The following is a 72,089-nucleotide window of genomic DNA, read 5'->3' as shown; positions in this document are numbered from 1 at the left end:
GACTCTTATCAGTTATTTTGCTTCCCAGCTATCAAAACTCATCTACTACTTGAAGTGTCTCATTTCCTTATCTAATTCCCTCATTATCACCTGATTTAATTCTACTACATTTTATTATCCTCGTGTTGCTTTTGTTGATGTTCATCTCATATCCTTTCAAGACACTGTCCATTCCGAGGAGATTTCAATGCGGGCCAAATTTAGGATCAAGCCTTCCTCAATCAGACATCGCAATAGTGAGATGCCCTAAATGATTAGCCAAAAGTTGCACTATGAATGACCACGTAAGTAACTGTAGGCTCACTTTAGTTGTTCCAAAACAGAATGTAATAGGCGAGACAAAACGGCCGACACTGTAGAGAGGCCAAAAGCAATCCTGTTAAACTAAAAAAACTTGTAGTCAGTGCAGAACGCTGTTAAAGGCATGGAATCTTCGATGCTGAGTATCTGATAACACGCTTGGTTATGATCAAGGACTGTAAAAACGCGCATCACTGCATAACACATGAAGCAATTGTGTAGGTCAGCATGCGGAACGGATCCCAAAATCACTTTCTTATTTATAGTAGGGTAATCGAAATCAGCTCTAGACCCTGCATTATTCGGTTTCAGCGTCAAACATACAAGAGCCGCCTAAGGCGAAACAGACGGTCCAATAACGACATCATCTAACACTTAATTTATGATTTCACGTAGGGCAGTACGGAGTCTGCCGGACCGGAATCTGATATTGAATTTTGTTGGCAACACCTAATCTCTCGGTTAAAACGTCAAGAAATACATCTAGGAACTGTAATAACTGATAATTGCGCAGCCTAGTCCTCGGCTGAGTGACCTACGTTAAATTTAGTATCACCCACATGAACACAAATAAATCAGCAATCTTTCAAAGCCACATAATCTGTATCTCTTTTCGGGCAGGAACTTGAGGAATAACCTTCCCCGCGTAATCCAACTGTCGCTGAGCAACACGCAAAACATCACAACCCATCAATACCTTGTTAGGTAAACTTTAAAGTTTAGACTTTAAACTTTAAAGTAAACCTTAAAGTAAACTTTAAAGATGTAAACAGTAAACTTTAAAGATGTAAACTTTAAACTTTAAAGTAAACTTTAAAGATGTAAACAAAGAAAAACTTTAAAGATGACGTGAAGTAAACAATTTTTCACTTGAAACGCGCCTGCTTTATAACATTCGAAACAGAAGGCAGTTCCTGCGAGCTGCCTGCAAACTAGGAAAATTCCCTGTCTCTCGGTACCTACAGTATCAGATTCGAGCAAAGCACAAACCGGTTCCGAAATAAGGGCGGAACAAGCAAAAGGGAGCCGCCCTCTATCTACGGGGCACACCTTAGGACAGCCGTTCGGCAGAGAAATGTGACAAATGCACATCACGACTCCTCGGCCGCGTGAACTTCTTTGGCGAGGGTGCCGCTGCTTCTCACAACTTTAACAAAATGACCCACCTTTGTGAAAGCTAATACATGCAACCCTAGACAAGTTCAGCCTTCATTCTGAGGCCCAGAAACAGCCGTAATTGCTAGTGTTTCCTCGCAGCTCTGCCCCACCCCCTCCACACATATCACACTTTTTATCACTGAATCGGATATTTTCAGTGCCGACAACCATTTTGTCTAAATCAGCGAAAGTTTTCGGTATATTAGCAAATAAAACTCTTCATCGGTTGTATAGTCGCAACCGTTCCAAAATATGAAGCAGTGCCTCAACTTCGAAAATAGCTAAGTTGAGCGCCTTCATCGTATCATACTGTGAATATTATTCCCAAAAGCTTCATTCAATGATTGCACCCTCAAAAATGCCGGTCAGTGAGTTTCTTTGCTCTACGGAACACCAGATTTTCAAAACAAACTTTTCTCCGCAGTTCACATACAGAGCCACCGCTCTGCAGAATTTCGGCCATTAAGCCACTTAACCGGCCGACCGCTAATGAATAAATAACTTGAAACGCAATGCTGCGCAGAGTTTGCAACACAGTCAAACTGCTAAGCACAGTAATCCCAAAATTTGATCTGTAATTTCAGTACATAACCTCTCAACATTCTGAATAATCACCATCAGTGTATTCAGTAATATACTAAATTCTCTCCACACAGCTACGTTCTCACTCGGCTTCTCGATCGTATTAAAATTTTGCTCCCAGTCAGTGTTAATTGCTTCATTCTCTGCTTGCCAATGAAGAAACGAAATTCGTTATTGCAATAAGAAAACTTTCCCTTGCTGTGTATCATTGTCTGGAATTTACTTGGGATCCATGTTACCCAGACGCTATGATGCATCTTTTAAGGAAACCAAGAGGATGGGCTCTTATGTATGTTGAAAGTGTTTCTGGAATTATGCTAGTTACATTAATTGAACAGTAATAAAATGGCCGGCCGCGGTGGCCGAGAGGTTGTAGGCGCTACTGTCCGGAGACGCGCGACTGCTACGGACTCAGGTTCGAATCCTGCCTCGGTCATGAATGTGTGTAATGTCCCTAGGTTAGTTAGGTTTAAGTAGTTCTAAGTTCTAGGGGACTGATGACCTCCGATGTTAAGTCCCATAGTGCTCAGAGCCATTTGAACCATTTTGAATAATAGAATGTACAAATACTTTTTTAAAAATTCAGACCTGTGAACTCCTGATACTGTAGCAATCTGTGTTTTAAGAATGTGCAGATACCTTAGCTACGTAAACAGTGAAATGAGAATGTTTACTTCCTCACTTTTTTGGTGTGGTACGATAAAGATGAAGTGTCATCACTGTAAATTCTTGCTAATAATAAATGAAGCATTTTTCGAAATGATCAGCCTTTCATTTACTCCATGTTAATTATATGAAGCAAGTAATTCAAGCTGGAAACGACACGCATTTAATGATCGAGGGCGATAAGCGCTATGTCATTAGTTTATCTTTCGAGTTGAGATTTTTTACTAAGTGATTTCCTTCGTATGAATGTTGTCTATGAACATGGCTATTTGTCAACAAGAACGCTGTTCACCAACGATGACCATTTTCATCTGACATTACTTTTCGTTTTAGATGGTATAACCAGTAATTAGGCCTTTAGGCAAATTAAAAATAGTTCGTATATACAACTGTTTCAGTACAAATGAGAACGGTTGTCTTTTCCTCTTTCGTACCGCCTTTGAAGTGGATTTCTTGTCTTTAAGACTTTATATACACACGAATAAAACTCTCGTCAATTTATATAAAGTGAACCACGTCAACCGCACATCACAAACCCTATTAGCAGCCTGTAGTAGGAGTCCTTGAAAGAGAAAAATTTGTGTCTGTGATTGAGAAAGGCCATCTAAAACTCAGATCACAAAAGAAAAAAAAAATTCACACACACACACACACACGCACACGCACACGCACACACACACACACACACACACACACACACACACACTCAACTTTGGCTCACTGATTGTCACGAGCAAACACAACTCATCCCTGAAGGTATATGCATACTGAGTTCCTGTTTCAGGTTACACACTTGTGCTAGTTACATTCAGCATCACATCTCAGTCCTTCCCCCACCCGAAGGTAGCTGATAACGATCACCCACACCCCTCCACTCTCCCAATCCTTCTCCCCTCGACCAATAGGAAGGCTACACCAAAAGGAATCGAGCTATCCCCTCCACTTTCTTTTATTAAATTACGAATCCAGCCGGCTGAGTCCTCGTTGTTCAAGACTGATCTCCATAGAGAAAGGTTGAGGCATCAACAGGGAACAGCAAGCGCCTCCAGGCAAATGAAGAATATGGCTATCAGATCTGAAAGTAATTATCTATTAATATTACAATTATTAATATAGTTGTTAATAAATATATTCGATTGTATATACGTTTTATAAATTTCCCAGCAACGCAGAGCGCACCTGACCCTGTTCTAACAGAACTGTTGGACGAGGGAGCTCACATACTACTGGCCACATTTCAACAGCAGCCCACAGATGGTCTTCCCGATTCACTGGACCTGGTGCCATTCGACCATACTCTTCCTCACAATAGCCACAGCAGCAGTCACAGTCGTTGTAACTGCCACAGCTCACAGAGCCCCAGGCAAGCCTCTCAGGAGTATAATTGTTCGCCGTAACTTACCACGTGACTTCGAGTTTATCTAGACACGTAAATATAGGCCTAGTACCAGATTGTGAATTTGCCACAGTGATTGTTGTTGAAAATGTACGACACACCAGCGTCAGAATTTAATGTATGAGGGGGAATAACTGTGCAATATGATGGTGGTATACAAAAAAATAAGATGATGGACAAATATCATCGATCCGATACTCCAATAGACGTTGATATGTATAGCTGTAAAGTCCCCAGCTGATATGCATGGCAAGGCAATGCTAGAATTAACTTCGTGGGAACCAGCTCATACAAGAAGATTCAAGTGTGGTGAATTTAGAATACCTCCTCAGACTGTGTTTGTCTGTTTTTATATATAAAGCAAAAGAACGATATATATATATATATATATATATATATATATATATATATATATATATATATATATATATATATAACTTTCTGTTCTCAATTCACACCCCAGTGTCCTGTCCAGCTACCTATAAAAACATAGCTTCTTACTGGGAGCCAGCACTAACATGCTGGCCACCACCACCACCATCACCGCCACCGAAGCTGCTGCTAACTCCGACAGCACCTCCAGTGCCTCCAAGACCACCGACGCCACAGCGAGTCACCTTGTTGGACATATGTTGATGAGTGTCCAGTAGCAGCGTGCGATGAGAGCCACAGGCTAGTCGCTTCTCAGCGTCAAATGAATAGCCCCACCAACCAACGGAGATTTGTAACTAATGGTGTGGACCAATACACAGTCGCTTCCTCCCCATTAAGGTATGGAATGAGAGTTCATGAAAAGATGTGGACGCTGTGTCTTAGACGGCGACGTCTTTGACTTCTAACCGTTTCGACGGACTTGCTAAGCTGTCATGATTACACATATTATTATTTAAAAACACACATTGAGTAGAATAAATTCACTTATTTATCCTTTTGTTTACCTTACACAGTGCAGTTTAATAGGAGGAGGCCCATCAATGTGCCATCTTACATTCACAGGATAATGTTTACAGCTGGGCACATACGTAGAAAGAAGCACACCATTGTTAAGCTCCTGAGACAGCAAGCTAAATCTGTGGGATGTATTACATAGCAAACGGTACATGACCTGTAGGAAACAAATAACATTCTACACCGTCTAAAATGCCAGGACTTCCGGTGCATTTCCTACAAATGTTCAAAATGACTTTAAAAATATTTCTTTTTTTCAGCCACTCGAATATGTAGTAGGCAGTAACACAATCATTTTCTTCTTCAAGGCCTTAGTCTTCCATCTGAAGTATCATAACATATTCAGGAATATCCATAAAGTCTGAGTCAAATCAATTTGATGAATACACACTTCTGGAGCCACTGTTTTCCCTTAATTGCGGGCTTATGGGTGACGCATCAGCGGACGTCACTTACAATATCCATTCCCTGCTCTCACACAAGTTAGCGACCAGCAACACCGCTCCAAGAACAACCATAACCCTGTTCATTCTGAAGATGAATTGGCGATAGAGGCCAATGTATTCGAATCTTACATTACGATAATACATATGTTTCTTAACTTGTGTTAACTGGTTCAAATGAAACATGAATCATATAGGTGTAGCATGTTAATAAGTTCGTTTTATTTACATGACTTTTATTTTATTCAAATTAGAAATTCGGAGGCATTACTTTTCAGCCCGTCCTCAAAAATGTACGTCAACCATTGTGACCCGAACCCTTTATAACTTCCTATGCATATCACTCCCATAGCTGGACAACTCGTATCACTTTGGAACTCACGAGCGATTTCTTCCACTCATTTCATGCGATTTTTCTTTAACCACATCCCGCAGTGCGGTCGGCCTCATCTTGCTTTACTTGCCATTGATCCTTCGCATTTCCACTTCACAGTCACATCGCGAGTCTTCGACTTGTGCATCTTTAGAGGAGCAGAAATGACCGGGATTGATTTGTTAGTCAGGTGACATCCGGTAGACAGACAACGTTCGAAGTCAATGACCTCTCCTGACCGACCTATTCTCCTGTTTCAACTTCTCTATGGACGACGCAATACTCCCATGCTTCCTTTTATATTGGTGAGTCTCTAACACAGGTATCGATTGTTAGTCGTTTATACTGTGTAATTCTATGTATGTGACTATGAAGTGGTTGTTCTTTACTGATTAACTTCACTGAGTTGTGAAAGGAAAGTTGATATTTGGAATATATGTAATATGAAAACTTAAAAGATGTTTAAGAATAATGAAATTTGAATACTGGTTCATACTTAGGGAAACTGTATGATATAACTTAAAAGATGTAGGGAACCCCTTCTGTTACGGAAGGGGATTGGCGCGCGGGAAAAGGTATGAAACGTCCCCTTAGAAAAATTTATAAATGGCAGTGCTGGAAAACCTCTACGTTATTTGATTTTCAAACAGCTGAGCAGAACTGAACGAACGCAGACATTTCGCTCTTTACTTGTTCTGGTCAACCCTAAACCGACACACAACATTTTTAGCGCAACGCAATCTGACCTTCAATAATCTCTGCAAAAGAATGGCCCTGACTAACAATAACCTATACCTTTCATGAATCACTTACCTCACAAAAATTTTCGTTACTCGAACTACTGCAATACAGCGAGCGCCAATACTGCCAGCTAAATAAAAGATTCAAACTACTGAAGGCACTAACTACTGATAGGCATAGTTGGCAAATGAAAGATTTTGATAGAGAACAAACAATGTATTTACCTTAATAGTGTTCAAAAGTCATTATATATATATATATATATATATATATATATATATATATATATATATATATATATATATATGTTCATGACATTCAGACTTACAGATTTACTGTCTCTGATGGACATACGTCCAGATCATCCGCTCTCAAAACTCTGCCATCTCACTCCCCACATCCACTACTGCTGGCGGCTCACCTCCAACTGCGCAACGCTACGCGCTGTTAACAGCCAACTGCCCAACACCACAATAGCAAATTCCAACAATGCAAACCAGCCACAGACTGCACACATCACAGTCAGTCATTTTCATATAGACCGCTAAGTGACGTTGCCAACATAAAAAACTAAACAGCCTACTTACAAAGGTGGCATTGGCGGTCAATCTGGGTGGAAAGAGGGAGAGCACATTACGCAGTCAGTGGCCAGCAGTTGTACAGTCAACACTGTGGGTGTCAAGTGATGTATACAGAAGTCTATTTATGTTTAAATTGCCTCGGAATTGGTTTCGGCTGTAATATGGTGCCCTTGTATTATGGATTGGCTCTAAAATAATTAATACGTCGCCAAGACGAAATTTGTAAGGATCATTAAACAGCAAGAGGTGAGACCAGATAGCCGCCACGTGCTTGCCACCACTATTGCGCCTGTGCTCCGTCAACTTCAGGAAATCAGATATGTATAATAATATGGACCAGTATTTTTGTGTGTGTTTTCAATAATAATTTCAGTGATAAAAATATGTGTTTGAACTTTGAAATTGCCCTGATCATGAAACCTATGAAGAGTACTATCCTAAACGTGCTAAAGATCGAGTATTTTGTTTCTGAATTATCAATGAATTGTTTCTATTTTGAATGTGCCAAAGATTCAGTGACAGAGTGTATAAATGATGCTAGTTAAAACACCTGCTTCACGTGTAATGAAAGAGGCACAAAATTTGATCTTTCATGAAACTTAACTTTGTTGTAACTATTACTAGAAACTAATTTCTGAAGTTTTATTTGAAAATATTAATTGAGTAAATTGCTATATAGTATTTAAATATAAATAAATTCAAGTTGGGTTAGAAACCACTTTAGTGTAATGCAGTTTGTCTCTGAAATAGTTACAGAATTTGCCTGTAGAGTAAATGACAGTTTATGGGCCCCACTATATTCTTTTTTATAATGAGAAAGTTAAACTAAATATTGCTTCTGCTAAAGGAATCTGAAGTATTTCCATAAAGGAGAGAATATAAAAAAGTGTTTCTACAGTGTTATTTTATTACATTTGTGATATTTGTGTGTTAGTTAAATCAGTACTCTTGTCATGCTTCACTTAGTCTCGTGATGTCTTTGATAACTTTTTGGTGCTGAATTTTTTAATGACTGAGATGACGATTATTATTAACGGGAGTCAAGTAGCATTTATCTTTCTGTGACTGATAATTTATGCAAATGATAACTACTGCTAATAACTGTTCAGTTCGTCCGGTAGTTGTGTGTGTTCATTGCACTTTACAAAGAGAGATATAATGAGAGTACTTTTCGCAAAATTGTAAATTAAATATTTTGGACTTAATGTTCCCACATTATTATGCCAAATTAGGCTGGCGACCGATTGTCATTTTATTCACGAAAACTTTCTCTACTTGCATTATTTCCTAAATTAAAGCCTTTCAGCTTTCTGCTAATTGCCACAGTAACGAAATTTATGTTCAACTGCCTCTACCGATTAGGTTAACACACGGTCAAACAATTCAAAATTTCTCACAGAGGGTAACGCTTATTGTATGTTAAGGTCATATTTGGCAACGTTCGTGTAGGTGTTATAAGTCCACCTCTCGTGATATCCAGTCGTCAGTTCCAGTTCGCGTAGAGGCGTCCACAGGCTGCCAGACCAAAAAATTGAAGCATCCACACATGATCAGAGGCCAGTGTTAGTTCTTACTCCTACACACCAATGTCGGATATGTAAGTGGTTAGAGTTACAATTATCTGCGACTGGTGGAATGGTCACCATTGTGCATTGCCATTCTTCGTGTTTAGTGTTGTTACCAGACCTAGTAGCGTATATACTGAGGTGTCATAATACGTGGGGTACCTCCTAAGATCGTGCCAGACCTGCTCTTGCTCGGCGGAATGAAGTAACTCAACACGGCATACACTGAAGAAGTCGTTGGAAGTTCCCTGCTGGAGTATTGAGCCTGCTGCCTCCACAGACATCCATAATTGCGAAAATGTTGCCAGTGCAGGTTTTTGTGCACGAATTGTCCTCACGATTACGTCCCGTAAATGTCCGATGGAATTTAGGTCGGACGATGTAGATCGTCAAATCACTCTCTAGAACTGTCCAGAATGTTCTTCAAAGCAATCGCGAACAATTGTGGCCTGGTGACATAGTGCATCGTTATTCTAAACATTCCATCTTTGTTTGGGAACATGCAGTCTGTGAATGGGTGCAAAAGATGAATGATCGGTTCAGTCGGACCAGAAGACCCAGTTCAATTCATGTAAACACAGCCCACACGATTAAGGTGCCATCAACAAGTTGCAAAGTGCCTTGTTGACAACTCGGGTCATGGCTTCGTGGGGCCTGCGGTACGTTTGAACCCTACTATCAAATCTTACAAAGTGAAATGGGGACTCATCTGACCATGTCGCGGTTTTCCAAACGACTAGGGTCCAACCGATATGGTAGCGAGTCCAGAAGAGGCGCTGGGGTGCTGTCGTGCTGTTAGCAAAGGCACTCGAATCGTTTGTCTGCTGCCATAGCGCATTAACGCCAAATTTCGCTGCAATATCCTAGCAGGTACGTCCGTCGTACGTCGCACATTTATTTCTGCTGTTATTTCACGCGGTGTTGCTTGTGTGTTAGCACTGACAACTCTACTTAAGCGCCACTGCGCTCGGCTGTTAAGTGAAGGCCATGGGCTACTGCATTGTCCGTGGTGGGAGGTAACGCCTGAAATTTGATATTTTCGGCACGTTATTGACACTGTGGATCTCGGAATACTGAATTTCCAAACAATTTCCGAAATGGAATGTCCAATACGTCTAGCTCCCAAGTATCATTATTCCACTTTGAGAGCCTGTTGATTCTCGCCGTGAGGCCATAATCACGTAGGAAGCTGTTTCACACCAATCACCTGGGTACAAATGACTGCTCCACGAGTGCACTATTGCCTTGTACCTTGTGTACGCGATACTGCCGTCATCTGCATAAATGCATATCGCAATCTCGTGACTCTGGTCACCTCAGCGTATAAGGAGCGCGAACAGCGTCAGATGCTGAAAATTCACTGTGGGAGACCCAGACATGCTTCCTGTTTGTGTAAGAGAGCATTATCAGTAACTGGATGGTTGGAAGGAGCTTCTTTGAGGGTCTTCATTTTGCAGTCTGGTCGAATTTTGTAGAATTCAGGCTAGTGGGGCATTCGGAGATGACATCAGTCTGATGGACTGCAGGTGCAGGCACACTCGTAGTCAAGGTTCCAGTCGAGCATGTGTAACCATCGACAGGGAGAGTCAACATATTGTGCACCAAACACTTTGTAATACCCTCACATCCACTCCTGCTATCCGATATCGAGTATTGGATTCCATAAAAGAATCTGTGTCATCGTGAATCATTGACTGGATACTTGCAGCATCCGCAGTAATGAATTACCGTCACTTGAGTAGGCTACCATTAACACCACAGCAGAAACGGATGCATTTCGGGTGGTGCTGTGACTGGATGCGTGGCTACTGATGAATAGCACCGCAGTCTGTTCTGTGATGAATCGGGCTTCTTCTCTGTCCCATATGACCACTGTCAGTTAGACGTGCCTTTCATCCAATGGTTTGGAGAGGTACTCATGTGTTATAGAAGGCGTCAGGGTGTGAAGATCCATCGGATATGGCTTCAAGACACGGCTGGTAGTTATTGGAGGAACTCCGACGTCACAGCGGTACAGCGTGGATATGTAGCGTCCATATGTGTCACCACTCAAATGATGGAATCTTGGTGACATACTTCAACAAGAAAATGCCCGTTCATGGTCGTCTTTCCTAGAATAATCTGCGTGATGTTGAGATACTCCTGTAGTCAATAAATCCTCCGGATCTGACACTGATGGAACACTGGGACTTCAACTCCGCCTGTGCACCAGTGTCCAGCATATCAAGGACCACCTACTACAGCTGCGGGCCAGACATCTTCGCCATCCGAATCACTGTATACATTCAGCCAGAGGCTGATACAGCTTGATACTGATAAGTGAGCTGATGCTGCTGATTCTTTGTCAGTTTGACGTGAGCCGGCCGCTGTGGCCGAGCGGTTCTAGGCGCTTCAGTCCGGAACCGCGCGACTGTTGTGGTCGCAGGTTCGAATCCTGCCTCGGGTATGGATGTGTGTGATGTCTTTAGATTGGTTAGGTTTAAGTAGTTCTAAGTTCTAGGGGACTGATGACCTCAGATGTTAAGTCCCATAGTGCTCAGAACCATTTTGTCCCGATTTTGTAATTACTGAAACTACGTCACATACCCTCTCAACACTTTAGTTTCAGTTCGTTTCTTCGCCCTTACGTCTGCTTCACTTTTATTTTCTACACAATTCGAGTATAGCTGTTTGTGTGGCCTCATTACTATCTGACTGGCCGACCGTTACTGAAGGCTGGGATTATAACATTGCACGCCTCTGTCCTCTCGCCCCATATGCGGAATTCTCACATTCTACGCGACCGCTCACTGGCATTTAAGGGATACCACACCACCACTCCATTCTCCGATTGTGCTGTACTACGTAATGTCGTGACATTTTAATAGATACCCAGGAAGTAATACACAGTTCAGATGATGCTTTGCTCACACGTTTATTTCGTCATCAGAGATTGTACAGAGTTTCCTGGCGGAAGTCCTCCTCTCCTGCTGGGTACACTCCTCACGAGCTGGCGGTGCTGTTGCTGCTGGCGGCGCTGTTGCTGCTGGAGTCGCTGGAAGTGCTGGACGAGGCGTCGCTGCTCAGCTTGGACTTGACGCTGTCGAACAGCGCCTGGGTGGAGCTCAGGGCCTGTAAACAAGCGCAACGTTTACCGTCGCTCACCGCCGATGGCTGAGAATGTGCATCAGACCAAGAGTCTCTGCTCGTGTAAATTACACGGTGGAAGAAATTTCGCGGATGGCGGACAATAAATGAAAGTTAGCACCGAGACTCAGTGACAGCATCGAAGGCACCTTCAGTGTTGCATAAAAAAGTGGTAACAATATGATCTACTTCATTAAGTGGAGTGGTCTAAGTACCAAACATCTTGTTGGGTTAGTGTGCATAAAGACGATTTGATGCTAAAAGATTTGTTGATCGCTACCATATCACTAAACATATTTGCGGTCGGCTCTTAACGGGGATTATTTGAACTCTTGTCTATAAAAAAGGACATCGATTTTGAAAGTTCCTGGCAGATTAAAACTGTGTGCCGGACCGAGACTCGAAATCGGGACCTTTGCCTTTCGCGGGCAATTGCTCTACCAACTGAGCTACCCAAGCACGGCTCACACTCCCTCCTCACAGCTTAACTTCTGCCAGTATCTCGTCTCCTACCTTCCAAACCTTACAGAAGCTCTCTCAATCGAGGATTCGCTACCATAAAGTAGCACTAGCATGACGTTGTTTTACAGAAGTTCAATTTTCTGGCTTTATTAACTTTATTTTTTAAATCTTTGTTTGTAGTTTCCCATGTCTGTTGGAATTTATTTGTTTTCTTTTCCGTGCCAGACTTGCTTAAGCATCTTGTTTTCTATAACAATCTCCGATCGGACAGGGATTTATCTTAGTGGATCATCAGTTTAGCTTTAGTAGCAGTTATTTTTAGAGTTTATTGTTTTCTTCCCAACTCGTGTACTGTAGCTCATTCACAGAGCTACGTCTCTCGTTTGTAGTACAGTTACATAACCTGCATGCACCAAATCATTTAATTTTAGTTTCCATTTGAGGTCTGCAACTTATATGTTAAGAAGAATTGGTGAAATGTTGCATTCCAGTCTTACACCTTGATTTATTACAATCTTACCTGGTTTTGAAGTGGCTACTTTTATGATTATTTTGGCGTCATCACGTATGCTTTTGTTTACCTCCTTAAGGGGCATGGACCATCTTTGCTTATCCATTATTGTCTATAATCTATTTCTGATCACCGTGTCAGAGGCGTTTTGAAATGCAAAAAAGTAATACGCGTTTACAAACCGACTTCTCATCGTCTTTCTAAAATTCTCTTGATGCTGAAAATTTTTATCACTGTACAAGCGTCCTTTCCTAAACCCACTTTGCTCTTCTCTCAAGCAGCCATTTGTTTTTACTTTCAAAGGAGTAATCTTTATTAGCCTAATTCCTGAGAGTTTTACCACTGTAATTATCCCACTCATTTCTTTGGCCCTTTTTAAACACAGAAACTACCTCAGCGGTTTTCCAGTCATCAAGGATTTTATAACTTTGCCAGCACTCACTGAATAGATCTAACAGTCTCAGTTCGCGCATCGTCCCTCCACACTTAACAAGTTCAGCAGTTACTCCATCTGCGCCAAAACTCTTGCGATCTGTCATACTTTTCAGATCCTATTGAATCGCATCTAAGGTTAGTGAATCAAGAATCTTATTATAACGGGGTGTTGGGTAGTCTGTATTTATTGCAGCAGTCTCGCAGAACTTTAACTTCCTATAATGCTGCTTCCACTGTTATTCATTAACTACCTTAATTCTAGCATTATCTCTCTTCGACTGATTTCAATTTTTCCTTTGCTAAATTTCCAAATGGGACGGAAAAGGGAATGTCTACCAGCTGTATAAGGAATCCTCCGCTATGCACCGTACTCTGGTTTGTGGAGTATTTGTGAACATCTAGCAAGGATTACTCGCAACTCTGTCGACGGAACGAAACGGAAGCGTACCTCCTCGATGGAGGAGACGACCATCTGCGCCTTGGCGGAGGAGGCGTCGGCGGCGGCTTCGTTGAGGGCCTGCACGGCGGCGGCGGCCTGCTGCATCGCCTGCTCGGCACTCGCGATGTTGTCCTGCGTCGCGTTGCCCACGGCGGCCACCGCACTCTCCATGGCGGACACCGCGCTCGACGCCTTGTCGGCCAGGTCGGACGCCGCGTCGGAGAACGCGCTGTCCACCAGCGACTGCAACAGCACGGCGGACACGTCAGGCGATACCGGGCTCTCTGACGTCACACACGTTCTCAACCCCAGAACCCTCGGTTACCACAGTGCACGCGCTCTCGCCTCAGCGCATCATCTAGAATTTTATACGTACGCTGTTCACACATGTGAAACTCATACACAGTTTTGAACGTAACGGACATTGCCATGCCCTTTGTATCATTATTATAATTATTAATTATTAGTTAAACGGACAAATGTAAGGATGTAGAGGCTTGTCTCACTAGGGGTAAGATAGATACTGCCTACAGGAAAATTAAAGAGACCTTTGGAGAGAAGAGAACCACTTGTATGAATATCAAGAGCTCAGATGGCAACCCAGTTCTAAGCAAAGAAGGGAAGGCAGAAAGGTGGAAGGAGTATATAGAGGGTTTATACAAGGGAGATGTACTTGAGGACAATATTATGGAAATGGAAGAGGATGTAGATGAAGATGAAATGGGAGATAAGATACTGCGTGAAGAGTTTGACAGAGCACTGAAAGACCTGAGTCGAAACAAGGCCCCGGGAGTAGACAACATTCCATTAGAACTACTGATGGCCTTGGGAGAGCCAGTCATGACAAAACTCTACCATCTGGTGAGCAAGATGTATGAGACAGGCGAAATACCCACAGACTTCAAGAAGAATATAATAATTCCAATCCCAAAGAAAGCAGGTGTTGACAGATGTGAAAATTACCGAACTATCAGTTTAATAAGTCACAGCTGCAAAATACTAACGCGATTTCTTTACAGACGAATGGAAAAACTGGTAGAAGCGGACCTCGGGGAAGATCAGTTTGGATTCCGCAGAAATGTTGGAACACGTGAGGCAATACTAACCTTACGACTTATCTTAGAAGAAAGATTAAGAAAAGGCAAACCTACGTTTCTAGCATTTGTAGACTTAGAGAAAGCTTTTGACAACGTTAACTGGAATACTCTCTTTCAAATTTTGAAGGTGGCAGGGGTAAAATACAGGGAGCGAAAGGCTATTTACAATTTGTACAGAAAGCAGATGGCAGTTATAAGAGTCCAGGGGCATGAAAGGGAAGCAGTGGTTGGGAAAGGAATGAGACAGGGTTGTAGCCTCTCCCCGATGTTATTCAATCTGTATATTGAGCAAGCAGTAAAGGAAACAAAAGAAAAATTCGGAGATGGTATTAAAATTCATGGAGAAGAAGTAAAAACTTTGAGGTTCGCCGATGACATTGTAATTCTGTCAGAGACAGCAAAGGACTTGGAAGAGCAGTTGAACGGAATGGACAGTGTCTTGAAAGGAGGATATAAGATGAACATCAACAAAAGCAAAACGAGGATAATGGAATGTAGTCAAATTAAATCGGGTGATGCTGAGGGGATTAGATTAGGAAATGAGACACTTAAAGTGGTAAAGGAGTTTTGCTATTTAGGGGGTAAAATAACTGATGATGGTCGAAGTAGAGAGGATATAAAATGTAGACTGGCAATGGCAAGGAAATCGTTTCTGAAGAAGAGAAATTTGTTAACATCGAGTATAGATTTAAGTGTCAGGAACTCGTTTCTGAAAGTATTTGTATGGAGTGTAGCCATGTATGGAAGTGAAACATGGACGATAACCAGTTTGGACAAGAAGAGAATAGAAGCTTTCGAAATGTGGTGCTACAGAAGAATGCTGAAGATAAGGTGGGTAGATCACGTAACTAATGAGGAGGTATTGAATAGGATTGGGGAGAAGAGAAGTTTGTGGCACAACTTGACTAGAAGAAGGGATCGGTTGGTAGGACATGTTTTGAGGCATCAAGGGATCACAAATTTAGCATTGGAGGGCAGCGTGGAGGGTAAAAATCGTAGAGGGAGACCAAGAGATCAATACACTAAGCAGATTCAGAAGGATGTACGTTGCAGTAGGTACTGGGAGATGAAGAAGCTTGCACAGGATAGAGTAGCATGGAGAGCTGCATCAAACCAGTCTCAGGACTGAAGACCACAACAACAACAACAACAACAACGGACAAACAGATAAGTGGGGATCACACAGCCAAACAGTGGCACGCCAAAAGTTTATTCAGGCCTTTTCACAGGTTTTGACAGATCTAAACCCCATGGTTCCTTCGCAGTTATCTTCTTTTCACATATGTTTTTCTTTCCAACTTCTCCTGTTGCCCCTTTTAGAGATGTCCATTCCTCTTCAACTGTGCTGAGCTATTCCTTACTGCTGTATCTATAGCCTTAGAGAACTTCAAGTGTGTATCGTCATCCCTTAGTACTTCTGTAGGCCATTTCTTTGCTTATTGATTCTTCCTGACTAATCTCTTGAACTTCAGCCTACTGAGCATCAGCGCTGCATTGTGATCTGAGTCTGTATCTCCTTCTCGGTACGCCTTACAGTCCACTATCTAATTTAGGAATGTTTGTCTGACCATGATATAATCTAATTGAAACCTTCCCTTATCACCCGGTCTATCCCAAGTATAGCTCCTCCTCTCGTGATTCTTGAACAGAGTATTCGCTATTACTAGCTGAAATTTATTGTAGAACTCAATTAGCATTTCTCGTCTCTCATTCCTTGACCAGTCCCCATATTCTCCTCTAACCTTTTCTTCTACTCCTTCCCCTATAACTGCATTCCATTCCACCATCACTATTACATTTTAATCTCTCTTTACATTCTCTACTTCCCTTTCAATATCCTCATATACTTTATCTATCTCTTCATCTCCAGCAAGAGATGTTGACATGTATATCTGACCTATTGTTGTCGGTTTAGGTTTGCTATCGATTGTTATAAGAACAAAACTATCACTAACCTGATCACTGTAATATACTCTTTGCCCTACCTTTCTATTCGTAACGAATTCTAATCCGGTTATACCGTTTTCTGCTGCTGTTGATATTACTCTATATTCATCCGACTAGAAATCCTTGCCTTCTTTCCATTTCACTTCACTGAGTCCTACTGTATCTAGATTGAGCCTTTGCATTTTCCTTGTCAGATTTAATAGCTTCCCTACCATATTCAAGCTACTGACATTCCACGCCCCGTGTCGTAGAACGTTATCCTTTCGTTGCATTAGCAAGTGCAAGTGCAAGTACAAGTGAACATTACAAGTGAAAACGAATCGGCACGTTTACGAGCAATTATCCGTTTTGCTTCACCTCATTATTCTTCGAGAGTATTTGAAACTTTATTCCCGACCAGTTCTCGTTTTCTGCAGTAGTAAGTACAGCACATGCCACACAGATAAACCATTTTTCTTCGCTGAAAGCAATTCAAAATATAGGTAGTCTCAGAACTTGCCAATTCGCTGACAACTGTAGTGCATCTGTACACTTAATCGCCAGTCATCGATAAGAACGCACACGTTCGTCATCGACCTTGTGGTCGGTGAAAACGTTGAGGACATTACAATGGGTTATGGCAGTTTTGGGCTACTGAGAGGTGGCGAAACGACATCTAATGTCTCCGGGAACGACCAATAAACATTTTGTCTGTACCAGAAGTTGTTCTCCGTGACGTGATCTATCACTCCTAAACGTCCCATGTAAGGACTTGTAGACATCCTGCACATGTTCAGTAATCAGAATCTTACAGTTTACAAACCTTAGCTCAAAACCAGCAATGAAACATTAATTAAAATTATGGATTAGTGCACGGTTTCACTTTCAGTGTCCTACGATCATTTGTGTAGTGAACGATAGCTGCACTTTTCTCTCTAAATTTTAAGGTTTGCGTTGTTCATTTCGACCACTGACATAAGAATATTTACTACGATGATAACAGTTAAGGGTTCCCTGGATGTTTTGTCGGCCAGTATTGGTCCATACAAGGTAATTTTGTACACACAAAAAATTACGTCGATCATTTCGATAGAGACCTTCTGCAAACGCGCCACATATTCTTCGAACATTTTGCCCTCTCTCTCTCTCTCTCTCTCTCTCTCTCTCTCTCTCGTTTTCCACACACAACACTGCCTGTAAATTACTGAAAACTGGTGTGCACGATGCCAAATATCACAAACAGTTACCTTTTCTGGTAGTTAATTTCCCCGTTATCTCAGCATGCCAAGCAAAATCGTCTCACGTCAAAGGATTCGTCAACTTACCTTAATTTTGTTCAGCTGTGTAGACGTAGAGTTCAAAGCATCTTTTACTTTGGCAGCCATGGCATCGTTAAATGCCTCTGCGCTGTTGAAGATGTTGTCTGCAACGTTCTTCGCAGTGCTTGCGGCGTTGTTCATAGCATTCGTGATCGCATCAATCATGCTTTCAATGCCTGAAGAGGAACTCTGTCAAAAAGCAACAAATATCAATCATTGACTCGGGTATAGTTTACGATACTCTCCAGCAAAGTCACTTTCAGCTAAAGCATTACTTTATAATGGACACTAAACCAAAGACGGAGTTACTAGGTGTGCTTGAATCGCTAACGAAACCTGATACCTAGTTGTGAATACTGAATATTCCGATACCACGAACGAACATATACCAGATGCAGAGCCACTACTGTGCAAAAGGAACTCTCGCTTCTCTTTACAGTGATACTGCAGCTGCAATAGGCATTGCGTAGCAACATGCATTCGGAAGACCCTTGGAATTACATTATGCCTTAGAATAGACATAAAATTTCATCCATGCGTAATTTATATGGTGAAATAACATTTTCTTGCAGACATAAGGATCACAACTTTATCTTCGACAAGGATAGAAGCTGAAGTTACGAATTAAAATACAGTCAAAATTTGCTTATGCAGCGAGATAGCAAGACAAATGTGATACTATAATTTATGTTAGAGTATGTTATAAAGAGACATGTCATAATTACTTACTTCGGAGCTAGTTGCGTTGTCCGCGGTGGTCGCATTACCCGATGAAGAAGCGGTAGAGTTGTCAGAGGTAGTGGCATTGGTCGAAGCGCCGTTGCTGTTCCCATTCACGGCGTTCTCAATACCTTGCTGGATTCCGTTTGCAACTGCTTCCGCGCCATCTTTCATATCACTGATGATTTCTCCGATGTCAAAAAACAAGGGAGACGCAGACACCTAAAGTAAAGAAACGACAAATATTAAGTTTCTTTCAGGATAAGTGAGACATTAGGCTATGACAAGTATATCATTTACCTTCACGATATGAATTAAATTCGCTTTTCGTATTCTTTCACCCACTCTCACTCTTACATACGTTAACAGTAATTTTTTGTTATTAGATATCACTAGATCTTTTCACACTTATTTTATTATCTTTATGTCCTCCTCAAGCTCAGCAAATGTTCCGTTTTGGCTGATAATTGCGAATTACAATGACATTCGCTGATCCCAACAAGTCTGATTAGTAAATCTGTCAAATCTCAAAGTTTTCTCATATAAATTCCAATTTAATGCATTTACTTTAACAAGCACAACGACCTCGCAATATAGTGTTATGGCGGAGACCTTAAATCTAACTTCATCTGTTCACATAAAAGCAAATATACACATACATACTTCTGCAAAAAAATTTCTGACCTCAGCAAGCTTGTCTTTCCATTCACTTTCAGCAGCCATTTTAGTAATGGGCTCGAAAACTAGTGTTTTCACTCTTACTTTGCTTTCACAGTGCCACGCCTTCCAGCTAGAATATTTATTGAGGTATTTGAAAACCATTGGCATATTCAACTTGAATGTAGGATTTTAGGATTCAGGGAAACTGTTCAGCTTACAGACTGAGTCCGTGATGGTGTTACAAACTTTCAGCGATGATGGCGAAGGGTAAAGGTATCATTATGAGGCATGAGACCCTAGTCCATAAACGACAGAGTTGAAAGTTATAAGAGAAAATCGTTCTGATATCTCTGACAGGTGATCACTTCCACTGCAAGCTCTTTGCTTCCCGTATTTTGAGAGATGATAGTATGGACGTAAACAAACAAAAAATTGTCTGTTAAGCATGGGCTCTAAACAGAATAACTTGAACACTTCTCCATCATCTATACTGTGGAACAAATCTCTTTTACTACGAGCTCTTTGTCTTCCATGTTATGAGAGGTGTAGTCTGTCCAGTAAACATGGCCTCTGGTTTGTATACCTTAAAAGCTATGAATACTTGTTCATCTTTCCTATAGTGAAACAAATTTCTTCTTCTGAACATGTACTTATTGCTTTTAAAGTATACATTTTAGAGCCAATGTTTATTAGAAATTTTTGTAAGTTCTTTTTATATTGTTTTCTCCTAAAATATGAGAAGCTAAGAACTTCTATTAGAAGTGGTCTGTTGTTACGTGTATCAGATAGAAATTCCTTATACTTTTGTTTATGGACCGAAATTTCAAACTGACACATGTATGCTTCTCCGTATCTCTGAAACGTTTCACCATCATTACGGAATTACCATGCATATCTGCAACATAAGTAAGTTTCGTGTGAGCATATATTTTTTTGAAGAGGTATCTCTTTGTAAGGAGATTAATTACCGTAACTGTGTTGTTCTTCTAGAGGAGCATCAGGCTTTTGTCATTGTAGCAGTTGTTGTTTTCTGTCGTTACAGAATGATATTTGTTAGCTTCATAGTCTAATAAGCAATTTAGTTTCTGACCGCAGGAAGCATTCGAGAACAAGTAATCCCATTAAACTCCTCACACGTGGCAAGAGAACTTGATCAACTAGAACAAATTGTTCATGGAATAGCAGCAAAATGCGAAATATCATAGTTTATGGTAATTTGATAAGGTAGCTATTAATGGAAGACACACCGATATGCAATAACACTAACCGTGTTAGTAAAGCTATGGAGAGTAATGCAGCGGCAATTCTGTGTGGCATGTCCCTGGTAGATTTTCAGTGGTACGTGACACCAGATGTCTACGCTGGGTTACATATTTCCCGTAAATTGGGGGCCGTCGGTTTGTGGATTGGAGGTGTCACCCAGTCGCGTACCTGGTTTGTTCCACTGTGTTCGTATCATGCGGGTTTGGTGGCCAATACATAATGTGAGATCACTACCATGCCCCTCAAACTATTATCGAGTAGTCTGGCCTTCCGACACGGCCAGTTGCCCTACTGAAAGGTGCTAGGGCCGTCAGGAAAGTCATGAAGCATGAAGAGATGGAAGTGGTCCGTAATAACATTCACTTACTGTACTTCGACATGTAATATTTTAAGAAAAAATATACAAAGCGCGTGTCTCTGCAGGGTTCAAGTACTTAAATTCGTTCCACATTCTCTAATTCACCGCAATTCTGACTTCATGTACTCGTCTTAAGTGAGCACGTGTTATATCTTACGTTTGGATGTAAAACAGAAACATTTTTAAATAAAGGGAAAGATATGATTTGCAAGTTGCTGCATCACTGCAACGGACAGTTCCCATAGTAATTGTGTCATTGGTCAAAGCCAATAATTGTGACGTAAATTTGACTTTAACTTCTAGAGCCACTGTATCTGTTGTTTCAGAGCATTCGGAATCGTGAGTAACTATAGTGCAAGAAGATATATCTTTCTTGATAGAAATAGTAAAGGATTCATTTGAACTGATACCTATAATCATACAGAATTTCTGCTAAAATGGCTACTCACCTACATATACATTTAAGAGAATAGTCTTCACAAAAATAGTGCGACGAGATCAAAACATTCCAGGTAGAATTACAATCGCCAAAACTCTTATAAAGTGGTTTCGCCATTGTGGTGATTCAGAGATTCAACGAAAATAATATAGAAACTAAACTACTAATTGGCAGAAAAAAAATCTCATTCGGCGAGTAGACCATCGCGCTGTTCGCAACCAAAAGCTTACGATTCTGCCATTCTCCACATGTAAGGCGTTGTGGACATAATGCAATGGTCAGGATGGTATGGTCATAATGAAAGGAAAGGTAACTGGCGGATTTCTGCGAATACATTTTAAGTGACAAACGTATGACTTAAAGTAACTTAGGAGGTTAGCTACAATTCTAGTATTAGTTTCAGAATTACTGCCATCTTCACAAATCCACGTATAAAGGTAACACAAGGACAAAAGCGTTTCCAGTTGAGTCATCTCATGTTACGTTCACAGCTGATACCGCTCGTGTCCTTGTGCTACGTTTGCACTTAGATTTCTGAAGATGGAAGTAATTCCGAAACGCGTCATGCATAATTTATGTTCAATAAACTCATTCCTCACCTATTGTATGATTTTATGCCACCTACCAATCTTAACTACAGATTACACATAATCAAATTTTAGATGATTGTGTTCACTGTCGTGCCAACGGTGTAGCTCTTGTTGCCAGGATGGAATTGCATCTAAACACCACTGGAAATGTCAACAATTGGTCTGCTGAGAAAACAATGAAATAACACGTCACCTCTGACACTAATTATTGCCGAATTTGAATATTACCATCTGGTATTGTCCATATTCGCAGACTAATATAGTCGCTACTACCCTACAGTAGTGTCCTGCAAAGAATCGGAACAGTTTCCGTTTCACTAAAAGCATAGAACCCGACTGGCAACCTTTTAGAACTTATATTTGTCGATCGTCAGAAGGAGTCGATGCGTTTTTATGTCATAAGTATCTGTACACTGTACTATGTGAGCTTCTCATAGTATTTAGTCAAATATGTGACAGTAGCCAGTAGAACAGCCTGTCGTGGTTTATTTGGTAAATGGTTGAAAACACAGCTAGCAGAATCGGCGCGCCCTGGGTGTAACATCTAAAATTTGTCAGGACGGTGAAGATATTAAATCCAGCAACAAACGAAGCTGTTGAGGCTGGTGTACAAAGATACAATTTATCATGGAAGTGGGTATTCATAATCCACCAACCCCAAGATATTAAGTTCGTACCCAGGATAACATATGGCTGAGTGTGAACCTCGTGCTACATACCTGCGCTACCACAGCCAATGCGACGACGATCACCAACTTGGAAGCCATGTTGTCTGAGGACGACTCGGTACAAGTGCAATACCTTGACGGTTGGGAGGTGTTTTATAGGCACCCACCGTCAGCAGTCACACTTGCTGACGTTAATCGCAGGTGTCTCTAACACTTCCGCTGCAAACAGTACCGCCTGTACACTTGTTTATTCAGGTGTTGGAAACGATAGTATACAAAACTCTCCGAACATCCGTAATGTTTCTCACCCGTTAGTATTGAAATGTGGAAATTCTGACTCGAAACAAAGCAAAGGGCAAGAACAGAATGTCTACGTTCAATTTACCACTGTACCACGAATACAGATATGTAATGTTGGATTATTATAACATTCCATTGCCTAATTGATCTTGTATTTCCCAGTTCCAATTCTTCAACAAGAAACGGGACACAACATTAATAAATCCCTGAAACATCCTAAGAAGTTGCCTAATGGTTTTTCATTGCCAGAAAAAAGAGAATAAAGAGAGTGTATGACGGTGCAAGTGAGCAATAACCTTAATGTATTCACATATTTATAATGTGATGAAAACAAAGTAAAGAAAATCTATCAGACAATTGGAATATCAGTAAATAACGTGAAGGGGATGAAAATGTAATAGTCTCGAGAATAGACGGAATAACAGAATTATTTGAAAATGCATACCAACTACAAAAGAGAGTAAGACAAGAGATTTTCTTCGATGGGGCTCCAAGAAGTTAGGGTGATTTTTTTTTTTTTCATTTCATGCGAGTAGGTGGAACACACACCAAAGATGAGGCGATACAAAAACTGAAAAAATTGGATCCAAGCGCACAAGCTTGTAATCTGACAAAACCTGAATAATAATAAAAATACGTTAGTTTATATTGAAAAGATGTGCTAAGAAGAGAGAAACTGGCAATTTGTAAACTGATATAATGAGTTCTAGTACCTGCCAAAAAAGCCATAGGACCACATGTAAGGACCTAGAACAGCTCAGAAAAGTAAGCAACATAGATTTTATCAAGGGAAAGGGAACCATAGTAGGAATGAAAAGGGCAGAAGCAGAAAGTCATTGCCAGCAGAAAGTCATTGTTAGCCGAAGAAATTCTTCCGCTTATCAATGAAATAAGGAAAGAGTCCCACAGTTCGCGAAAGAAAACTCACAGCATCCGTTGCTTAGGAATGAAATTTAAATGATGTGCAAAAAATTAAGAGGAAAATTAATGAAACTATGAGAATTTAAATAAGGTAACTAGAAATGCATAACAGAAATACAGACATCGTTTACATGAAGATTGGAGTTTTGGGAAAGTAACGATCACAGGAAAAAGGAGAACAAATGGATACAATACAATGGTGAACTTGTGTCCAAAAGCTGAGATAATTAAGAGGAGAATTGACGAAACTACTGAGAATTTGAGTAAGGTTGCTAGAAATACAGACTAGAAATACAGACATTGCTTAGCTGAAGGCTGGATTTTCGGGAAAGTAGTAAGCATAGAAAAAAATACAAATGAATTGATACAATACAACGGTGAATATGCGTCTAATAGCTGACACAGAAATAAAGACGCATTGTCTTTGCTGCTGTCAGAAGTATGAATACTTAAAGTTTTACGATTGAATAAGACTTTATATGCCGATAGCACACCACCTGATTATTTAAATACGTGATCATCTGAAGAGTAGAAAGTCTCTACACGAAGTTTGATAGTTATCTATGCTAATGTGTACACAAACAGAAATATAAATCTAGAGCAGGTTGAAATACTATTATTTCAGTAAAATTGTAATTCAAAGCACGTTAATGGATTTAGGAATGAAGACAAGCCAGCGTACTATTTATAGACTCTCGACCATGTTGACTGAAAGAGTGGTATAGACTCTTTCCAGAAAGGGAAATAATACAACATTTCGCAATATTAGGCAACTAGGCGAATATCTCGTCCGATATAAATGAAGTTTTTATTCTATTTAAATACCCACATTGTTGGAAAGGCTTCCTCACGACTACATTCTTTATCATACGGCTTGCTTTCTGTGCTGTTTAGTGGAGAGTTATCTAAGGAAACTGTAAGGAGGGGGACAGTGTCATGATGAACGTAACAGGCTTTCCTGCACAGCTGATCTGTAATATGACCTTTCTTGGAAGGCAGATGCTCACACCAGCCGGCCGACTTCCTTGACACTTTAATCTTTCCGGAATACTTCTTACAGTGAATCCCTAATCAGAAATAAAAGAGTTCAGTTCATAGGGGAAGATTACAATTTACAGAAATATGTTCTAGCGATAAAGTAGGAGCGGATAAATTTGAGAAGTACTATATGTCTAACATTTGTTACGAAACTATTACCCCTTTGCTGATAGTTACCACTAGATGTGATTGAGTCCCAAAATACGTTAAAAAGTTCAGACACAAGGCAAAATTCAATACATCGAAAACTATGTATTGTCACGTCGTAACGAGAGTCGAGTTAAAATCCGAAAGCAGGGTCGTCAGTGAAGTTCAGCCCTTAACACTGAAGCGCGTTTATTGCGAACACAAACGTACAGCTAGAATAGAAGAGGTCAAGACGGAGACTGCTGATATTTACAGGGTGTAACGCTTTTTTGACACGTATGAACACTGATCCGAAAATCCCTTACGTTATGGTGGGTATGAAAGAATTTATTATTCATAGCACAGAAACACTTTCAATCACTGTTACATCTATGAAGTTATTTTTTATGAAGGCCCAAAAAGACACATTTACCAAACACTTCTACATTTACAGAAATTGTTCGAAGTGAAATCTCCTATCTCATGCATTTCCTGAGCCTGTGTTCTATACTTTACGGTGCCATGTGGATAAGTCCTCTAGTGTTCCGTATTTAGTCGAATCCATTCTCTACATGCTCCCTCAGAACCGCGATATTATCGAGATACTGGCGAACCATCATTGTAATGTAAGGTGGAGCACTATCGTCCATTTACCACCGTTGTTGTATGACGTCTAGAGGTACATAATCAAGCGAAAGAACAGCATCGTTTCTGAGAAATTGGTGATATGTTCGTCCAGTAAGACGTTGTGGAAAGAAGTAGGAGAGTCTGGCGGTCATCAGTGAAATCTACGCTACAAACTAAGGCAGAATTTCTGTTGATGTCTGTCTTGGTGCACTTGATGAGGGTTTTCATAACCCATCACGTGAGAAGCCAGGTTCATTAGTGACTAAGGTACGTGCTAAACGTTTCACATACTTATACAAATTGAAGCAGGAGAGGAAAAAAGGAAAGCAAATGGAAGGAACTAATGCTATTAACTGCATCGTACGTTTGTGCAGAATCAACGGCAACGAGTGAAAATGTATGCCAGATGGGGACTCTAACCCATATTCCCAACTAGGGCCTCCTATCCCCTGTCTCTGTCCATGTCCTCCATACTCACTAATTTTTGATTCCCGCTGGAGGTCGAATGCAAATGTGCGTCCGCACTGAAGATATTGGATTCATCGTCCATCGAGGCATATCATTTATATAAAAGTGTGGTGTCTGTTTGCGTAGACAGAAAGATATTCTTGGCTGAAAATCTGTTTCAGTCAATTTTAGCACCCTTTCAAGATGTGTAGGATACCGATGATTTTCTTGTCGACTGTTTCAAATGGTTAGTTATTTAATGGCTTCCCTTCTCACAATTCTCCTGTTGCTAGCTAATGAAGTTTCGTCCACTGATCGAAGAACCTGCTGTTTAAGGTCAGGCATTCGAAACTCTCGTCTGCCTCCCATAGTGATGTTCAGAGTAAAGTTGACGTGCTGCTTCCGCACGACCATCTGCTAGTCTGTACAATAGTACATACCCGTCATTTCAGACACTGAATGCACCATTGTAATGCGTAATAAGTTATCCTAAAACAGCACAAATGCACATCTGAGGTAAATTCCACAGCTAAAAACACCGCAGACAATTTCTGTTATGCCATCCTATCAAATAATTTTCAGACCCATGTTCAAATGAGCTTTTGCAAAGTTTTGATGACACTTGTTTTTGTTCACCCTGTATACAAACATCTAATTTCCCATAATACACTGAGTAAGGTAGTACAGAGGCTACAACTCTGGACTCGCAGTTGAGGAGACGACGGCTCAGCTCAATACTTGGCCAGCTAGATTTTGATTGTTTGTGATTTCTCTAAATCGCACCAGGCAGTTGCCAGGATGGTTCGTTTGAAGAGGACGACCGATTTCCTTTCCAAACCTTCGAGCAATCGGAGCCTGTCGGCTGGAAGTTAACCGCTAATCCTCCTTGCTTCCTTCGTATTCCGTAGTATAAAAACATTACGAACAAGAGAAATATCGAGGACCTTCCAGAAATGATAAACACTAAATAACAAATAGTTGGTTGCAGTTGTGTTTGAACTACCGACCCGCAACTAGCCAGCCAGCAACACTGGCAGGTACACCACAGTAACTCCAGAACAGCCCACGGCACTGATCCCTGCTCTGCATACACGGATACTCGTGGAAACACGGAGACCCACCGTTTCAAAGGGTCTCGACCTGACTGCAGCATCCTCGATCTAGCTCTTGTCGATGGCCCTCTGTATGGCTCGCTGGGGGATCCATGCGTTCTGCCAACCTTATCACATCCTTTACACTATTTTGAGCTTCAATACAGCCCTAACCTATCGAAATGTCACGATGTACGATTGTGTCATCTCTTTCCATGAAAAACCCACCGTCAAACTGCGCCTCAGGACTGCATTTGGGCTCGCCGGCCGGAGTGGCCGAGTGGTTCTAGGCGCTAAAGTCTGGAACTGCGCGACCGCAGGTTCGAATCCTGCCTCGTGCATGGATGTGTGCGATGTCCTTATGTTAGTTAGGTTTAAGTAGTTCTAAGTTCCAGGGGACTAATGATCTCAGAAATTAAGTCCCATAGTGGCCAGAGCCATTTGAACCATTTTGCAGTTGGGCTTCGATGATGTCTCTGAGCTTTTGTGTTCTTGATGAAGGGTCATAATCCTGGGCATCGTTTGTGACGTACGACAAGCGACGAAGGATGAGATACAACTCAAAGTAGTGCTTTACTAACTTCTGTAGTCCCACTTTCCGCACAGACGTCATTTCCGAACGAAGTTTCCCGAGCAGTATGCGCTACCTAATCCTTGGCGTTGTAGCGCTCTCGTCCTTCTCCTGGACGTCTAAGTTCCGTTAGCGAGCCGGCTTTGTTACTTCTTCGGTCCTAGTCATCAGATTTTCTGCAAGTCCTTTTTGTCGTTTAGTTGCAACGGGAACTGTGCATGCATTGCACTTTCTAACTCGCGACTAAGGAGCAGAAAGAACGTTGTAATGTCTGTAACGTCATACTGCAAATGTCACGAACTGCAGCATTGTATCCCAATATCTCCCTTTGTCATCAACGATCATTACTGAAACACACTATGAGGGCATTCATCTGCGGATGCTAGGCAGTTGTCGTCCTCTGGATGATATCGCAATGTGAAATTACCTCTGATACTAGTGTGAATTAGAGAAGCCTTCCAGGATCATAGATCATCACACAGGCTGCTCCATTCTTCAAGATGATGCCTTCTGCAAGGAGCTTTGCAACATCCAGAGTTTCGGCAGTCAGAAGAGCTCTGGTGACAGGTGGCGCGAGTCACCATTTCTCCCCCTCCCCCCCAACCGATCATAGTTACTCTTCTATGGTCTTCTGTTATTAATTGGAATCCTCGTTTGGTTGGTTCCTTAGTAATCAAGGTTTTTTACAGTTTTCAAGTACGCTGGAAAGTCTCTTGGTTCAACAGCAACTTCATATAATGAAATGATCACTGATAATTCGTTCACACTGCTGTGTTCCACCACAGTTTCTTGGAAGGCAGTCGGTGTTCTTCTGTTTAAGTCCATTTTTGCGTATCGCTGCGGCATCGTTTTCATGAATCATCAGTGTCCATTTCGCCAGTCGACCCACCGGAACCTTCAGACTAGTTAGGCAGCACAGAGAATAATGGTCCGTCACAATAGTTGTAATGTCTCTTTCAGCTATAAGTTATATGAGGATTCTATTAAGTTCGTGAAGTTAAATTTCGTAAAGCTGTCTTTCATAAAACCTCGTAAGAAACAATTACAAATAAGCAATATTATATCTGCAGGTTGCCAAATTAAACTTTAAATTCCTGTTGAAAACGACCACCAGGCTACCTATAAATAATATCAAATGCGTTAGCCTAATAAAATTTATGCAAAGAGGCACCTGACCTATAATAAATTGTATCACTGAAAATAGTCGCTTTATTATAAAATAAATCTTGTGATTTGATGCTAATTAATTTTGATAGTATTTTTATATAAGTTCTTCTGCTCCGGCTTCGTCGAATTTCCTGTGGAAATAAAAAGTTTAAATGCGCCGCGTAATGGCGGCCAACTTTCTCACTCAAAGATGATCGCAACTAACTCCGCAGGAGCTGCAAAAAATGCTACACAAACTCTTGCGTTATAACAAATGTGGCGTGGGTTCCTTAAATGATTACTCTGCACTCCAGATTACCTTATTATATTTTCGTAACTCTTTTACACATCAATTATGTTCTAATAGTTAAACGAGAGCAAGACAAAAGCTATCGCAATACAATCGTATCTTCTGCACTCAAACAATAGCTAAGACACAAGAAAACATCAGAAGACAACCAAGTTCATTGTCTTCCAGCCTTTTATAATATAACGAAGATTACAATGTTCAGTTCTTTAGTTTACACATATGATCTTATATCACGGAGAATGATGTCTTTTTTCTGTTATCAGAATCGATAAATTGTCTTTAAAGTTATTTCGTCACTTTGTCCGTATCACAGTTAGGCATTAAAGTTCACACAGCATTACGCTTGTATAGTTCTCTTGTCGTTATTTATATTGTTCATGTCAAATATATGGAAAGGGACACTATATAGTGAAGATCTTCATGAACCCCCAAGTATTACAAGCACGTTCCCAGAAAACTTCTGTGCCACATATTTCGGTATTTTTGAACTTCCCAACGTCGTAACGAATTTTCTGGTAAATTAATGTGGAGTTGTCTGCAAGAGGTCGCTTGCAGAGCACTTCACGCCAATATAGCCTGCTGATGATTACTATTTATGTACAATGTAAGAAAAAGACAAAAAAAGCGACACACCACGAAAGAATTAACCGAGTGGGATGGAAATCGGTAATGTGATGTGCACGTGCAGTCAAAGAAATGATTACAATTTAAAAAAAAATTAGGATTTATTCAAGACTAAGAGCTTCACAAATTAAGCAAGTGAAGAACATGTAGGCCCACCTGTGTTTCATGCCAGCAGTTTCGCCTTGGCGTTATTGATGGAGTTCTTAGGTGTCCTCCTGAGGGATACCGTGCCAAATTTTGTGCAACTGGCGCGTTAGATAGTCAAAATCCCCAGATGGTTGGAAGGCCCAGTACATAATGTTCCAAATGTTCTCAGTTGGGGAGAGATCCGGCGACCATGCTGGCCAAGACAGTGTGTGGGAGGCACGAAGATAAACAGTACAAACTCTCGTCGTGTGTGGGCAGGCATTTTTTTTGCTGAAACGTAAGCCCAAGGTGACTTGCCACTAATGGCAAGAAAATTGGCGTAGAATATCGTCGCCGTTCCGCTGTGCTGTAAGGGTGCCGCGGATGTCAACCAAAGGGGTCCTGCTACGAAATTAAATGGCACCCCAGACCGTAACTCCAGGCTGTCAGGCTGTATGGCAGATGGCAATCAGGTTGGTGTCCCCTCGGTGTCTGGGGTGTTTCCCGACGCGACGTCGGGATGGAATCTCATTGACTACAGCAGAAGTGTCTTTGGTTATAGGTCGGGACGCGAACTGAGTCTCTATGACTACCGAAGACATGTCTGGATTCGCCCCGCCGGTGGCTGGATACCGACATATCACCCGCCATGAGAGCTCGTAAGTTACATAGCAGTGGCGTATATATTTTACTTTTGGATAAGAGTTAAGTTACAACATTATTTTCACGTGTACTGTTACAGAAGAAATCTTTACATTGTATGATAAATAATACAGATAACTTTATTTTGGTTCAAAAATGAATTGTCGTTCATGATTAGATATCTGTGGGGAAGCTAGTTCGTTACTGTCTTTGATCAAACAGTTTTATCATGTGTGGTGCCTATCGAACTTATTCTTGCATATTACAATTAGAGACCTATGTGTGGCTTGCTCAGTTATAGAAGTCTTTACGTATTACGATGAATAACACAGACACTTTTATGTTATGTTTTATTTTGGTGCAAACATCGAATTTTTATTCATAATAGGTCTATGTGGAACCTAGGACAACACTGTCCTTGACATAAGCAATGATTACAAAGCTAAAATATCGTATGTGGTGCATTTCGAAGTTATACTTGGGTATTACGAAATTATGCATTTCAAGTGATACAATCCATTAAGTATCTCCTCAAATTGCACCGTTGCGCTAAAATGTCATAAATTGCTACATTGGTGGTTAAACGTGCTGTTTTTCTGTGGCTGATTATGGACATACAGTCTTCAAACTTTATTAAACAGCCTCAGCAGCAAGGTCTCGAGCAGTAAATATCACAGTCTCCCTTGAAGCTCATTTTTGCACACTGGTAACACACAGCAACAGGTGGGTCCGGAAAAGGTGGGTTAGTGTTTTATTTCCTTGTAGACAGCGAGGACACTAGATATGGGGAAGGCTGGGAAAGAAAACCAGCTGTGGCCTTTCAAAGGAACGTCTGCCATTTGCCTTTAGCACTATAGGGATATCACGGAAAACCTAAATCTGGATGGCTATATGAGGATTTGAACTATCGTTCTCCGGAATGTGGGTCCAAGATCAAATGTAATAAAAAAATCTTTATTAGCCAATCAAAAACGTTAACTATATTTATGTTCTCCTGAAATAGTGCTTGTTCAGTTCGTTTTTGGGTAATATGGCCTCATTTATGCCTAAAACGAAGTGTCAAATATTACTGCATTGCCTGATTAGCAGACATTTTCAGTGTATTAGCGGGCAGCACACGAAATAAAACATCGAAAGCTAAACATGGGCCTCTCAGATACTATATTAATCCCAATAAGTTCACTTTCACACAGTTTCACAAGATATACGCGATATCTCACTAGATCGGAAAAACAGTCATGTCAATCGTCGTTGACACCAACCGAGAGTTAAGCGCACACGGATAGAATCACGACACATTATACAGCGGAACGTAACACATTTCGTATGACTGACAACGATTGAATAACTTCCCTAGTGAAGGAACCCCGGCCACTATACAGTCACGCTGCGAGCGACGAAGGAACCACTCCCTTCGAAATTGCTTGCAGCGTCGGTCACAGTACTCATCCAGCACCGTTTTTGACTTCGAAATTATTTGTATTGAAGACATATAACATTCTCAATTTTTCTCTGAGTAAATCTATACTCTGTTTGTATTGTTAAAATTCTCACCTTGATAACTTTTAAACTTGAACTTTCATAATTTTTCAATTGGATGCGAGGCTAGATAATGACCTCTGAACTGTGTCTTTCTAAATTTCTGATGTTTATTAAATTACAGTATCATAGTTAAAGTTGCTACAGTTTCATTGTTATTCACATCAAATACAGTGCTTTAGTTTTAACTTTGTATCTTGGTTGCTGAGGTAAGCTAATGTAACACGTTTTTCTAGTTCTGATGCAAGGATTGGTTTTTAGGTATTAATTCAAAAACTAGAGAAAGTAGCTTCATTAAAACTTTTACCATATGTTTTTATGAAAAAATGAACCCAATTCCAAAAGCAGAGCTCTTCAACTTCAATATTGTATACTTTTAAGACGTTGAAAAAATGGAATAATTCAAAAATAAAACAAGTAGCTTCACGAAACCTCCAAAAGAATGTTTTTATAACCAACGGGACGTAACTCTAAAATTATAGCTTCCTAAGTTTAATAATATGCTCTTTTAAAATTCCAATAAAACTGTATTTTTTAAGAAACTGATTATCGGGTCATGTCGAGACTCGAAATGTTTGACGTTGTCTTCGTTTTGCATAATCTGGCAGTATTGTAACAATATTTACACATTTAATTTTACGTAAGTTCATTACGCAATCTCTTTGTTTGCTGTGTTCGTGGCATGCATTAGGATCTGCTGTCTTGACCTTCACCGAGTGATGGGGAAAAATCATTATCTCATTCAGCACATTAGACCTACCGATATGTGCATGCTCTGTAACTTATACGGTAATTGCACTTCTCCTGTAGTTAACACATTATTTCAGCTAAGTGAACTCCATTGTGCCTTTCACCAAGTATCGTATAGAGACCAAAATTTTCTCTTTTTTCAGTGCAGCTTAGCCTGTAAGTTACATCAGTAGTGTCATGTGTATTTTAATAGGCATTTCAGACATATTATACACCAGTACTGTCAAAATCTTTATTTACTTTTGTTAAGATGTTGACATTACGTTCACATAAAAAGTAGTGTGTTGCTGATGAAGCTTTCGTTCTTTTGTTGAACTGCAGACATTTCATGTGTGGAAATACTGTGAGTTATACCCTTTACGTTCCTTGAGAGATCAAGAAAATGTTGACACAAATATTGTGTGTGTGTGTGTGTGTGTGTGTGTGTGTGTATGCGTTTGTATCGGGTTCCCATGAAGTTGGACAAATCCAGACTTCACAAATCTGCCTGTATTCCACTGACAACGCCTCCCACTGCTCTACCTGTCTCCTTCTGCCACAGTGAGCTTTCGACGATCATGTGCACGCGTTACACAAATGTCGACGAGAATGATATCATCCTTGACGTAGAAAAATCTCTGATTGGCTGTTTCGTTTTAATGAGTGGTAAAATACTAGGCTGTAAGTAAAGAAGAGCAAAATATGTATGTTTTGGCATGAACTTGTCTGACTAGACAAGGAAGCATGATCTAAAATAAGTTGCTAAAATACTTGGTTGTGACTGGGAAATTTAAGTATGAATGTTGGCCTAAAAGTTCTCTGTTTGGCTTATTTCCATCAAATGGATGCGGCTTAAGAGAGGGGAGGAACATGAAGGCGTCATAGAAGAGGGCGTGGCATATTATGTCTTAGGTACAGAACGTATATATACCCACCAATATCCGCTATCTTGCGTGGTGGCCGGCGGTTCTAGGCGCTACAGTCAGGAACCGCGCGACCGCTTCAGTCGCAGGTTCGAATCCTGCCTCGGGCATGGATGTGTGTGCTGTCCTTAGGTTAGTTAGATTTAAGTAGTTCTAAGTTCTAGGGGACTGATGACCTCAGCAGTTAAGTCCCATAGTGCTCAGAGCCATTTGATCCATTTTGAGCGAAGTGTGACAAAGTCCAGAACGTTTTTGCTGTGCCAGTTGTGGAAGACCACTATGAGGTTGTCTTCCACACATGCTAAATATTAGAGAAGAAATGCAACATTTAATGGTAACAAGATGCGTCGGACTGGTTGCGCAAGCTTTAGCATCCATGAACGCCGACCTCGAACGTCAGGCGGCAATGGAAAATATTGATGAAGAGGTCTCTCGATCTTCAGTACCAATATAGTTGAACCCATCACGACGGAGGGATTCAGTCAACTCTCAAACGATTACCCATCAGCCTACCGAAAAAGGCATAACCAACTCTTACGTCAAGTGCAGCCCCCCATAGAAAAGCAGACATTTAGAGGATGGAGAACAACACGTGTTAAGTTTTCGTTGTTGGCATTTTCACTTTAGTCACGCTGGATACATTGTATGCTATTGCAGAGGAATGGGTGAGTGTACGACCACTATGACGCCGCAAGTTGTTAAACATCACAACAAATCATTTCACACCACTGAACTGCAGACGATTATATTCGATATTTGGGAAGAGGCCAATCGCTGTACACTGGATGAGGTCACTCGCCGACGGGCAGTAGCCGTTCCCCATTGGTGTACAAAGGTATAAGTGAGACGACCATCTATGGAGGTGAGGCCACCACAGATAAAAATCCGTCGTCGACGATTCTTAACAAGATGACAGGATATCCTGTCCAGGTTTGACTCAGGTGCTCACTTTCCTGTAATGTCGAATGCTGAAGACCGTCAGCTAATGAAGACTATTGAAATGCTGCAGAATGCAGGGATCAGAGTGTGGTAAACATGTAAGACCCTATTCTACGGGAAAGACAAATTCGATGCATCCGCAAACAATTTACACAAGGCACACGCAGATAACCCAAACTCATTAATTTCTAAGGCAAATGCACATGTTACAAATATAAAAGTTCACAATAACATTAATTAAACGCATCACCGAAATAAATGAAAGACTGCACGCTTCGAAATAATTTAAATATGCTAACGCTCCATTATATAACATCACGCCAGAATTATTTAGAAGTGGCATAAAAAAAATCTAATCATTGTGCACTTGCAAGATAATGTAATAGTGCTAGAGATTCAGTTAGGAAACACTGAAGTTCAAAAATTTAATGAGACCGTTAATGAAATTAAGAACCAACACATTTCAAAGACGCCATTGAGCATTTACACCATTATATTAAAAGCACCGTTACTCAGTTAAAAACTTGAAGAACAAACCTAATTTCAGCAGGTTTACACTGACAGGTTAAATTACAATGTCTGCTTTGTACCAAATTCCTTGGAGAGTAACTGACGAACATCGAGTCCTCGTTCTGAGAACCTTGTCCCAGAAGACGGATTCACCGTCGTCATCGGTCCCAACAAGTCCATCTCGCAAATTTTGACTCATATGGAATAAATAGTTGGGGTTCAGAGCTCTAAAACAGAAAAACAACACTGTTACAAGACACACAAGCATCATAAAATCAAATAACTTAACGTAAGAAACAATCCTTGACTCTTTTGCTTTGGCTCTGAATTCTTTGGTGCACCAAGGCTTCACTTAGACTCTCGAGTCGTGTCTCCATTTTGACTGCGCAGAAACAGTTTTATCTTTTGGTGCACCAAAGAACTCATAGTGAAAGCACAGCCGCTGGCTTACCCAAAATACACTCCTGGAAATGGAAAAAAGAACACATTGACACCGGTGTGTCAGACCCACCATACTTGCTCCGAACACTGCGAGAGGGCTGTACAAGCAATGATCACACGCACGGCACAGCGGACACACCAGGACCCGCGGTGTTGGCCGTCGAATGGCGCTAGCTGCGCAGCATTTGTGCACCGCCGCCGTCAGTGTCAGCCAGTTTGCCGTGGCATACGGAGCTCCATCGCAGTCTTTAACACTGGTAGCATGCCGCGACAGCGTGGACGTGAACCGTATGTGCAGTTGACGGACTTTGAGCGAGGGCGTATAGTGGGCATGCGGGAGGCCAGGTGGACGTACCGCCGAATTGCTCAACACGTGGGGCGTGAGGTCTCCACAGTACATCGATGTTGTCGCCAGTGGTCGGCGGAAGGTGCACGTGCCCGTCGACCTGGGACCGGACCGCAGCGACGCACGGGTGCACGCCAAGACCGTAGGATCCTACGCAGTGCCGTAGGGAACCGCACCGCCACTTCCCAGCAAATTAGGGACACTGTTGCTCCTGGGGTATCGGCGAGGACCATTCGCAACCGTCTCCATGAAGCTGGGCTACGGTCCCGCACACCGTTAGGCCGTCTTCCGCACACGCCCCAACATCGTGCAGCCCGTCTCCAGTGGTGTCGCGACAGGCGTGAATGGAGGGACGAATGGAGACGTGTCGTCTTCAGCGATGAGAGTCGCTTCTGCCTTGGTGCCAATGATGGTCGTATGCGTGTTTGGCGCCGTGCAGGTGAACGCCACAATCAGGACTGCATACGACCGAGGCACACAGGGCCAACACCCGGCATCATGGTGTGGGGAGCGATCTCCTACACTGGCCGTACACCACTGGTGATCGTCGAGGGGACACTGAATAGTGCACGGTACATCCAAACCGTCATCGAACCCATCGTTCTACCATTCCTAGACCGGCAAGGGAACTTGCTGTTCCAACAGGACAATGCACGTCCGCATGTATCCCGTGCCACCCAACGTGCTCTAGAAGGTGTAAGTCAACTACCCTGGCCAGCAAGATCTCCGGATCTGTCCCCCATTGAGCATGTTTGGGACTGGATGAAGCGTCGTCTCACGCGGTCTGCACGTCCAGCACGAACGCTGGTCCAACTGAGGCGCCAGGTGGAAATAGCATGGCAAGCCGTTCCACAGGACTATATCCAGCATCTCTACGATCGTCTCCATGGGAGAATAGCAGCCTGCATTGCTGCGAAAGGTGGATATACACTGTACTAGTGCCGACATTGTGCATGCTCTGTTGCCTGTGTCTATGTGCCTGTGGTTCTGTCAGTGTGATCATGTGATGTATCTGACCCCAGGAATGTGTCAATAAAGTTTCCCCTTCCTGGGACAATGAATTCACGGTGTTCTTATTTCAATTTCCAGGAGTGTATATCGATATGGACACGGCAATATTAACCATCCCACCCTAAATTAGAAGCTGGGATGCGTAAGCCATGTTCTCAGTTTCGTTATATACAAGAATCTACTTAACATCACGCGACTCAGATGAGCTCTGATTTTCTTACATGATTTAAGATCTTGGAGAGAGAAACTGACAGGGACCAAGTTCATAATGACCTCACACGGTGCGAGATATGTGTTCATACATATTTTGTCAGTAATCCCCCAGTCACTTGCCTTTGCCCCAGAAATTCTTTACATTGACAATATCCCCCACAGTCATTGAAGCAGTACGTCTCCTTTAATTGTACTTACAGGTCTCTCTCTGCTGTGCAAGAGAAATGTTTTTGCCACCTGCTATTTAGCCCAGATATGCTCAGAATCAATACATTCTGGTAATAGGTCATTCAACAATCACAAATTACTCAATGGCGATTAAAGGGAGAACACTAATGTTAATTTGGCAGGCATTGTCTTGTGTGCCTCATGGCAGGCTGCATTAAAGGCGAGATTAATCAAATTCACGGAACAATCCCAACGTTTCGGTGAACAATAATAATGTACTATTAATGAAGATTTCAAATTCCTATTAATACGTTCCGCAAAAGATGGCTGAAATTAATACAGTGTGGTTTTGAGAAACGACATTATTAAAACTTTTATACATTTAACTGACAAAAAACAATGAGCTTTCTCTTACTAAGACTTTATCAGGTCCATAATTAGCAAATATAGCTTTTAAGAGCTGGACACTAACAGTGGTCACCACTCCTGTACTAGACACATACGAGACAAACGCCATTGAGGCCTCAACCACCACTGAAATATACTTATTAGCGTGTTTAGTACACTGAAGGGGCCCCAAATCATCAATAAAAACCTATCAATACACTGATGTCCTCTAGTGGACTGTTGGTTGGTCCAAATGGCTCTGAGCACTATGGGACTCAACTGCTGAGGTCATTAGTCCCCTAGAACTTAGAACTAGTTAAACCTAACTTACCTAAGGACATCACAAACATCCATGCCCGAGGCAGGATTCGAACCTGCGACCGTAGCGGTCTTGCGGTTCCAGACTGCAGCGCCTTTAACCGCACGGCCACTTCGGCCGGCCTAGTGGACTGTTAAAAACACCTTCGACTACATGAAATGTATTCATAATTGCGAACTTCCGTATGTCGTCAACCATGCATCTACAACCTGCACTCTAACATTCATCATGTGTATTCCCGTACAGAGGAAACACTTTAAGTGAAACTTGACTTCCCGGTTTCAGTATGCATGCATGCATCCATGTCTGAAGGAATATTGCACCGTACATCTGAACAACAGTTCATTTACCCATCTACAAATGACTTTCAATTAAAGTGTCTCCTCTGTCTGGGAATATACATAAGGAATATACATAAGGAATATATGAGCGTAAGTTGTAGACATGTGGTTGACGACATATGGGAGCTTGGCGCTGGCAGTGGAGCATGCTCAGATAGCTTAATAGTAAGGCGACCGCTCACAATAAGCCAGAAATCAGGATTCGAATCCTTGGCCGGCAGTTCACTGAAGCCACTCCATTAAACAGCTGATGGTTCTCCATATTCGCAACTGCGAATACATTTTCGGTGTTTCATAACAGCTGTAGTCACCATAGTGCTTGTTCCTTCAGACATGCATGCATTTCTGAAGAATATGGATTGCATTTTACTTCTAAACAACACAGGCACTGTAACATCGTGCATCTTCTACGACGGTGGTTTGAAAAGTTGTCGGAAAGGAATAGAAAAAAGTAATTACATCACCGAAACTTTTTTTTATTTTTCTATTTAGTCTTCTTGTCGATTAATGCACTTGGTCAAATGATTTTCCAGTGCCTTTATCCCATCTTGAAAATGAGTTTCCTCCATGCCTGCAAAGTAGTTTTCAACTCCGGCTACCAATTCTTCCTTTGAAGTGAATCTTCGTCCACCAAGACAAATTTTCAGTTTTGGGAAGAGGGGGAAGTCTGAAGGAGCCATATCAGGTGAATAAGGTGGGTGTGGCAACAATTCATACCTTAGTCCGTGTAATTTTGCCATGGCGACGGCACATGTGGAAGGCCGCGCGTCAAGATTCGTTAAAATGTGATGTACGCTTTCAGATGACATCTGGCAGGCAAGAGCAACTTCAAACACTTTCAATCGACGATCCTCCATGATCATTTTGTGCCCTTTTTCAATGATTTTTGGAGTAGTGACATGACATATCTTGGTCGACCACTGAGCGGATCATCATCTAAGCTCTTCCAACCAAATTTAGATTCATTTGTCCACTTGGCAGCAGTTGAATATGGAGGTGCAGAGTCCCCTAGTGTATAATGTAAATCAGCATGAATATCCATCGCTTTTGTACCTTTCTTTACGAAGTACCTAATCACTGCTCGAATCTCTAATTTTTCCATCTATGCAAATCACTACATGGGAACAACAAGAGAGCCACGTCATCGCCACAGCTCTCTTCCTAGAGCCCTGACGTGGCACGTGCTTACAGGAAACAGTCCAATGAATATCACGTGAACAACTCGTTGCGCTAAAGCTGACCTCTCTTGATGATTCCGAAAACTTTTCAAACCACCCTCGTAGTATAAGTATTAGACTTAGACGTCTTGCGTTCTTGACTGATCTCTTAATATCTGAATCCATGCTTTTCCAAGTCACATGTTCTTTATTTTATTCTTGTTTTGTACAGCCACAGATGCACCCCATACAACAAATGACAAAAATAACTAAAAACAGCGGGAACTAAACAGATTTTGGGAGTTCCTACTGTAATGTGTACTGTAACATACCACGCCTTTCTCCAAGAAGTACCCGTTCATCAAGTCACGTGCCTCCAGCTTTCGCTGAATTTCGCCCAACTCCCATATCTTGTTGTAGTCTATCCTTAATATCAAAACAGTGAAGGAATCTCGGAGAGAATTTCTTCGTTTACAACGAAACCCAATGCCTCTGCTTCATTGTCAGATCAAATGGCTCTGAGTACTATGGGACTCAACTGCTGCGGTCATTAGTCCCCTAGAACTTAGAACTAGTTAAACCTAACTAACCTAAGGACATCACAAACATCCATGCCCGAGGCAGGATTCGAACCTGCGACCGTAGCGGTCTTGCGGTTCCAGACTGCAGCGCCTTTAACCGCACGGCCACTTCGGCCGGCCATTGTCAGATCCTGCGACGTTCCCCTGAAACGTGCGACTAAGCGCACCCGCAGCTTGGTTCTGTAACCCTGTGATAAGCGCCACTTCTTACTGGAAGGATAATATTCGGGGCGCCCATTGCGCAGTTCTTTAGGTCTTACGAGGCCTGGCAAGAACGAAGCTCAGCTACTGGTTAAGTGTTCGTAATCTGAGTTTCTTATGCTCCAGGCAGAATCAATCTTTTGTAGGGCGAGAAGGGTGGTCAAAGCTTCCAGCTCTTAAACAGTCTATTTCAGCTCCTGACAAAACTCTCGAGGCATACGCCCAAAGCCTCTGCTCTCCTTCATGTTTTTTGTAAAAAAAGGCAGGAACGTCGAAGTTAGACGCGTCTGTCTACACAACAAAGAGTGAATTAAAATCTGTATCATAGATTGACACCTATTTCAAGGCATCAGAGGCTGCCCGTTGGAAATCTGCCTCTTGAATTTTTCTTTTATACGATTCAGCTGACTAAATGGGGCCCCAAGTTGTGCAAATTGGGGATACATTGCCTGGAAAACGTTCACCATATCTATGAATGACGCAACGCCTTTTTATTTATGAACAATGGTAACTTGTAAATAGCTTGTGTAAGGGCCTGAACTATATTGATTCCTGTGGCTGACATTGTTGTTGTTGTGGTCTTCAGTCCACAGACTGGTTTGATGCAGCTCTCCATGCTACTCTATCCTGTGCAAGCTTCTTCATCTTCGAGTAACTACTGCAACCTACGTCGTTCTGAATCTGCTTAGTGTATTCATCTCTTGGTCTCCCTCACGATTTTTACCCTCCACGTTTCCCTCCAATACTAAATTGGTGATCCCCTGGTAGCTCAGAGCGTGTCTTACCAATCGATTCCTTCTTCTAGTCAAGTTGTGCCACAAATTCCTCTACTCCCCAATTCTTTTCAATGCCTCCGCATTAGTTACGTGATCTACTCATCTAATCTTCAACATTCTTCTGAAACACCACGCTGAAAAAGCTTCTTACCTAAACTATTTATCGTCCATATTTCACTTGCATGCATAGCTAAACTCCTCAAAAACATTTTCAGAATGGACTTCCTAACACTTAAATCTATACTTGATGTTAACAAATTTCTCTTCTTCAGAAACGCTTTCCTTGTCATAGCCAGTCTACATGTTATATCCTCTCTACTTCGACCATTATCAGTTATTTTGCTTCCCAGCTAGTAAAATTCATTTACTACTTGAAGTGTCTCATTATCACCTCATTTAATTCTACTACATTTTATTATCCTCGTGTTGCTTTTGTTGATGTTCATCTCATATCCTTTCAAGACACTGTCCATTCCGAGGAGGTTTCAATGCGGGTCACATTTAGGATCAAGCCTTCCTCCCTCAGACATCGCAATAGTGAGATGCTCTAAACGATCAGCCAACAGTTGCACTATAGATGACCACGTAACTCGTAATTGTAGGCACACTTTAACTTTAGTTACTCCAAAACAGAATGTAATAGGCCAGACAAAACGGCCGACACTCTGGAGAGGCCAAAAGGAATTCTGTTAAACTCAAAAAACTTGTAGTCAGTGCAGAACGCTGTTAAAGGCTTGGACAATTCGATGCTGGGTAGATGATAATACGCTTTGTTATGATCAAGCACTGTAAAAACGCAATTCACTGCATAACACATGAAGCAATTGTGTAGGTCAGCAGGCGGAACGGATCCCAAGATCACTTTCGTATTTAAAGTACGGTAATCGACAACAGCTCTAGACCCTGCATTATTCGGTTTCAGCGTCAAACATACACGAGCCGCCTAAGGCGAAACAGACGGTCTAATAACGACTCCAGCTAACACTTAATTTATGATTTCACGAAGGCCAGTACGGAGTCTACCGGACCGGAATCTGATATTGAATTTCGTTGGCAACACCTAATCTCTCGGTTAAAACGTCAAGAAATACATCTAGGAACTGTAATAACTGATAATTGCGCAGCCTAGTCCTCGGCTGAGCACATGAACACAAATAAATTAGCAATCTTTCAAAGCCACAGAATCTGTATCTCTTTTCAGGCAGAAACTTGAGGAAAACCCTTCCCCGCGTAATCCAACACTACGTGAGCAACACGTAAAACATCACAACCCATCAATACCTTGTTAGGTCGCCTTCGGCGACAATAAACTTTAAAGATGACGTAAAGTCACCAATCCTTCACTTGAAACGCGCCTGCTTTATAACATTTAAAGGATCACCCGAAACAGAAAGGCAGTTCCTGCGAGCTACCTGGAAACTAGGAAAATTCCCTGTCACGCGGTACCTACAGTGTCAGATTCTAGCAAAGCACAAACCGGTTCCGAAATAAGGGCGGAACAAGCGAAAGGGAGCCGCCCCCTATCTACGGGGTACACCTTAGGACAGCCGTTCGGCAGCGAAATGCGACAAATGCACATCGCTACTCCTCAGTCGCGTCAACTTCTCTGGCGACGGTGCCGCGGCGTCGCACAACCTTAACTAAATGACCCACCTTTGTCAATGCAAATACATGCACCCCTAGACAAGTTCAGCCTTCATTCTGAGGCGCAGAAACAGTCGTAATTGCTAGTGTTTCCTCGTAGCTCTGCCCCACCCCCTCTGCACATATCACACTTTTTATCACTGAATCGGATATTCTCAGTGCCGACAACCATTTTGTCTAATTCAGCGAAAGTTTTCGGTATATTAGTAAATAAAACACGCAACCGTTCAAAAATATATAGCACTGCCTCACCTTCAAAAATAGCTCCCGGGTTCGATTCCCGGCGGGGTCAGGGATTTTCTCTGCCTCGTGATGGCTTGGTGTTGTGTGATGTCCTTAGGTTAGTTAGGTTTAAGTAGTTCTAAGTTCTAGGGGACTGATGACCATAGATGTTAAGTCCCATAGTGCTCAGAGCCATTTGAACCATTTTTTGAAAATAGCTATATTGAGCGCCTTCGTCGTATCATACTCTCAATATCATCCCCAGAAAGATTCATTCAATGACTGCATCCTCAAAAAACGCCGGTCAGTGAGTTTCTTTCCTCTACGGATCACCAAATTTTCTAAACGACCTCTTCTCCTAAGTTCACCTATCGAGGCACCGCTCTGCAGAATTTCGGCCATTAAGCGACTTAACCGGCCGACCGCTAATGAATAAATAAAGAATTTGCAACACATTGGCCTGCCTCTACAGTCAAACTGCTAAGCACAGTAATCCCAAAATTTGATTTGTAATTTCAGTACGTAACCTCTCAACATTCTGAATAATCACCATCAGTGTATTTAGTAATCTACTAAATTCTTTCCACACAGCTACGTTCTCATTCAGCCCCTCGATCGTATTAAAATTTCGCTCTCAGTCATTGTTAATTGCTTCATTCTCTGCTTGCCAATGAAGAAACGAAATTCGTTGTTACAATAAGATAATTTTCCCTTATCGTGTATCATTGTCTGGAATTTGGGAACCATGTTACGCAGACGCTATGATGCATCTTTTAAGGAAACCAAGAGGATGGGCTCTTATGTATGTTGAAAGGGTTTCTGGAATTATGCTAGTTACATTAACTGAACAGTAATAAAATGGCCGACCTCGGTGGCCGAGTGGTTCTAGGCGCTTCAGTCCGGAACTGAGCGACTGCTACGGTCGCAGGTTCGAATCCTGCCTCGGGCAAGGATGTGTGTGATGTCCTTAGGTTAGTTAGGTTTAAGTAGTTCTAAGTTCTAGGGAGCTGATGACCTCCGACGTTATGTCCCATAGTGCTCAGAGCCATTTGAACCATTTTGATTAATAAAATGTACAAATACTTTTTCAAAATTCTTACCTGTAAACACCTGATACTGTAGCAATCTTTGTATTAAGAATGTACAGATATGTTACCTAAGTAACCAGTGAAATGAGTATGTTTACTTCCTCACCTTTTTGGTGTGGTACGATAAAGATGAAGTGTCATCACTGTAAATTCTTGCTAATAATAAATGAAGCATTTTTCGACATAGTCAACCTTTCATTTACCCCATGTTAACTACATGAAGGAAGTAATTTAAGCTGGAAGCGACACGCATGGTTATGCAACGATCGAGGGCGATAAGCGCTCTGTCGTTACTTTATCTTTCGACAGTTGAGCCTGCATTTTTATTCGAAGTCCGATTGATTTTTTACAGAGTGATTACCTTCGTATGAATGTTGTCTATGAACATGGCTATTTGTCAACAAGTGCGCTGTTAACCAACGATGACCATTATCGTCTGACATTACTTTTCGTTTTAGATGCTATAATCAGTAATTAGGCCTTTAGACAAATTAAAAATAGTATATAAAACTGTTTCAGTGGAAGTGAGAACGGTTGTCTTTTCCTCTTTCGTACCGCCTTTGAAGTTGATTTCTTGTCTTTAAGACTTTATGTTGTTGTTGTTGTGGTCTTCAGTCCTGAGACTGCTCTCCATGCTACTCTATCCTGTGCAAGTTTCTTCATCTCCCAATACGTACTGCAGCCAAAATCCTTCTGAATCTGGTTAGTGTATTCATCTCTTGGTCTCCCTCTACGATTTTTACCCTCCACGCTGCCCTCCAATACTAAATTGGTGATCCCTTGATGCCTCAGAACATGTCCTGCCAACCGATCCCTTCTTCTAGTCAAGTTGTGCCACAAACTTCTCTTCTCCCCAATCCTATTCAATACTTCCTCATTAGTTATGTGATCTACCCATCTAATCTTCAGCATTCTTCTGTAGCACCACATTTCAAAGGCTTCTATTCTCTTCTTGTCGAAACTATTTATCGTCCCTGTTTCACTTCCATACATGGCTACACTCCATACAAATACTTTCAGAAACGACTTCCTGACATTTAAATCTTTACTCGATGTTAACAAATTTCTCTTCTTCAGAAACGCTTTCCTTGCCATTGCCAGTCTACATTTTATATCCTCTCTACTTCGACCATCATCAGTTACTTTGCTCCCCAAATAGCAAAACTCCTTTACTACTTTAAGTGTCTCATTTCCTAATCTAATTCCCTCAGCATCACCCGACTTAATTCGACTAAATTCCATTATCCTCGTTCTGCTTTTGTTGATGTTCATCTTATATCCTCCCTTCAAGACACTGTCCATTCCGTTCAACTGCTCTTCCAAGTCCTTTGCTGTCTCTGACAGAATTACAATGTCATCGGCGAACCTCAAAGTTTTTATTTCTTCTCCATGGGTTTTAATACTTACACCGAATTTTTCTTTTGTTTCCTTTACTGCTTGCTCAATATACAGATTGAATAACATTGGCGAGAGGCTACAACCCTGTCTCACTCCCTTCCCAACCACAGCTTCCCTTTCATACCCCTTGACTCTTATAACTGCCATCTGCTTTCTGTACAAATTGTAAATAGCCTTTCGCTCCCTGTATTTTACCCCTGCCATCATTAGAATTTGAAAGAGATTATTCCAGTCAACATTGTCATAAGCTTTTTCCAAGTCTAGAAATGCTAGAAACGTAGGTTTGCCTTTTCTTAATCTAGCTTCTGATAAGTCGTAGGGTCAGTATTGCCTCACGTGTTCCCATATTTCGACGGAATCCAAACTGATCTTCCCCGAGGTCGGCTTCTACCAGTTTCTCAATTCGTCTGTACAGAATTCGCGTTAGTATTTTCAGCAGTGACTTATTAAACTGATAGTTTGGTAATTTTCATATCTGTCAACACCTGCTTTCTTTGGGATTGGAATTACGATATTCTTCTTGACGTCTGAGGGTATTTCGCTTGTCTCATACATTTTGCTCACCAGATGGTGGAGTTTTGTCAGAACTGGCTCTCCCAAGGCCGTCAGTAGTTCTAATGGAATGTTGTCTACTCCCGGGGCCTTGTTTCGACTTAGGTCTTTCAGTGCTCTATGAAATTCTTCACGCAGTATCATATCTAACATTTCATGTTCGTCTAGATCCTCTTCCATTTCCATAACATTGTCCTCAAGAACATCGCCCTTGTATAGACACTCTATATACTCCTTCCACCTTTCTGCTTTCCGTTCTTTGCTTAGAACTGGGTTTCGATCTGAGCCCTTGATATTCATACAAGTGGTTCGCTTTTCTCCAGAGGTCTCTTCAATTTTCCTGTAGGCAGTATCTATCTTACCCTTAGTGAGATAAGCCTCTACATCCTTACATTTATCCTCTAGCCATGCCTGCTTAGCCATTTTGCACTTCCTGTCGATCTCATTTTTGAGACGTTTGTATTCCTTTTTGCCTGCTTCATTTACTGCATTTTTATATTTTCTCCTTTCATCAGTTAAATTCAGTATTTTTTCTGTCACCCAATGATTTCTACTAGCCCTCGTCTTTTTACCTACTTGATCGTCTGCTGCCTTCACTACCTCATCCCTCAAAGCAACCTATTCTTCTTCTACTGTATTTCTTTCCCCTATTCTTGTCAATTGATCCCTTATGCTCTTCCTGAAACTCTGTACAACCTCTGGTTCTTTCAGTTTATAGGACTTTATATACACACGAATAAAACTCTCGCCAATTTACATAAAGTGGACCACGTCAACCGTACATCACAATCCCTGTTAGCATCATGTAGTAGGAGTCCTTGAAAGAGGAAAAATTGTGTTTGTGATTGAGAGACGGCAACTAAAACTCTGACCACAAAATAAATCTGCATGACAGGGACGATCGTATGCACTGTAGATAGTCAAGGACAACTTTTGAGCCACGCAGAGTGTCTGCGCGGTTTGAAGTGCCATGTCACGGATTGCGCGGCCCCTCCCGCCAGAGATTCGAGTCTTCCCTCGAGCATGGTTGTATGTGTTGTTCTTAGCATAAGTTAGTTTAAGTTTGTTTAAGTAGTGTGTAAGTCTAGGGACCGATGACCTCAGCAGTTTGGTCTCTTAGTAATTCACACACACACACACACACACAACATTAGCTCACTGATTGTCACTAACAGACACAACTCATCCCTTAAGGTATGTGCATAGTGACTTCCTGTGCCAGGTTACACACTTGTGCTAGTTACACTCAGCATCACATCCCCGCCCCAAGGTAACTGATAAAGATCACCCACACCCCTCCACTCCCCACCACTCCCCCAATCCTTCTCCTCTCGACCAATAGGAAGGCTAAACCAAACGAAATCGAGTTATCCCCTCTACATCCTTTTATTAAATTACGAATACAGCCGGTTGAGTTCCCCCTCGTTCGAGACTGATCTCCATAGTGAAAGGATGAGGCATCAGCAGGGAACAACAAGCGCCCCCAGGCATAAGAAGAATATGGTTATCAGATCTGAAGGTAATTATCTATTAATATTACAATTATTAATATAGTTGTTAATAAATATATTCGATTATATATACGTTTTATAAATTTCCCGACAACGCAGAGCGCACCTGATCCTGTACTAACAGACTGTTGGATGAGGGAGATCCCATATTATTGGCCACGTTCCAACAGCAGCCCACAGATGGTCTTCCCAATTCACTGGACCTGGTGTCATTCGACCATACTCTTCCCCACAATAGCCACAGCAGCAACCACAGTCGTTGTAACTGCCACAGCTCACATAGCCCTAGGCAAGCCCCTCAAGAGTACTACTGTTCGCCAGAACTTACCGCGTGACTTCGAGTTTATCTAGACACGTAAATATAGGCCTAGTACCAGATTGTGAATTTGCCACAGTGATTGTTGTTGAAAATGTACGACACATCAGCGTCAGAATTTAATGCATGAGGGGGAATAACTGTGCAATATGATGGGAGTATATACAAAAAAATAAGATGATGGACAAATATCATCCATCCGATACTCCAATAGACGTTCACATGTATAGCTGTAAAGTCCCCAGCTGATATGCATGGCAAGACAATGCTAGAATTAACTTCGTCGGAACCAGCTCATAAAAAAAGATTCAAGTCTGGTGAATTTAGAATACCTCCTCAGACTGTGTTTGTCTGTTTTTATATATAAAGCAAAAGAACGTGATATATATATATATATATATATATATATATATATATATATATATATATATATATATATATATAACTTTCTATTCTCATTTCACACTCCATTGTCCTGTCCAGCTACCTATAAAAACATGGCTTCTTATTGGGAGCCATCGCTAACATGCTAGCCACCACCACCACCACCATCACCGCCACCACCAGCGCCACCGAAGCTACCGCTAACTCCGACACCACCTCCAGTGCCTCCAAGACCAACGATGCCACTGCGACTCATATTGTTGGACACACGTTGATGAGTGTCCAATAGCAGCGTGTGATGAGAGCCGCCACAAACCCACAGAGATTTGCAACTAATGGGGTGGACCAATACACAGTCGCTTCCTCCTTATTAAGGTATGGAATGAGAGTTCATGAAAAGATGTAGACGCTGTGTCTTAGACGGCGACGTCTTTGACTCCTAACCGTTTCGACGGACTTGCTAAGCTGTCATGATTACACATATTAGTTTTTAAAAACATGCATTGAGTAGAATATATTCGCTTATTTTTCCTTTTTCTACCTTGCACAGTGCAGTTTAATAGGAGGAGGCCCATCAATGTGGCATCTTACATTCACAGGATAAGGTTTATGGCTAGGCTCATACGTAGAAAGAAGCATACCATTGTTAAACTCCTGAGACAGCAAGCTAAGTGTGTGGGATGTATTACATAGCAAACGGTACATGACCTGAAGGAAACAAATAACATTCTACAGCGTCTAAAATACGAGGACTTCCGGTGCATTTCCTATAAATGTTCAAAATTACTTTAAAAATATTTCTTGGTTTCAGCCACTCGGATATGTAGTAGGCAGTAAGCACAATCGTTTTCTTCTTCGAGGCCTTAGTCTTCCAGTTGAAGCATCATAACATATTCAGGAATATCCAGAAAGTCTGAGTTGATTTGATGAATACACACTTGTGGAGCCACTGTTCTCCCTTAATAGCGAGGTTCTGGGTGACGCATCAGCGGACGTCACTTGCAATATCCATTCCCTGCTCTCGCACAAGTTATCGACTAGCAGCACCGCTCCACGTACAATCATAACCCTGTTCATTCTTACATTACGATAATACATATGTGGCACACACACAGTGGTTACGGTTACTATAAACCACACGACAAGTTGGGAAACGGGGCCAAATTTCTAGTAGTTCACTGTCGAGTTGAGATTTTCACACACAAATGTTTTATTCATATCTTACAGAAACTAACAGTACGGCAAGAAACAGCCTTTTAAACACACCGCTAACGGCAATCCAATCATTTACAGCAATACAATTCCTTTTTTTTTTTTAAAAAAAAAAATAGAAGTAACAGTACGGCAATCAACAACCTTTCAAAACACGCCGCTAACGGCAATCAAGTAATTTACAGCAATGCAACAGTTTAAAAATTACTGTTAAAAACGGCAATCAAGTGATTTATAGCAATACCACAATTTAAAGAAATTTCTTTTTTTTAAAAAAAAAGCACAGAAGCTAGCAGTACGGCAATAAACAACCTTTGAAAACACACCGCTAACGGCAATCACGTAATTTATAGCAATACAACAGTTTAAAAATTTAAAGAACATTAGTAAACTTCGTTAGTAAAGTACGGTGAGGTAATGAAGCTCCCAACACCGCCATTTAAAAAAATCAAAGGTCTCAGCGAACACACGATTAATGGCAATAAAGGAATGGAAGAATTTAAAAGTTTTTCAACAAAAGTGTCCTGGAACATCATTAGAACATAACAGATATGACGGACCAGTGTAAGGGGGCCACTCAGGGATGCACAGGATAGGCAGAAAACTGACCAATTTAAATACGGCCGTAAACACAATTGCCACTCCCAGGCTGGTCACTGTACCGACTTTTAGCCAGCGAAAACTTGTAATAAGATGGCTTAACTTGCTGACAGAATTAGAGCTAACCTCGTGCATGGAAACATTACAACACACAGTCCTGAATGAGCGACCACATGATCAACCAACAAGAAGCATGAATTTACTCATAACCCACGACAAAATAGCGAAACAATTAAACTGCCAAAACTACACCTCCCATCGGGCAGTAACGAGAGGAGGAGGAGGAAAGATCACGGTCTTCAATTACACCGGTACCGGGGACAGGAAACCCGATCGCCGGAGGCCACAAGGCAGAAGAGACGCTGGTTACGCCAACTTATTACTTAGTGATTAAAACTTCCACTAACTTAACTTGCAGTTATGCTCGAACAGGCGGTACACGACCTCCGATGGCAAGGATCCACACATCCGACCGCGCACGCGTCGCCAGTGTACCCAACACGCCACGGTCACGCGACAACAGCTCTGTCACCGGAGTTCACGTCTTCTCTGCCACGTTGACGGGTAGTGACCGCTCTTTAATGTTAGGTGTCTGCATTTTAAACTCCAGTGTTGAAACGGAGGACTTAAAGAAGCTTGTTAACGTCCCAGCAAGGTGAAATGAACAGCACTACTCGTGCGGTGATTGTGTGTACAAACAACCCGCGGGGAGCTCGTCCGTCAACTCGATCCGCTGGTAACACACAACCGACATAAATCACGTGGCGACTAGGTACAACCGACCACCCCTGGTCCGCGCTGGAGAGTCACACTGCCCTCCCGTGTCCACCAGACTCTCTCTGCGCGCCACGCCCCTGCTTCCGCGCCACCACACGAAGTTACCACCGGTCAAAGATCTCACTTCCTCTATAGCAGTTTCCCGGAAGCAAAAACGCAGATATCGATAGCTGAGGGAAAAGACAACCAAGCAACCACTTGATGACAGACGACATACCAAACAAACATGTCAGGGGAAGAAAAGGGAAACCAATGCCATTTAAACACAAGGCGTTGCACGAGTCGATACACGGCTCAGTATGTTTCTTAACTTGTGTTAACTGGTTCAAATGAAACATGAACAATATAGGTGTAGCATGTTAATAAGTTCGTTTTATTTACATGACTTTTATTTTATTCATATTAGAAATTCGGAAGCATTACTTTTCAGCCCGTCCTCAAAATGTAGGTCAACCATTGTGACCCGAACCCTTTATAACTTCCTATGCATATCACTGCCATAGCTGGACAACTCGTATCACTTTGGAACTCACGAGCGATTTCTTCCACTCATTTCATGCGATTTTCTTTGAATCACATCCCGCAATGCGGTCTGCCTCATCTTGCTTTACTTGCCATTGATCCTTCGCATTTCGACTTCACAGTCACATCGCGAGTCTTCGACTTGTGCATCTTTAGAGGAGCAGAAATGACCGGGATTGATTTGTTAGTCAGGTGACATCCGGTAGACAGACAACGTTCGAAGTCAATGACCTCTTCTGACCGACCTACTCTCCTGTTACAACTTCTCTATGGACAACGCAATACTCCCATGCCTCCTTTTATATTGGTGAGTCTGTAACACAGGTATCGATTGTAAGTAGTTTATACAGTGTAATTCTATGTATGTGACTATGAAGTGGTTGTTCTTTACTGATTAACTTCACTGAGTTGTGAAAGGAAAGTTGATATTTGGAATATATGTAATATGAAAACTTAAAAGATGTTTAAGAATAATGAAATTTGAATACTGGTTCATACTTAGGGAAACTGTATGATATAACTTAAAAGATGTAGGGAACCCCTTCTGTTACGGAAGGGGATTGGCGCGCGGGAAAAGGTATGAAACGTCCCCTTAGAAAAATTTATAAATGGCAGTGCTGGAAAACCTCTACGTTATTTGATTTTCAAACAGCTGAGCAGAACTGAACGAACGCAGACATTTCGCTCTTTACTTGTTCTGGTCAACCCTAAACCGACACACAACATTTTTAGCGCAACGCAATCTGACCTTCAATAATCTCTGCAAAAGAATGGCCCTGACTAACAATAACCTATACCTTTCATGAATCACTTACCTCACAAAAATTTTCGTTACTCGAACTACTGCAATACAGCGAGCGCCAATACTGCCAGCTAAATAAAAGATTCAAACTACTGAAGGCACTAACTACTGATAGGCATAGTTGGCAAATGAAAGATTTTGATAGAGAACAAACAATGTATTTACCTTAATAGTGTTCAAAAGTCATTATATATATATATATATATATATATATATATATATATATATATATATGTTCATGACATTCAGACTTACAGATTTACTGTCTCTGATGGACATACGTCCAGATCATCCGCTCTCAAAACTCTGCCATCTCACTCCCCACATCCACTACTGCTGGCGGCTCACCTCCAACTGCGCAACGCTACGCGCTGTTAACAGCCAACTGCCCAACACCACAATAGCAAATTCCAACAATGCAAACCAGCCACAGACTGCACACATCACAGTCAGTCATTTTCATATAGACCGCTAAGTGACGTTGCCAACATAAAAAACTAAACAGCCTACTTACAAAGGTGGCATTGGCGGTCAATCTGGGTGGAAAGAGGGAGAGCACATTACGCAGTCAGTGGCCAGCAGTTGTACAGTCAACACTGTGGGTGTCAAGTGATGTATACAGAAGTCTATTTATGTTTAAATTGCCTCGGAATTGGTTTCGGCTGTAATATGGTGCCCTTGTATTATGGATTGGCTCTAAAATAATTAATACGTCGCCAAGACGAAATTTGTAAGGATCATTAAACAGCAAGAGGTGAGACCAGATAGCCGCCACGTGCTTGCCACCACTATTGCGCCTGTGCTCCGTCAACTTCAGGAAATCAGATATGTATAATAATATGGACCAGTATTTTTGTGTGTGTTTTCAATAATAATTTCAGTGATAAAAATATGTGTTTGAACTTTGAAATTGCCCTGATCATGAAACCTATGAAGGGTCCTATCCTAAACGTGCTACAGATCGAGTATCCTGTTTCTGAATTATCAGTGAATTGTTTCTACTTCGAATGTGCCAAAAATTCAGTGACAGAGTGTATAAATGATGCTAGGCCCCACTATATTCTTCTCCATTATGAGAAAGTTAAACTAAATATTGCTTCAGCTAAAGGAATCTGAAGTATTTCCAAAAAGGAGAGAATATAAAAAAGTGTTTGTACAGTGTTATTTTATTACATTTGTAATGTATGTGTGTTAGTTAAATCAGGACTCTTGTCATGCTTCACTTAATCTCGTGATATCTTTCATAACTTTTTGGTGCTGAATTTTTCAATGATTGAGATGATTATTATCAGGAGTCAAGTACCATTTATCTTTCTGTGCCTGATAATTTATGCAAATGATAACTACTGCATGTCACTGTTCAGTTCGTCCGGTAGTTGTGCGTGTTCATTGCACTTTACAAAGAGAGAAATAATGACAGTACTTTTGGAAAATTATAATTAAATTCTTTGGACTTAATGTTCCCACATTATTATGCCCAATTTGGCTGGCGAGCGAATATTATTTCATTCACGAAAACTTTCACTACTTGTATTATTTCCTAAATTAAAGTCTTTCAGCTTTCTATTAATTGCCGCAATAACGAAATTTGTCTTCGACACCCTCTACCGATTAGGTTAACACCCGGTCAAACAATTCAAAATTCCTCACAGAGTGTAACGCTTATTTTATGTAAAGGTCATATTTGGCAAAGTGCGTATAGGTGTTATAAATCCACGTCTCGTGATATCCAGTCGTCAGTTCCACTTTACTTAGAGGCGTCCAGAGGCCGCCAGACAAACAAATTGAAGCATCCACACATGATCAGATGCCAGTGTTAGTTCTTACTCCTACACACCAATGTCGGGTATGTAAGTGGTTAGAGTTACAATTCTCTGCGACTGGTGGAATGGTCACCATTGTCCATTGCCGTTCGTCGGGTGTAGTGTTGTTACCAGACCTAGTAGCGTATATACTGAGGTGTCATAAGATGTGGGGCACCTCCTAATATCGTGCCAGACCTCCTCTTCCACGGCTGAATGAAGTAACTCAACACGGCATACACTGAAGAAGTCGTTGGAAGTTCCCTGCTGGAGTATTGAGCCTGCTGCCTCTATAACCATCCATAATTGCGAAAGTGTTGCCAGTGCAGGATTTTGTGCACGAACTGTGTGTGTGAAATCTTATGGGACCTAACTGCTAAGGTCATCAGTCCCTAAGCTTACACACTACTTAACCTAAATTATCCTAAGGACAAACACACACACCCATACCCGAGTGAGGACTCGAACCTCTGCCGGGACCAGCCGTACAGTCCGTAACTATGTGCACGAACTGTCCTCTCGACTACGTCCCGTAAATGTTCGATGGAATTTAGGTCGGACGATGTAGATCGTCAAGTCACTCTCTCCAACTGTCCAGAATGTTCTTCAAACCAATCCCGAACAATTGTGGCCTGGTAACATAGCGCATCGTCATTCTAAACATTCCATCTTTGTTTGGGAACATGCAGTCAGTGAATCGATGCAAAAGATCAATGATCGGTTCAGTCAGACCAGAAGACCCAGCTCATTTCATGTAAACACAGCCCACACGATTAAAGAGCCACCAGCAACTTGCTAAGTACCTTGTTGACAACTCGGGTCATGGCTTCGTGGGGCCTGCGCTACGTTTGAACCCTGCTATCAGCTCTTACAAAGTGAAATGGGGACTCGTCCGACCAGGTCAAACCGATATGGTAGCGAGTCCAGGAGAGGCGCTGGGGTGATGTCGTGCTGTTAGCAAAGGCACTCGAATCGTTTGTCTGCTGCCATAGCGCATTAACGCCAAATTTCGCTGCACTGCCCTGGCAGATACGTTCGTCGTACGTCGCACATTTATTTCTGTTGTTATTTCACGCGGTGTTGCTTGTGTGTTAGCACTGACAACTCTACTTAGGCGCCACTGTTCTCGGTTGTTAAGTGAAGGCCGTCGGTCACTGCATTATCCGTGGTGGGAGGTAACGCCTGAAATTTGATATTTTCGGCACGTTATTGACACTGTGGATCTCGGAATACTGAATTTCCAAACAATTTCCGAAATGGAATGTCCAATACGTCTAGCTCCCAAGTATCATTATTCCACTTTGAGAGCCTGTTCATTTTCGCCGTGAGGCCATAATCACGTAGGAAGCTTTTTCACACCAATCACCTGGGTACAAATGACTGCTCCACGAGCGCACTATTGCCTTGTACCTTGTGTACGTGATACTACCGTCACCTGCATAAATGCATATCGCAATCTCGTGACTCTTGTCACCTCAGCGTATAAGGAGCGCGAACAGCGTCAGATGCTGAGAATTCACTGTGGGAGACCCAGACATGCTTCCTATTTGTGTAAGAGAGCATTATCAGTAACTGGATGGTTTGGAAGGGGCCTCGTTGTGGGTCTTCATTTTGCAGTGTGGTCGAATTTTGTAGTATGCAGGATAGTGGGGCATTCGGAGATGACATCAGTCTCATGGATTGCAGGGGCAGGCACACTCGTAGTCAAGGTTCCAGTCAAGCATGCGTAACCATCGACAGGGCGAGTCACCATATTGTGCACCAAGCACTTTGTAATACCCTCACATCCACTCCTGCTGTCCGAGATCGAGTATTGGATTCCATACAAGATTCTGTGTCATCCTGAATCATTGACTGGATACTTATAGCACCCGCAGTAGTGAATTACCGTAACGTGAGTAGGCTACCATAAACACCACAGCAGAAACGGATGCATTTCCGGTGGTGCTGTTACTGAATGCGTGGACTACTGATGAATAGCACCGCAATCTGTTCTGTGATGAATCGGGCTTCTTCTCTCTCCCATATGACCACTGTCAGTTAGAAGTGTCTTTTATCCAATGGTTTGGGGAGGCACTCGTGTGTTATAGGCGTCAGGGTGTGGAGATCCATTGGATATGGCTTCAAGACACGGCTGGTAGTGATTGGTGGAACTCCGACGGCACAGCGGTACAGCGTGCACATCTATCGTCCTTATGTGTCACCACTCAAATGATGGAATCTCGGTGACATATTTCAACAGGAAAATGCCCGTTCATGATCGTCGTTCCTAGAATTATCTGCGTGATGTTGAGATACTCCTGTAGTCAGCAAGACCTCCGGATCTGACACTGATGGAACACGGGTGGGACGAGCTGGGACTTCAACTCCGCCTGCGCACCAGTATCCAGCATATCAAGGACAAGCTACTACAGCTGCGGGTCAGACATCTTCCCCATCCGAATCACAATATACATTCAGCCAGAGGCTGATTCAGTTTGATACTGGTAAGTGAGCTGGTGCTGCTGATTCTTTGTCAGTTGGACTTGAGCCGGCCGCTGTGGCCGAGCGGTGCTAGGCGCTTCAGTCCGGAACTGCGCGACTTTTATGGTCGCAGGTTCGAATCCTGCCTCGGGTGTGTATGTGTGTGATTTCTTTAGGTTAGTTAGGTTTAAGTAGTTCTAAGTTCTAGGGGGTTGATGACCTCAGATGGTAACTCCCATAGTGCTCAGAGCCATTTTGACTCGATTTTGAAATTACTGAAACTACAACACATACCCTCTCAACATTTTAGTCTCAGTTCGTTTCTTCCTCCCTTACGTCTGCTTCACTTTTATTTTAAGGTAGTCTACACTATTCGAGTATAGCTGTTTGTGTGGCCTCATTACTATCTGACTGGCAAACCGTTACTGAAGGCTGGGATTATAACATTGCACGCTTCTGTCCTCTCGCCCCATATGCGGAATTCTCACATTCTACGCGACCGCTCACTGGCATTTAAGGGATACCACATCACCACTCCTTCCTCCGATTGTGCTGTACTACGTTAATGTCGTGATATGGTAATAGATACCCAGGAAGTAATACACGGATCAGATGATGTTTTGCTTCACACGTTTATTTCGTCAGAGATTGTACAGAGTTTCCTGGCGGTTGTCGCCTGCCGCTGGCCTCCTCTCCTGCTCGGTACGCTTTTCACGAGCTGGCGGTGCTGTTACTGCTGGAGACGCTGGAAGTGCTGGAGTCGCTGGAAGTGCTGGACGAGGCGTCGCTGCTCAGCTTGGACTTGACGCTGTCGAACAGCGCCTGGGTGGAGCTCAGGGCCTGTAAACAAGCGCAACGTTTACCGTCGCTCACCGCCGATGGCTGAGAATGTGCATCAGACCAAGAGTCTCTGCTCGTGTAAATTACACGGTGGAAGAAATTTCGCGGATGGCGGACAATAAATGAAATTTAGCGCCGAGACTCAGTGACAGCATCGAAGGCACCTTCAGTGTTGCATAAAAAAGTGGTAACAATATGATTTTCTTCATTAAGTGGAGTGGTCTAAGTACCAAACATCTTGTCAAATTAGTGCGCATAAAGACGATTTGATGCTCAAAAAATTTGTTCACTGCAACCATATCACTAAACATATTTGCAGTCGGCTTTTCACGGGGGATTACTTGCACTCTTGTCTATAAAAAAAGACTTTGATTTTGAAACTTCCCGACAGATGAAAACTGTATGCCGGACCGAGACTCGAAATCGGGACCTTTGCCCTTCGCGGGCAAGTGCTATACCAACAGAGCTATCCATGCACGACTCACGGCCCGTCCTCACAGCTTTACTTCTGCCAGTCTCTCGTCTCCTACATTCCAAACTTTACAGAAGCTCTCTCAGTCGTGGATTCCCTGCCATAAAGTAGCACTAGCATGACGTTGTTTTACAGAAGTTCAATTTTCTGGCTTTATTAACTTTATTTTTTAAATCTTTGTTTGTAGTTTCCCATGTCTGTTGGAATTTATTTGTTTTCTTTTCCGTGCCAGACTTGCTTAAGCATCTTGTTTTCTATAACAATCTCAGATCGGACAGGGATTTATCTTAGTGGATCATCAGTTTAGCTTTAGTAGCAGTTATTTTTAGAGTTTATTGTTTTCTTCCCAACTCGTGTACTGTAGCTCATTCACAGAGCTACGTCTCTCGTTTGTAATACAATTACATAACCTGCATACACCAAATCATTTAATTTTAGTTTCCATGTTAGGTCTGCAACGTAAATGTTAAGAAGAATCGGCGAAATGTTGCATTCCAGTCTGACATCTTGATTTATTACCATCTAACCTGGTTTAGAAGTGGCTACTTTATGATTATTTTGGCGTCATCATGTATACTTTTGTTTACCTCCTTAAGGTGCATGGGGTATCTTTGCCTATCCATTATTGTCTATAATCTATTTCTGATCAAGGTGTCAGAGGCTTTTTGAAATGGAATAAAGTAATACATGTTTCCGATCTGACTTCTCGTCGTCTTTCTAAAATTCTCTTGATGCTGAAAATTTTTATCACTGTACAAGCGTCCTTTCCTAAACCCACTTTGCTCTTCTCCCAAGCAGCCATTTTTTTCACTTTCAAAGAATTAGTTATTGTATTTGAGTAATCTTTATAAGCCTAGTTCCTGAGAGTTTTACCCCTGTAATTATCCCACTCATTTCTTTGGCCATTTTTAAACCCAGAAACAACCTCAGCGGTTTTCCAGTCAGCAGGGATTTTATAACTTCGCCGGCACTCACTGAATAGATCTAACAGTCTCAGTTCGCGCATCGTCCCTCCATACTTAATAAGTTCAGCAGTTACTCCATCTGCGCCACAACTCTTGCGATCTGTCATACTTTTCAGATCCTATTGAATCTCATCTAAGATTAGCGAATCATGAATCTTATTATAACGGGGTGTTGGGTAGTCTGTATTCATTGCAGCAGTCTCGCAGAACCTTAACTTCCTATAATGCTGCATCCACTGTTATTCATTAATTACCTTAATTCTAGCATTATCTCTCTCCGAGTGATTTAATTTTTTCTTTGCTAAATTTACAAATGGGACGGAAGAGGAAACGTCTACCAGCTGTACAAGGAATCAATGTTAAATAAATATATCGGCTCAACCACTTGTGTAAAACGATAAGATTGACGCGTTTCGTAAGTCAAGCTTCCATCATCAGAATAATAAAAAGAAAAGGAACCTGTTAAAACTCGCTGAAATGGAACATGCAATAGGCACAATAAAATTGATAATAAAATGTGTTGATACAAAATAATTCCTGCCATAATAATAGCCAGAAACTTTCTGCTTTTATATCTTTGATAGATAGAGCCTTTATAGTCCCTATGAATGAAGAAAAGAGAATGACTGAGCTGAACATCGTGAAACAACTAGCCAGAGGTAATGGATATCACCAAAACGTTGTCAATAAATTAATACGGCAGAAACAGCGCGCGAATGCAAGGAAGAATACCGCAAATAATATTACGAGAGTCACAATACCATACTTCGGTGATATTTCGCAAAAAGTGGCTAACATTTTCAAACCTTTTAAAGTTGATACCGCTTTTCAGACCAATAATACGCTGCGATTTAAACTAAGAAATAATTTATAGCAAGAAAGCGATAAATATGAGAGAGCTGGGGTCTATAAAATTCAGTGTAACAAGTGCAAGGCAAGCTATGTAGGCCAAACTGGTAGGTCCTTTAAAGTACGTTACAAAGAACATAGCGATGGCTAATGGTTCAAATGGCTCTGAGCACCATGGAACTACTTAAACGTAACTAACCTAAGGACATCACACACATCTATGCCCGAGGCAGGATTCGAACCTGCGACCGTTGCGTTCGCGCAGTTCCAGACTGTAGCGCCTAGAACCGCTCGGCCACTTCGGCCGGCCGAACATAGCGATGCTTTCCTGCTTAATAATTTCGAAAAGTCAGCTGTAGCCACGCATATTTGGAAAACGGGACACCCCATGTTGGGAATAGATCAGGATCTCGTTATTTTACATAGACAGGACAAAGGCAAAAAGCTGGATCTACTAGAACAGCTGGAAATTACGATACATAGCGTGGATAATCAGAACACACTGAATGAACAGCCAACTGGTGATACAAATAACTTTTTCAAACATTTCACTGGTTTCTTTTAGTAAATACATTTTTAGCAATTGGCAGGGTACCATCATTTCATGATGTCCTTGGAACATGTATACGGTATATGTTTGTATAGACATCTCTGTGACTTCCTTGTTTACTTGGGCGTGAGCTCACTCGCATTTCAGTGTCGTGTTTGGTTACCTGGTGCGTGGTATCAAAGAAGACGCACGGGCGGTTTACGACGATAGAGGAGAGAGCCATGTGGTTAGATGTTGAGCACCATAGGCGACGCCATTTTAGAGTTTTTTATATTTTGACGACTATGTGGAGATGCACCTTGGAAGACACGGCTGCAACAAGCGAAGTAGCCACGATGTTTTAATTTTATTATCAATTTTATTGTGCCTGGTGCATGTTCCATTTTAGCGAATTTTAACAGGTTCTTTTACTTTTTATTATTCTGATGATGGAAGCTTGACTTACGAAACGCGTCAATCTTACTGTTTTACACTATAAACAAGTGGTTGAGCCGATATTTTTTTAACATTGACATTCACAACCGCGACCTCTCATCCAGTATGGATAACATCAAAAAAATATACAAGGAATCCTCCGCTATGCTCCGTACACTGGGTTGTGGAGTATTCGTGCAGATCTAGCAAGGATTACTCGCAACTCTGTCGACGGAACGAAACGGAAGCGTACCTCCTCGATGGAGGAGACGACCATCTGCGCCTTGGCGGAGGAGGCGTCGGCGGCGGCTTCGTTGAGCGCCTGCACGGCGGCGGCGGCCTGCTGCATCGCCTGCTCGGCACTCGCGATGTTGTCCTGCGTCGCGTTGCCCACGGCGGCCACCGCACTCTCCATGGCGGACACCGCGCTCGACGCCTTGTCGGCCAGGTCGGACGCCGCGTCGGAGAACGCGCTGTCCACCAGCGACTGCAACAGCACGGCGGACACGTCAGGCGATACCGTCACACACGTTACCACAGTGCACGCGCTCTCGCCTCAGCGCATCATCTAGAATTTTATACGTACGCTGTTCACACATGTGAAGCTCATACACAGTTTTGAACGTAACAGACATTGCCATGCCCTTTTGTATCATTATTATAATTATTAAATTTATTATTAGTTAAACGGACAAACAGATAAGTGGGAATCACACAGCCAAACACTGGCACGCCAAAAGTTTATTCAGGCCTTTTCCCAGGTTTTGACAGATCTAAACCCCATGGTTCCTACGCAGTTATCTTTTTTTCACATATGTTTTTCTTTCCAACTTCTCCTGTTGCCCCTTTTAGAGATGTCCATTCCTCTTCAACTGTACTGAGCTATTCCTTACTGCTGTATCTATAGCCTTAGAGAACTTCAAGTGTGTATCGTCATCCCTTAGTACTTCTGTAGGCCATTTCTTTGCTTATTGATTCTTCCTGACTAATCTCTTGAACTTCAGCCTACTGAGCATCAGCGCTGCATTGTGATCTGAGTCTGTATCTCCTTCTCGGTACGCCTTACAGTCCACTATCTAATTTAGGAATGTTTGTCTGACCATGATATAATCTAATTGAAACCTTCCCTTATCACCCGGTCTATCCCAAGTATAGCTCCTCCTCTCGTGATTCTTGAACAGAGTATTCGCTATTACTAGCTGAAATTTATTGTAGAACTCAATTAGCATTTCTCGTCTCTCATTCCTTGACCAGTCCCCATATTCTCCTCTAACCTTTTCTTCTACTCCTTCCCCCATAACTGCGTTCCATTCCACCATCACTATTACATTTTCATCTCTCTTTACATTCTCTACTTCCCTTTCAATATCCTCATATACTTTCTCTATCTCTTCATCTCCAGCAAGAGATGTTGACATGTATATCTGACCTATTGTTGTCGGTTTAGGTTTGCTATCGATTGTTATAAGAACAAAACTATCACTAACCTGATCACTGTAATATACTCTTTGCCCTACCTTTCTATTCGTAACGAATTCTAATCCGGTTATACCGTTTTCTGCTGCTGTTGATATTACTCTATATTCATCCGACTAGAAATCCTTGCCTTCTTTCCATTTCACTTCACTGAGCCCTACTATATCTAAATTGAGCCTTTGCATTTTCCTTGTCAGATTTAATAGCTTCCCTACCATATTCAAGCTACTGACATTCCACGCCCCGTGTCGTAGAACGTTATCCTTTCGTTGCATTAGCAAGTGCAAGTGCAAGTACAAGTGAACATTACAAGTGAAAACGAATCGGCACGTTTACGAGCAATTATCCGTTTTGCTTCACCTCATTATTCTTCGAGAGTATTTGAAACTTTATTCCCGACCAGTTCTCGTTTTCTGCAGTAGTAAGTACAGCACATGCCACACAGATAAACCATTTTTCTTCGCTGAAAGCAATTCAAAATATAGGTAGTCTCAGAACTTGCCAATTCGCTGACAACTGTAGTGCATCTGTACACTTAATCGCCAGTCATCGATAAGAACGCACACGTTCGTCATCGACCTTGTGGTCGGTGAAAACGTTGAGGACATTACAATGGGTTATGGCAGTTTTGGGCTACTGAGAGGTGGCGAAACGACATCTAATGTCTCCGGGAACGACCAATAAACATTTTGTCTGTACCAGAAGTTGTTCTCCGTGACGTGATCTATCACTCCTAAACGTCCCATGTAAGGACTTGTAGACATCCTGCACATGTTCAGTAATCAGAATCTTACAGTTTACAAACCTTAGCTCAAAACCAGCAATGAAACATTAATTAAAATTATGGATTAGTGCACGGTTTCACTTTCAGTGTCCTACGATCATTTGTGTAGTGAACGATAGCTGCACTTTTCTCTCTAAATTTTAAGGTTTGCGTTGTTCATTTCGACCACTGACATAAGAATATTTACTACGATGATAACAGTTAAGGGTTCCCTGGATGTTTTGTCGGCCAGTATTGGTCCATACAAGGTAATTTTGTACACACAAAAAATTACGTCGATCATTTCGATAGAGACCTTCTGCAAACGCGCCACATATTCTTCGAACATTTTGCCCTCTCTCTCTCTCTCTCTCTCTCTCTCTCTCTCTCGTTTTCCACACACAACACTGCCTGTAAATTACTGAAAACTGGTGTGCACGATGCCAAATATCACAAACAGTTACCTTTTCTGGTAGTTAATTTCCCCATTATCTCAGCATGCCAAACAAAATCGTCTCACGTCAAACGATTCGTCAACTTACCTTAATTTTGTTCAGCTGTGTAGACGTAGAGTTCAAAGCATCTTTTACTTTGGCAGCCATGGCGTCGTTAAATGCCTCTGCGCTGTTGAAGATGTTGTCTGCAACGCTCTTCGCAGCGCTTGCGGCGTTGTTCATAGCATTCGTGATCGCATCAATCATGCTTTCAATGCCTGAAGAGGAACTCTGTCAAAAAGCAACATATATCAATCATTGACTCGGGTATAGTTTACGATACTCTCCAGCAAAGTCACTTTCAGCTAAAGCATTACTTTATAGTGGAAACTAAACCAAAGACGGATGTATTAGATGTGCTTGAATCGCTAAGGAAACCTAATACCTAGTTGTGAATACTGAATATTCCGTTACCACGAATGAACATATACCAGATGCAGAGCCACTACTGTCCAAAAGGAACTCTCGCTTCTGTTTACAGTGATACTGCAGCTGCAATAGGCATTGCGTAGCAACATGCAATCGGAAGACCCTTGGAATTACATGCGTAATTTATATGGTGAAATAACATTTTCTTGCAGACATAAGGATCACAACTTTATCTTCGACAAGGATAGAAGCTGAAGTTACGAATTAAAATACAGTCAAAATTTGCTTATGCAGCGAGATAGCAAGACAAATGTGAAACTATAATTTATGTTAGAGTAAGTTATAAAGAGACATGTCGTAATTACTTACTTCGGAGCTAGTTGCGTTGTCCGCGGTGGTCGCATTACCCGATGAAGAAGCGGTAGAGTTGTCAGAGGTAGTGGCATTGGTCGAAGCGCCGTTGCTGTTCCCATTCACGGCGTTCTCAATACCTTGCTGGATTTCGTTTGCAACTGCTTCCGCACCATCTTTGATATCACTGATGATTTCTCCGATGTCAAAAAACAAGGGAGACGAAGACACCTAAAGTAAAGAAACGACAAATATTAAGTTTCTTTCAGGATAAGTGAGACATTAGGCTATGACAAGTATATCATTTACCTTCACGATATGAATTAAATTCGCTTTTCGTATTCTTTCACCCACTCTCACTCTTACATATGTTAACAGTAAGTTTTTGTTATTGGATATCACTAGATCTTTTCACACTTATTTTATTATCTTTATGTCCTCCTCAAGCTCAGCAAATTTTCCGTTTTGGCTGATAATTGCGAATTACAATGACATTCGCTGATCCCAACAAGTCTGATTAGTAAAGCTGTCAAATCTCAAAGTTTTCTCATATAAATACCAATTTAATGCATTTACTTTAACAAGCCCAACGACCTCGTAATATAGTGTTATGGCGGAGACCTTTAATCTAACTTCATCTGTTCACATAAAAGCAAATATACACATACATACTTCTGCAAAAAAATTTCTGACCTCAACAAGCTTGTCTTTCCATTCACTTTCAGCAGCCATTTTAGTAATGGGCTCGAAAACTAGTGTTTTCACTCTTACTTTGCTTTCACAGTGCCACGCCTTCCAGCTAGAATATTTATTGAGGTATTTGAAAACCATTGGCATAGTCAACTTGAATGTAGGATTTTAGGATTCAGGGAAACTGTTCAGCTTACAGATTGAGTCCGTGATGGTGTTACAAACTTTCAGCGATGATGGCGAAGGGTAAAGGTATCATTATGAGGCATGAGACCCTAGTCCAGAAACGACAGAGTTGAAAGTTATAAGAGAAAATTCTTCTGATATATCTGACAGGTGATCACTTCCACTGCAAGCTCTTTGCTTCCCGTATTTTGAGAGATGATAGTATGGACGTAAACAAACAAAAAATTGTCTGTTAAGCATGGGCTCTAAACAGTATAACTTGAACACTTCTGCATCATCTATACTGTGGAACAAATCTCTTTTACTACGAGCTCTTTGTCTTCCATGTTATGAGAAGTGTAGTCTGTCCAGTAAACATGGCTTCTGATTTGTATACCTTAAAAGCTATGAACACTTGTTCATCTTTCCTGTAGTGAAACAAATTTCTTCTTCTGAACATGTACTTATAGCTCTTAAAGCATACATTTTAGACCCAATGTTTATTAGACCTTTTTTCTAGTTTTTTTCGTATTGTCTTCTCCCAAAATATGAAAAGCAAAGAACTTCCAGTAGAAGAGGTCTGTTGTTACATGTATCAGATAGAAATTCCTTATACTTTTGTTTATGGACCGAAATTTCAAACTGACACATGTATGCTTCTCCATCATCCCTGAAACTTTTCACCATCATTACGGAATTACCATGCATATCTGCAACATAAGTAAGTTTCGTGTGAGCATATATTTTTTTGAAGAGGTACCTCTTTGTAACGAGATTAATTACCGTAACTGAGTAGTTCTTCTAGAGGAGCATCAGGCTTTTGTCACTGTAGCAATTGTTTTTTTCGGTCGTTAGGGAATGACATTTGCTAACTTCATACGTCTAAAAAGCAATTTCGTTTCTGGCCGTAGGAAGCTTTCGAGAACAAGTAATCCCATTAAACTCCTCTCACGTAGCTAGAAAAAATGGTTCATATGGTTCTGAGCACTATGGGACTCAACTGCTGAGGTCATTAGTCCCCTAGAACTTAGAACTAGTTAAACCTAACTAACCTAATGACATCACAAACATCCATGCCCGAGGCAGGATTCGAACCTGCGACCGTAGCGGTCTCGCGGTTCCAGGCTGCAGCGCCTTTAACCTCACGGCCACTTCGGCCGGCACGTAGCTAGAGAACTTGATCAACTAGAACAAGTTGTACATGGAATAGCAGCAAAATATGAAATATCATAGTTTATGGTAATTTGATAAGGCAGCTTTTAGTGAAAGACACACCGATGTGCTGAAACACTATGCGTGTTAGTAAAACTATGGAGAGTAACGCAGCGGCGATTCTGCGAGGCATGTCTCTGGTAGATTTTCAGTGGTACGTGACACCAGGTGTCTACGCAGGGTCACGCATTTCCCGTAAATTGAGAGCCGTAGGTTTGTGGGCTTGGAGGTGTCACCCAGTCGCATCCCTGGTTTGTTCCACTGTGTTCGTATCATGCGGGTTTGGTGGCCAATACATATCGTGAGATCACTGCCATCTCCCTCAAGCCATTATAGGGGAGTCTGGCCTTCTGACACGGCCAGTTGCCCTACTGAAAGGCGCTAGGGCCGTCAGGAAAGTCATGAAGCATGAAGAGATGGAAGTGATCCGTAATAGCATTCACTTACTGTACTTCGACATGTAATTATTACAAAAAAATATACAAAGCGCGTGTCTCTGCAGGGTTAACGTATTTAAATTCGTTTCACATTCTTGAATTCACCGCAATTCTGACTTCACGTACTCGTCTTAAGTAAGCATGTGTTATATCTTACGTTTGGATGTAAAACGGAAACTTTTTTTAAATAAGGGGAGAGATATGATTTGCAAGTTGCTGCATCAATGCAACGGACAGTTCCCATGTTAATTGTGTCATTGATCAAAGCCAATAATTGTGACGTAAATTTGACTTTAACTTTTAGAGCCACTGTATCTGTTGTTTCAGAGCATTCGGAATGGTGAGTAACTATAGTGCAAGAAGATATATCTTTATTGATAGACATAGTAAAGGATTCATTTGAACTGATACCTATAATCATACAGAATTTCTGCTAAAATGGCTACTCACCTACATATACATTTAAGAGAATAGTCTTCACAAAAATAGTGCGACGAGATCAAAACATTCCAGGTAGAATTACAATCGCCAAAACTCTTATAAAGTGGTTTCGCCATTGTGGTGATTCAGCGATTCAACGAAAATAATATAGAAACTAAACTACTAATTGTCAGAAAAAAACAATCTCATTCGGTGAGTAGACCATGGCTGAATCGTAAGCTTTTGGTTGCGAACACAACCAAAAGCTTACGATTCAGCCATTCTCCACATGTAAGGCGTTGTGGACATAATGCAATGGTTAGGATGGTATCGTCATATGAAAGAAAAGGTAACTGGCCGATTTCTGCGAATACATTTTAAGTGACAAACGTATGACTTAAAGTAACTTAGGAGGTTAGCTACCATTCTAGTATTAGTTTCAGAATTACTGCCATCTACACAAATCCACGTGTAAAGGTAACACAAGGACAAAAGCGTTTCCAGTTGAGTCATCTCATGTTACGTTCACAGCTGATACCGCTCGTGTCCTTGTGCTACGTTTGCACTTGGATTTCTGAAAATGGAAGTAATTCCGAAACGCGTCATGCATAACTTATGTTCAATAAACTCATTCCTCACCTACTGTATCATTTTACGCCACCTACCAATCTTAACTACAGATTACACATAATCAAATTTTAGATGATTGTGTTCACTGTCGTGCCAACGGTGTAGCTCTTGTTGCCAGGATGGAATTGCATCTAAACACCACTGGAAATGTCAACAATTGGTCAGCTCAGAAAACTATGAAATAACACGTCTCCTCTGGCACTAATTATTGCCGAATTTGAATATTACCATCTGGTATTGTCCATATTCGCAGACTAATATAGTCGCTACTACCCTACAGTAGTGTCCTGCAAAGAATCGGAACAGTTTCCGTTTCACTAAAAGCATAGAACCCGACTGGCAACCTTTTAGAACTTATATTTGTCGATCGTCAGAAGGAGTCGATGCGTTTTTATGTCATAAGTATCTGTACACTGTACTATGTGAGCTTCTCATAGTATTTAGTCAAATATGTGACAGTAGCCAGTAGAACAGCCTGTCGTGGTTTATTTGGTAAATGGTTGAAAACACAGCTAGCAGAATCGGCGCGCCCTGGGTGTAACATCTAAAATTTGTCAGGACGGTGAAGATATTAAATCCAGCAACAAACGAAGCTGTTGAGGCTGGTGTACAAAGATACAATTTATCATGGAAGTGGGTATTCATAATCCACCAACCCCAAGATATTAAGTTCGTACCCAGGATAACATATGGCTGAGTGTGAACCTCGTGCTACATACCTGCGCTACCACAGCCAATGCGACGACGATCACCAACTTGGAAGCCATGTTGTCTGAGGACGATTCGGTACAAGTGCAATACCTTGACGGTTGGGAGGTGTTTTATAGGCACCCACCGTCAGCAGTCACACTTGCTGACGTTAATCGCAGGTGTCTCTAACACTTCCGCTGCAAACAGTACCGCCTGTACACTTGTTTATTCAGGTGTTGGAAACGATAGTATACAAAACTCTCCGAACATCCGTAATGTTTCTCACCCGTTAGTATTGAAATGTGGAAATTCTGACTCGAAACAAAGCAAAGGGCAAGAACAGAATGTCTACGTTCAATTTACCACTGTACCACGAATACAGATATGTAACGTTGGATTATTATAACATTCCATTGCCTAATTGATCTTGTATTCCCCAGTTCCAATTCTTCAACAAGAAACGGGACACAACATTAATAAATCCCTGAAACATCCTAAGAAGTTGCCTAATGGTTTTTCATTGCCAGTAAAAAGAGAATAAAGAGAGTGTATGACGGTGCAAGTGAGCAATAACCTTAATGTATTCACATATTTATAATGTGATGAAAACAAAGTAAAGAAAATCTATCAGACAATTAGAATATCAGTAAATAACGTGAAGGGGATGAAAATGTAATAGTCTCGAGAATAGACGGAATAACAGAATTATTTGAAAATGCATACCAACTACAAAAGAGAGTAAGACAAGAGATTTTCTTCGATGGGGCTCCAAGAAGTTAGAGTGATTTTTTTTTTTTTTTCATTTCATGCGAGTAGGTGGAGCACACACCAAAGATGAGGCGATACAAAAACTGAAAAAATTGGATCCAAGCGCGCAAGCTTGTAATCTGACAAAACCTGAATAATAATAAAAATACGTTAGTTTATATTGAAAAGATGTGCTAAGAAGAGAGAAACTGGCAATTTGTAAACTGATATAATGAGTTCTAGTACCTGCCAAAAAAGCCATAGGACCACATGTAAGGACCTAGAACAGCTCAGAAAAGTAAGTAACATAGATTTTATTAAGGGAAAGGGAACCATAGTAGGAATGAAAAGGGCAGAAGCAGAAAGTCATTGCCAGCAGAAAGTCATTGTTAGCCGAAGAAATTCTTCCGCTTATCAATGAAATAAGGAAAGAGTCCCACAGTTCGCGAAAAAAAACTCACAGCATACGTTGCTTAGGAATAAAATTTAAATCATGCGCAAAGAATTAAGAGGATAATTAATGAAACTATGAGAATTTAAATAAGGTAACTAGAAATGCATAACAGAAATACAGACATCGTTTACATGAAGATTGGAGTTTTGGGAAAGTAACAATCACAGGAAAAAGGAGAACAAATGGATACAATACAATGGTGAACTTGTGTCCAAAAGCTGAGATAATTAAGAGGAGAATTGACGAAACTACTGAGAATTTGAGTAAGGTTGCTAGAAATACAGACTAGAAATACAGACATTGCTTAGATGAAGGCTGGATGTTTGCGAAAGTAGTAAGCACAGAAAAAAAATACAAATGAATTGATACATTACAACGGTGAATATGCGTCTAATAGCTGACACAGAAATAGAGACACATTGTTTGTTCTGCTGTCAGAAGTATGAATACTTAAAGTTTTAGAATTGAATAAGACTTTATATGCCGATAGCACACCACCTGATTATTTAAATATGTGACACATCCGAAGAATAGAAAGTCTCTACACGAAGTTTGATAGTTATCTATGCTAATGTGTACACAAACAGAAATATAAATCTAGAGCAGGTTGAAATACTATTATTTCAGTAAAATTGTAATTCAAAGCACGTTAATGGATTTAGGAATGAAGACAAGCCAGCGTACTATTTAGAGACTCTCGACCATGTTGACTGAAAGAATGGTATAGACTGTTTCCAGAAAGGGAAATAATATAACATTTCACAATATTAGGCAACTAGGCGAATATCTCGTCCGATATAAATGAAGTTTTTATTCTATTTAAATACCCACATTGTTGGAAAGGCTTCCTCACGACTACATTCTTTATCATACGGCTTGCTTTCTGTGCTGTTTAGTGGAGAGTTATCTAAGGAAACTGGAAGGAAGGGGACAGTGTCATGATGAACGTAACATGCTTTTCTGCACAGCTGATCTGTAATATGACCGTTCTTAGAAGGTAGATGTCCACACCAGGGTCCCGACGTGCTAGACATTTTAATCTTTCCGGAATGATTCTTACAGTGAATCCCTAATCAAAAATAAAAAAGTTCAGTTCATAGGGGAATATTACGATTTACAGAAATATGTTCTAGCGATAAAGTAGGAGCGGATAAATTTGAGAAGTACTATATGATGTCTAACATTTGTTACAAAACTATTACTCCTTTGCTGATAGTTACCACTAGATGTAATTGTGTCCCAAAATTCGTTAAAAAGTTCAGAAACAAGGCAAAATTCAATACATCGAAAACTATGTATTTTCACGTCGTAACGAGAGTCGAGTTAAAATCAGAAAGCAGGGTCGTCAGTGAAGTTCAGCGCTTAACACTGAAGCGCGTTTATTGCGAACACAAACGTACAGATAGAATAGAAGAGGTCAAGACGGAGACTGCTGATATTTACAGGGTGTAACGCTTTTTTGACATCATATGAACACTGATCCGAAAATCCTTTACGTTATGGTGGGTATGAAAGAATTTATTATTCATGGCACACAAACACTTATCAATCACAGTTACATCTATGAAGTTATGGCCGTGCGTTTCTAGGCGCTGCAGTCTGGAGCCGCGAGACCGCTACGGTCCCAGGTTCGAATCCTGCCTCGGGCATGGATGTGTGTGATGTCCTTAGGTTGGTTAGGTTTAAGTAGTTCTAAGTTCTAGGGGACTAATGATCACAGAAGTTGAGTCCCATAGTGCTCAGAGCCATTTGAACCATTTGAACATCTATGAAGTTATTTGTTATGAAGGCTCAAAAAGACACATTTACCAAACTGTTCGAAGTGAAATCTCCTGTCTGATGCATTTCCTGAGCCTGTGTTCTATACTTTACGGTGCCTTGTGGATAAGTCCTCTAGTGTTCCGTATTTAGTCGAATCCATTCTGTACATGCTCCCTCAGAACCGCGATATTATCGAGGTACTGGCGAACCATCACTGTGATGTGAGGTGGAGCACTATCGTCCATTTACCACCATTGTTGTATGACGTCTAGAGGTACATAATCAAGCGAAAGAACAGCATCGTTTCTGAGAAACTGGTGACATGTTTGTCCAGTAAGACGTTGTGGAAAGAAGTAGGGGGAGTCAAAACGATCATCAATGAATCTGCGCTACAAACTAGTGCAGAATTTCTGTTGATGTCTGTCTTGGTGCATTTCATGAGGGTTTTCATAACCCATCACGTGAGAAGCCAGGTTCGTTAGTGACTAAGGTACGTGCTAAACGTTACACATACTTATATAAATTGAAGCAGCAGAGGGAAAAGGGAAAGGAAAGGGAAGGAACTAATGAAATTAACTGCATCGTAAGTTTGTGCAGAATCAACGGCAACGAGTGAGAATGTATGCCAGATGGGGACTCTAACCCATATTCCCAACTAGGGCCTCCTATCCCCTGTCTCTGTCCGTGTTCTCCATGTTCGCTAATTTTAGATTCCCGCTGGAGGTCGAATG

General features: G+C 41.5%; 1 protein-coding gene across 3 annotated transcripts; it reads right to left on the bottom strand.

The window, feature by feature from the left end:
- Nucleotides 1–11,648: 11,648 nt before the first annotated feature.
- Nucleotides 11,649–68,556, bottom strand: LOC126236726 (uncharacterized). 3 transcript variants are annotated; one of them, XM_049946252.1, is made up of 5 exons: nucleotides 68,426–68,488; nucleotides 18,798–19,010; nucleotides 18,075–18,257; nucleotides 13,736–13,969; nucleotides 11,649–11,864 (listed from the first exon to the last, which is right to left on the bottom strand). In XM_049946252.1, the coding sequence occupies exons 1-5, from the start codon at nucleotides 68,471–68,473 to the stop codon at nucleotides 11,736–11,738; spliced, it is 807 nt and encodes a 268-aa protein (XP_049802209.1). In that variant the 5' UTR covers nucleotides 68,474–68,488; the 3' UTR covers nucleotides 11,649–11,735. The 3 variants fall into 3 exon arrangements, with proteins under 3 accessions (XP_049802209.1, XP_049802208.1, XP_049802207.1); XM_049946251.1 differs by lacking the exon at nucleotides 68,426–68,488 and adding an exon at nucleotides 22,818–22,954; XM_049946250.1 differs by lacking the exons at nucleotides 11,649–11,864; nucleotides 13,736–13,969; nucleotides 18,075–18,257; nucleotides 18,798–19,010 and adding exons at nucleotides 57,223–57,449; nucleotides 60,953–61,186; nucleotides 63,481–63,663; nucleotides 64,171–64,383 and having other exon boundaries at nucleotides 68,426–68,556.
- Between the last annotated feature and the right edge of the window lie 3,533 nt (nucleotides 68,557–72,089).

Source organism: Schistocerca nitens, chromosome 2 (genome assembly GCF_023898315.1).
Source record: "Schistocerca nitens isolate TAMUIC-IGC-003100 chromosome 2, iqSchNite1.1, whole genome shotgun sequence".
Taxonomy (NCBI): Eukaryota; Metazoa; Arthropoda; class Insecta; order Orthoptera; family Acrididae; genus Schistocerca; species Schistocerca nitens.
The sequence above is the reverse complement of the archived record's forward strand: the minus strand, read 5'-3'. Positions and strand labels throughout refer to the sequence as shown.

Coding starts and splice junctions, on each gene's coding strand:
- LOC126236726 (XM_049946250.1), bottom strand. CDS start 68,473: ATGGCTTCCAAGTTGGTGATCGTCGTCGCATTGGCTGTGGTAGCGCAG. Junction 63,664..64,170: donor ACAACGCAACTAGCTCCGAA/GTAAGTAATTAC, acceptor GCTTTTTGACAG/AGTTCCTCTTCAGGCATTGA. Junction 57,450..60,952: donor TCGTCTCCTCCATCGAGGAG/GTACGCTTCCGT, acceptor GCTTGTTTACAG/GCCCTGAGCTCCACCCAGGC.